General features: G+C 47.8%; 4 protein-coding genes across 5 annotated transcripts; 1 reads left to right on the top strand and 3 right to left on the bottom strand.

Annotated features, from left to right (window-relative positions):
- The first annotated feature begins 1,792 nt into the window (after window positions 1-1,792).
- LOC120642742 (putative cis-zeatin O-glucosyltransferase) lies at window positions 1,793-3,591 on the top strand. Its single transcript, XM_039919314.1, has one exon. The coding sequence runs from the start codon at window positions 1,956-1,958 to the stop codon at window positions 3,402-3,404; it is 1,449 nt and encodes a 482-aa protein (XP_039775248.1). The 5' UTR covers window positions 1,793-1,955; the 3' UTR covers window positions 3,405-3,591.
- An 8,520-nt stretch (window positions 3,592-12,111) lies between these two features.
- Window positions 12,112-14,347, bottom strand: LOC120642741 (probable phospholipid hydroperoxide glutathione peroxidase 6, mitochondrial). Its single transcript, XM_039919313.1, has 6 exons — window positions 13,996-14,347; window positions 13,581-13,657; window positions 13,238-13,299; window positions 12,935-13,053; window positions 12,573-12,740; window positions 12,112-12,435 (listed from the first exon to the last, which is right to left on the bottom strand). The coding sequence occupies exons 1-6, from the start codon at window positions 14,041-14,043 to the stop codon at window positions 12,403-12,405; spliced, it is 507 nt and encodes a 168-aa protein (XP_039775247.1). The 5' UTR covers window positions 14,044-14,347; the 3' UTR covers window positions 12,112-12,402.
- Window positions 14,348-16,098: 1,751 nt separating this feature from the next.
- LOC120642740 (copper-transporting ATPase HMA5-like) lies at window positions 16,099-22,365 on the bottom strand. 2 transcript variants are annotated; one of them, XM_039919312.1, is made up of 7 exons: window positions 21,811-22,179; window positions 18,047-19,438; window positions 17,710-17,964; window positions 17,494-17,616; window positions 16,894-17,370; window positions 16,399-16,814; window positions 16,099-16,362 (listed from the first exon to the last, which is right to left on the bottom strand). In XM_039919312.1, the coding sequence occupies exons 1-6, from the start codon at window positions 22,177-22,179 to the stop codon at window positions 16,425-16,427; spliced, it is 3,006 nt and encodes a 1,001-aa protein (XP_039775246.1). In that variant the 3' UTR covers window positions 16,099-16,362; window positions 16,399-16,424. The 2 variants fall into 2 exon arrangements, with proteins under 2 accessions (XP_039775246.1, XP_039775245.1); XM_039919311.1 differs by having other exon boundaries at window positions 16,168-16,814; window positions 21,811-22,365.
- Window positions 22,366-25,759: 3,394 nt separating this feature from the next.
- Window positions 25,760-31,591, bottom strand: LOC120642739 (copper-transporting ATPase HMA5-like). The gene is made up of 6 exons (XM_039919310.1): window positions 31,055-31,591; window positions 27,602-28,993; window positions 27,271-27,525; window positions 27,046-27,168; window positions 26,464-26,940; window positions 25,760-26,372 (listed from the first exon to the last, which is right to left on the bottom strand). The coding sequence occupies exons 1-6, from the start codon at window positions 31,526-31,528 to the stop codon at window positions 25,983-25,985; spliced, it is 3,111 nt and encodes a 1,036-aa protein (XP_039775244.1). The 5' UTR covers window positions 31,529-31,591; the 3' UTR covers window positions 25,760-25,982.
- Between the last annotated feature and the right edge of the window lie 23,287 nt (window positions 31,592-54,878).

Raw genomic sequence — 54,878 nt, 5'->3', positions numbered from 1 at the left:
TGGACGACTAATTAGCTCATATCTATATAGATGTGAGAGAGAAATGAAGGGAGAAGGGAACGAACGTCTTCCCAGTTCCCACCAGGCTGCTGCAACCGGCGAAGAAGCGCTGTGGGTGCTGCAATTGGCTAGGGGTGCTGGGCAGCCAACGCCACATTAAATAGTAGCAGGGTCCATCCCCATCACGCACGCATTGCAGCTGGCGACTAGCCGGCGAAACTATTATACTTGCTCTTATCGGTGGTACTGCACCGATCATCACTAGCGATTGCTCCTTCATAGAAAATAGAAAATTAGCAGACAACCCTGTTAGTTGTGCTGGTGCTGGAGGCTGCTGCTGGAGTGGTGTGAGAGAAAAATACTGCTGGCTGGTTAGTGGTGGAGACTACTGCTGGAGTGGTGTGAGAAAAAAATACTGTTGGTTGGTGCTGGAACAGAACAGCCGGGTGAATGACCGTCAAGTCTGCGAGTCAGAGTCACTGCGGCACGTACAGGCCAAGCAGCAACCTCGCAGCTTCAGACATACTGAACGGAAGGCGCTCGCGGCTAGCAACATGCCACGTCAGTGATTGTATCATGTTCTGGAATCGATCTAATCGAGCTGGATCCGGAGCTCCATGGATCTTGAATCTGCCACGGTCTCCTGGTGCCGATCAGTGGCTTGCAACTGCTGCTCGTAGAGATGTAAGTGGATACCTATTGATGTTTTTAGATTTCTTACTTTTAGTTTATTTTATCTCCATAACTAATTATATAGTATATCATTCTAATTTATTTTATCAAATTTTGAGTCGACTCATTGACTAAAAAAGTGAGACTCGCATCCCTAGCTGCTCGGGTAGTCGCATCGGGGGCTTCTCTCGCGGCGGACGGGGCGCGCGCATGCACCGGTGGACACCGGAGTAGTAGTGGACACGCCGTCCCTCCGTCCCGTGTAGCTGGGTTCCGAAACGGCTGGTAGCAGCTATCTTTTCTTCACCCGATTGGCCGACTCCGTTTGAGCGGGTCCTCCTCTTTAAACTCTTATAGTTTTAATTTATCGTTCAGGCCGACCCAAGTCCATCGTAGTTCGGGTAAAAAAAATGAGACCTATATAAAGCCGCTGGTAGTTTCGTTTGGTACACATCACGCATGCGCCAGATAGAGCTTTCACCCGAAACTTTTGGAAGAAGAAGAAGAAAATATCACTACCAGAGGCAATCAAGCCAAATAACGACCACCGAAGTCCCACCAGATACATAAGTTTACATATATCTATAGACATAATATCTATTTAGGAAAATATACGTATCCAGATTTGTTAAAACAATCTACAATTTGAAACGGTAGTACTAATCGGACAAGGGAGCCGATAAAGGCATGAAAATAAAATCGCACAGCATAACACTGAATGAAAGGTACTACTTCCATTTCAAATTATAATTCGTTTAACTTTTTTTACTCCAAATTTAATCACTCATTTTATTCAAAAATGTGTGTGAAATATCATTTTTTTTGTTGTGGCTTGCTTTATTAATAAAAATTCTTCAAAAATAACTTAATTTTTTTAATTAAGATGTGTGGTTAAATTTGAAGTCGGAAAAGTCAAATGAATTAAAATTTGGAATGGGCGTAGTAGTAGGCATGAAGTGAAACCCCACCATCCAGGCAACTTCCAGCTCAGATTCTAGAGTCAAATGTTCAATGGATCTGGAAGCTGAGGTAGGGTTGCCGGTAAGAAATTAACCAAGGTCGTTTTCTATACCAGAGGTGACTATCCTGCATTCCTGCGAACCAACGGGGGGCATGAACGTGTTGAGAAAAAGAGAGTAAGGCAACGACATTGGCGGAGCGCGGAAAGTTCCCCGCGCGCACGGCACATCGCAGGTCTCCGCTGCAGCTTCTTGTGGGTGACTGACTAGTCATCACTCATCCGCGGGTGGCCCTTCTTCCAAATCCTAACCATTCGAGAAGGCATGGCATGCTCAGACGAACAAAACAAGCTCGATCGAGTCAAATCTGAAATCTCCATGGAATCCGTCGCCGTCGTGGCGGTGCCGTTCCCGGCGCAGGGCCACCTCAACGGGATGCTGCACCTGTCGCTGCAGCTCGCCTCGCGGGGGCTCCCCGTGCACTACGCGGCGCCCGCGGCCCACGTCCGCCAGGCGCGCACGCGCGTGCACGGCTGGGGCGACGACGCCCTCCGCCGCGTCGAGTTCCACGAGCTCGCCGTCCCCGCGTACGCCTCCCCGCCGCCGGACCCGGCCGCGCCCTCGCCGTTCCCGTCCCACCTCATCCCCATGGCCGAGGCCTTCGCCGCGAGCGCGCGCGCCCCGGTCGCCGGACTGCTCCGGAGGATCTCCGCGGGCGCCCGCCGCGTGGTCGTCCTGTACGACCGCCTCAGCTCCTTCGCCGCGCCCGCGGCGGCGGGGATCCCGAACGGCGAGGCGTACTGCCTGCAGTGCGTGGCCGCGTCCTTCGACGCGTCGTGGACGGACGCCGGGCAGCGGCTCCTGCGCGCGATCGGGCTCGACGCCCCGCCTCCGGCCGCCTGCTTGCCGAGGGAGCTCGTCGAGTACATCGTCCGGACGCAGGGAGACGGGCAGAGTCCGGCCTTCGCCGGAGTGATCATGAACACGTGCCGCGCGATTGAGGGATCGGAGCTCATCAACGTGGTGGCCAGTGATCCGGAGTACCGCGGCAAGAACGTTTTCGTTGTCGGGCCCATGAACCCGCTGCTCGATGCGACCGCACGGGTACCGGGAGGCCCGACGACGACGCGGCACCGCTGCCTGGATTGGCTCGACGAGCAGCCGCCGGCGTCGGTGCTGTACGTGTCGTTCGGCACGACGTCGTCGCTCACCGCGGAGCAAGTCGTGGAGCTCGCCGTGGCGCTGCGCGACAGCAAGCAGCGGTTCGTGTGGGTTCTGCGCGACGCCGATCGCGGCGTGGTGCGTGAGGAAGCCGTGGAGGAGAGCCGGCACGCCAGGTTCCTGTCCGAGTTCACCGAGCAAGTCCGAGGCACGGGGTTGGTGGTCACCACGTGGGCGCCGCAGCTGGAGATCCTGGCTCACGGCGCCACGGCGGCGTTCATGAGCCACTGCGGCTGGAACTCGGCCATGGAGAGCCTGAGCCACGGCAAGCCGATGCTCGCCTGGCCCATGCACTCCGACCAGCCGCTAGTGGCGGAGCTCGTGTGCAAACACCTCCAGGCCGGGGTCATGGTGAGGCCGTGGGAGCAGCACGGTGCGGTCACACCTGCAGGGGCCATCCGCGAGGTGATCAGTAAGGTCATGACATGTGACGAGGGTGTGGCGGTGCGGGAGAAGGCCAATGCACTCGGTGAGTCCATCCGTGCTTCTGTCGCCGAGGGCGGGTCATCGCGGAAGGACCTCGACAACTTCATTACGTACATAACAAGATGAAACGTGTCTTCGTATTTTTGAAGTTTGATTTGAGTTTTTTTTGTATGAATGGAGGGGTGAGAGGATATTGAAAGTACCTTTTGTCTTCTATTAGCAAGTTGTAACCCAGGTGCAATTTTACAAGTATACCAACTCAAGAACCATATTGGGCAAGAATTTATCTGTTATGGTGTATCCATAATTCGTATGTTCTCGTGCCGACTCACTATAAACATTTTCGAAATTTAACAAACCTGGTGTCGGGTTGATATTATTACACCCAATGACAATGATTTGTTTTGACTACGACTTCTATCTTTGATGTAAGTGTGTTCGCATACGTATGAAGTGAAGAGTTGCTCCCAATGACAATGCTTCGATTTTTTACCTTACCTTTTTTTCTTGGATGCCTGAAGTTTGTGTTCGCATTTAATGAAGAAAAGATGCTCATCTAAAAGCAATATATTGTTAGTATTGGACTTGTCAGTTCTTTTGAACATTTAACAGAACTAGCCCCTTTGTTACAAAATATAAGTTATTTTGATTTTGTTCCATATCAAACTTCTCTATTTGACCTTCATAAAAAACATCAGGTCGTCCTCGTTAAATCAAATATAAAATATATCTTGTTAGTGCATTTAACCAGTATTGTAGATATTGCTATATTTTTCTATAAATTTTGTTATACTGTAAAGACAAAACTAAGACGACTAAAACGGAGAGAAACAAGTATCAGTTTGATTTGGACGAAAGATTACTCCAGGCCCGGGCCATGGGACTGGTTGGCCAGAATTTACTTTTAAGATGTCTGGTCCGGACTCTCTGTGTGACTCTGAAAACGCGGTTTTTTATTTTTTTTATTTTTTATTTTCGTTTTTTCCAAAAAATATATTTTCGTTTTCAAAATTTATAGAAATATACCCCGGCCGCCCCACTGCCGGGCGGCCGGGACCTGGCCGCCCTGCTGTGGGGCGGCAGAAAAGCCCCTGGAGGACCGGCCGGCCCCCGGGCCGCCCGGCAGTGGGGCAGCAGGCCCCGGCCGCCCTGCAGCGGGGCGGCCGCCTCCCAGATACCGTTGCTTCACCAAAAATTCAGAAAAAATTCTCGGTTTGTCGTAATACTATTTGTATAAAAGATAATAAAAAGAATGTGCCTTTGGTTTGTAAACAATGGCGGTTCCCGTACTTGCAGCATTCTGAACTCATAATTCGAACTAATCAGCGCAGTCTCGTGCATTTAGAAGATCAACGACTACACCAAGACGACAGGTCCATAATAACAATAGAGAAACAAGTGGCAACAACTAACCACCCCTACCGTGCCGACCTCTCTTACGTTGTGCGTGTACGTGATCTGTAGGGTAGCTATGATGGTCCGGTGGCCTCACGTCTCTGGCAGGACGGCGTAACTGAGCCAGAGGTGTATGCAAGCTGGGATCATCGTCTTGGGCAGGCGTAGCAAACAACCATGTAAAGTCGTTGAAGGAGACCTCGACGTTGTCTTGAGACCACCCTACGGATCACAAAGAACTTTTTTTTGCGAAAACAAAAAAAACTTTATTTAAAGCAATGTTAAATAGGTGAATGTAATTCCGTACAAATGATTGTACGTACCCTGTGTTGGAGGTGGTGGTGGTGGTGGATAGGAATAAACTCCTTGATATCCTCCTGGTGGCGACATAGGGTGATACGAAAAAGGCTCCGCTCCGGTGAACTGTTGTGATCCTGAGTGTATATAGTAATTGTCGGTACCCCAGGACTGGGGTACCCCCTCTTGCTGTGTCTAGGCAAGGGCCTTGTAGTTATCCTTGACTACGTCCAAACAGCCGGACCCCTGTGGTCCGGAGTTCTGTTCTCTCGGCAACGGTCCCGGACCTGCCTCACGACTGGGAAAGATCCGGGAACGACGCGTGTCCCGGAGGAGGCGGGCAGCCCGAACAGCCGGGGCTCCGGACCTCCCGGAGGGTCCGGACCCCCGCGGAAGTCCCGGACCCCTCATAGGGTCCCGGACCTCTTGTATGGTAACCGGACCCCTCGCTAAGGGAAGAAGTCGACGCCCTACCTCTGGGTGGTCCGGCGCGGACACGTATACAAGGGCGCTTGGTCTCCATACAAAGCCTCACCCACCACTGCATTTATTGCGGTAGGTGGACGCCCCGCATTGATACAGTGGAAGCCGAGGCGATTCTTTGACCAGGAGGCACTATTGATCGCGTATTACCAAGGTAGTGGAGCCGCTGGCGCCGCCCACGCCGCGCCTGCCAGTCTGCCATAGCAGATGGATACGACGGCTCGGTTTCGCCCATTATGACGCCTACGTAATAGCCTCAGCAGGCTACGCCGCAAGCTACGCTACTCCAATGGGCACCTAGCTGACGGGACAAGGAAAGACCCCCCTGGGTCAGAAGAGCAGCAGTACGCATATTGGAGGAAAAGATTCGTAACCACTGTTGTCTTTTAAAGTACTCTGCGCAGTATGCTGCACAGCACGTTGGGCCCACTTGTCGGGGCCCAACGTCCAATGTATCCGCTCCCCCTTGATCTATAAAAGGGGGAGCGCCGCTAGAAGACCTCAGGCGGGGCAAGAGCCAAGGCCGGCAGAGGATAGATTCATACACACCACCAAGAACAATACATCTCCCAGTGGACGTAGGGTATTACGCTCCGGCGGCCCGAACCACTCTAAATCGTGTGTTCTTGAGTCCTAGTCCCAGCGTAGATTCAGCCCCATCGCCTAGTACTTCCCCGAGTACTCCCTCACGGGGAATAGGCGGGTGCGTTCCGCCACCCGGCTGTGGGTACCCCTAGAACCCCCACAACATTTTGGCGCCGTCCGTGGGGAAGTCAGGCGCAGGTTGGATCTTCAGGCCTCTGGGCTGTGTTCTTCCTCTGCAACGACGAACCTGAAGATGAAGGAAGGCAGGGCCACACACTCTCCACCTGTCTTGGCACCGGCGCAGCAACGCCCTCGGTGCGGCGGCGCACGACAGCGACGCCTGCTGTGCGTCGCCACTGCGACACCTCGGAGCCGGCGTAGCGGCGCACAGCGGAGGCGCCGCTGCCCCTACGTCGACTCAAGGTTTTCTCTCAAGCAACGGCCACACCTCCTCTGCGGTGGCATGGTGTCGGCTCAAGGCTTCCTCTCAACATGGAGCCTGGAGCCGACGGCCATCCCGGAGGAAGTGGACCGTGTCGTCCTGCCGTCTCCAGCACCGGAGATCCACCTCAGCGTTGCTCGGTGCTGCTGCAGACAGGACCCCGCCTCCTCGCGCGGGGGCCCCTGGCGCTAGCACCAAGGACAAGCCGGCGAACGACCGCACTTCTCCACGCGTCGCACCGGTCCATCTGCTGCGCAAGGGCTCTGGTTTCCATCGGCAACGGCGACGGCAGTGGGAGGGGGCCTCTTCCATTCAAAGCCAAAGAATTTGTCTCATGCCATGTAAACATGTGACAGCTCTTAGGCAAGGAGGGGTCCCCCGAGCTCCCGAGGTGATGCTGGATGATGCGGTTCAGGCACATCTAGGGCGCCTTCACGCACTGTATAGCATGCAGCCGTAGGTTACTCCTAAGAAAGGAATGATAGATTTTCTCCTTTGTAATAGCGTGGCGTCTACGTGTGTGTCCAGAGCGGTCAAGGTCCGACCTTGTAAACCCGACCTCTGGCCCTATCACACAAACAGGCAAAAGCGGTCCGGAGCGTTGGAGGTCCGACCTCGTAATCCCGACCTCCGATGTATACCGTGACAACCACAATAATAAAGGAGATTTTCTTTCTCAGTTTTACCTAGGCTCCACCCTGATTACATTTATTCGCCTTGGTTTAACTATTCTTTCCTCTTGACCAGAGTTTCCCTTATTGCTAACAATCCAAGTTAAGTTGCTGGCTTGTGGTCAGGTGAAGACACCCCTTCTAGCTGGAAGGCAGTCCGGACCCCTAAGGACCTGCTCTGGTGAAGTGGTATTTGTATCCTGGGGTAGAGAAGCTCCGCGTGGCTTAGCCTGGTAATGTACCCTAAGTTTACGTACTTCACTACCCTGTTACAAGTACTCTAGTATCCAGGACTGCTGTCTTTAGAGGTCCCGGGCTCACTTCTAGTATAAGGCTTGGTTTCTTTGCACCTTACTGTGAGGTCCGGTAATATGCTTCATCGGATTGTCAGCAACGGTCGCTCCAAGTGCCGGGTCCGGGAAGTGGTGCTTGCTCCCTGAGCGACCCGAGGTCTGTGTAGCCGCTTAGTTTGGTTCCGTAGCCTAAGCCTACACCCTCGTCGCCCTGAGGAGAGCGCTCTAGTACCTGAGCCTGGCAACAGGTGTACCGGCCTCAGGGGTCCGGGGCACCCGCTCTCTGCATGAGCACACCAACGCAACCGAGCTTGCGTAGAAACACATCACGATAGTGGCCCACCCGCGGGTTCGTACCTCTCCTGAGGTGGGCCCGGGGGCCACTGTCGGTACCCCAGGACTGGGGTACCCCCTCTTGCTGTGTCTAGGCAAGGGCCTTGTAGTTATCCTTGACTACGTCCAAACAGCCGGACCCCTGTGGTCCGGAGTTCTGTTCTCTCGGCAACGGTCCCGGACCTGCCTCACGACTGGGAAAGATCCGGGAACGACGCGTGTCCCGGAGGAGGCGGGCAGCCCGAACAGCCGGGGCTCCGGACCTCCCGAAGGGTCCGGACCCCCGCGGAAGTCTCGGACCCCTCATAGGGTCCCGGACCTCTTGTATGGTAACCGGACCCCTCGCTAAGGGAAGAAGTCGACGCCCTACCTCTGGGTGGTCCGGCGCGGACACGTATACAAGGGCGCTTGGTCTCCATACAAAGCCTCACCCACCACTGCATTTATTGCGGTAGGTGGACGCCCCGCATTGATACAGTGGAAGCCGAGGCGATTCTTTGACCAGGAGGCACTATTGATCGCGTATTACCAAGGTAGTGGAGCCGCTGGCGCCGCCCACGCCGCGCCTGCCAGTCTGCCATAGCAGATGGATACGACGGCTCGGTTTCGCCCATTATGACGCCTACGTAATAGCCTCAGCAGGCTACGCCGCAAGCTACGCTACTCCAACGGGCACCTAGCTGACGGGACAAGGAAAGACCCCCCTGGGTCAGAAGAGCAGCAGTACGCATATCGGAGGAAAAGATTCGTAACCACTGTTGTCTTTTAAAGTACTCTGCGCAGTATGCTGCACAGCACGTTGGGCCCACTTGTCGGGGCCCAACGTCCAATGTATCCGCTCCCCCTTGATCTATAAAAGGGGGAGCGCCGCTAGAAGACCTCAGGCGGGGCAAGAGCCAAGGCCGGCAAAGGATAGATTCATACACACCACCAAGAACAATACATCTCCCAGTGGACGTAGGGTATTACGCTCCGGCGGCCCGAACCACTCTAAATCGTGTGTTCTTGAGTCCTAGTCCCAGCGTAGATTCAGCCCCATCACCTAGTACTTCCCCGAGTACTCCCTCACGGGGAATAGGCGGGTGCGTTCCGCCACCCGGCTGTGGGTACCCCTAGAACCCCCACAACAGTAATGTATGAGCCTTCAACCATAAAACATAAGCAAATAAAATTATGCACAACATATTTACCTAAAGTCCCTGCAGCTGGTGTCATAGAGGTAAACTGGGTTCCTTGAAACGGAGCCCTTTGCGAGTCACCTGACCCTGCATAGGGCTGAGAACCGGGGTACCCGTACCCTGTATGGAGTCGTACTTAAATATAGCCTATAAACATACGGATCGGTAAATATCACACCATACCTTCGTACTGTGGGTGGTATGGGGGAGGCTGCTGCACTGCGGCACCACAAGGAACCGACGTGGACGCTTGCGATGATCCGTAGGAATCCTCGTACTCCGTCCGCGTACCAAAGGCCTGAAGAATGCCTCGGGCTCTATCATGTTGAGTGGTCCGGGCCTCGAGTTGCGCCGGCATACTCATCATAGACCCGCCATGAATCCTCATTATATTCAGTGAGCAATCTAATTCAAGCAACCTACACATTTCGAACTGCAACCAAGAAAACTTAGTCCACAAATCTTAAAAGATTGAAAATGCCGTCAATATTTACTCACCGCCCCAGCTAGTGCCTCATCCCTGTGTCGTGCATAGCCATCCTGCGAAGTCGCAACATGCGGCTGTGGATGCATGTCAACATACGTCAAGCGGCAACGAGTCTTAGGTTCGTACCAGGTCAGGTACGCCCTAAACGAAGCCTTAGTGTGTGGACCGGTGTCCTCAGCCAACTACTCATCTGCATTATCCCACGCAGCCACCCACGGTTGTAACCTAGTGACCCACATGGTGGAGAAAGAATGTCCAGCCCTTGACAAACAGCACGTTAAATAGAAATTAGTGACACGTTATTAGTACATTGGGACTTATACGTTTTTGTTACCTATGGTTGTGGCGCTGAACACAATATCTGCTGGGTCAATCGATCAAATGCCGCAACAAACTCAGGATAAGACCGCCGGGTCTGTACATGTGCCCATGTTTTCTGCAAAAATAAAAATTATGTGTCCATAACGAATGTATTGAGGGAACATTGTATGACCATAGTATGCATAGAATACAAACTTTTATCGGGTCTATACCTATCGAGAGTACCAGAGAGTGCCCATGGTGGGCCTGTCGTCCTCCGTGTCACCGTACATATCCGGCATGTATGGTGACTGGTCAATCATGGGACGACCGATAGCAATCCTCTCGTAAGACCAAATCTGTAATAGGATTGGGCACCCCGTTAGGACAGCATTGCTATCATTCTGCCGTGATGCCTTGTAGAGTCCATGATATGTGCATGTAAGAACCGCTGAACCCCAACTATATAAGGGTATGACATCCTCATCTGCATCGGCGATCTCCTGTGCGTAGGACACAAGCACACTATCCACACAATGGCCGTGTGAGTTGTTGAACATGATGTACCCAAACAACCACAACAGGTATGCCTCGAGTGATCTAGTCACGCTGTAGTCATCAGCATCGGCTGCCAACAGGTCCGGCTGCAATAAAGTACGAACATTGAGAATAAGAAACACATGAGGTATTTCAAAGCTATAAAATGCATCAACACATCGTTTTGTAGAAATTTGTACCTAGAACTGTAGGAGCCATGACTTCGAAGGGCCTTTCGACTATGGGTGCTCATTGAAGTCTTCAGGATCAATCGTGGTGGCAACACCTGCAAAACGTTGCTCAAGGTCCTCCCGCCACGTAGAAGGTACCATGCGGGGCCCGACAGCGTCCCCGGTGATAGGAAGGCCAAGCAGCATCGCAACGTCCTGCAGGGTCGGTGCCATCTCCCCACAAGGGAGATGGAACGTGTGTGTCTCAGGTCTCCATCTGTCAACGAGAGCTGAAAGTAGAGACCTGTCTAGCTTCATCAAGGCACTCTCAGCAAGACGAGCCACAGTAAGAAGACCTGCCTCGCTCAGCCTGCATTGTATAGTGCACAAACATTAGTACATTATATAACGAAATGTATAACGGACGAAAACATAAAATAGACGACATATCACCTGGGAAGCCATCGTGGGTCTACAGGAATCAACTCTGCAGGTGGACGTGGACGCAGCACGTTGAGTTGTTGGTGCTGAACCACATCAAGAAAGGACCGGTGACCCGAGTCTATTGTTGGGTCCAGCAACGCAGTAGTAACACCGGCCATACCTACCATGTAAGATCAAAACAATGCAATACAATCACACACATCTAAATTAAATAGTACCATCGTACAACACTATATGTCCATATATCCATATGTCCATACATAACGAAATTATATTGTTACATGCTACCATCTGGTTCAACTACACATACATACATAATAAAAGTATATTGTTACATGCTGCCATCTGGTTCAAATACATATCCATACATAACCGAACCTAAATCTTTAATCTAACACTAATCACTACTAACATTAATTAAAATAATTGCTAATGTACCACTAATCACTCCTAACAATAATTAAACTGATTGCTAATCTACTGTGTCAACAAAAATAATTATAACATAATCTATTTGTAAAGTGTAGAAAAATTTTGGTTACCTGCAGTCGCCGGCTTGAAAATCCGATAGGACTTCGCCGCTTTGCCTCTCCCTCACCTCTCCTCTCCCTCCCTCCCTCTCATTTATTTTTTCTGGATTTTTAGTGAGGCAAATGAGGGGGTGGGGGGCAGCCAACCCCTTATATAGGGGGGAGGCGGCCGCCCCGCTGTCGGGCGGCCTGGGGGCCGGCCGCCCCGCTGTCGGGCGACCGGTCCTCCAGGGGCTTTTCTGTAAAAAAATTCGCAAAATTTTTACAGAAAAGCCCCTGCCACCCGGCAGTGGGGCGACCAGGTCCCGGCTGCCCGACAGCGGGGCGGCCGGGATATATTTCTGTAAATTTTGAAAACGAAAATATATTTTTGTAAAAAACGAAAATAAAAAATAAAAAAACCGCCTCTGAAAACTCGAATGATTTTTTTGTGCTGGGCCAATTTGCAATCTGTTTTTCGCCTTGCTGTCTTCCTTCTGCAGAAAACTTCAATTATTTTTTGTTCTGACTGTTGGATTGTGAATCGCGTCACTTGCATCTATCAACAACTGTTTGTGAATAGTTACGGTGTATGTTTACAGCAGACGGACTAGCATTGTGTCAAGCTGAAGCCCGAAGAAGTAGCAGGCCAATGTGTTTGTTCCCCGAAAATGCAATCACCAGTTCACCACAGGCCACCACGACAATATTTTCGATAAAGCATAAAGCAGAACTAACTAGTATACATCATTGGAATCCATTCAAAGGGAATATACAAATACACATGCAATGGAAATTGAGCGGGCACTGCAGCGGAGCACTACTTTATTGATACAATATTATTGTAAATTTTAGCGCTCAGATGAATACAGTTTTGCGCTACAGGTTCTAGACAGATGGTTTAAGAGCTCCCAAGCAGCTTCTTTATTGATACAATATTATTGTAAATTTTAGCGCTCAGATGAATACAGTTTTGCGCTACAGGTTCTAGACAGATGGTTTAAGAGCTCCCAAGCAGCTTCTTGATGTCCTTCTGCAGAGATTGGAGAAAAATGTTAGAATGGTCTCAAGATAACATATTGTTAAAGTTTATATAACAAATGTAAAATGGGGCGTTGGAAGTTTCTTTTCTTTTTCTTTTTTTGAGAAAAGCTGGCGTTGGAGGTTTACCTCAATGCTCAGAGGGGAAGTGGTCGGAGCGTAGCGATCCACAACGCGCCCCTCCTTGTCAACCAAGAACTTGGAGAAGTTCCACTTGATGCTGTCACCGAACAGGCCACCCTTGCTAGACTTCAGGAACTTGTAGAGGGGTGTGGCATTGCTACCGTTGACGTCAACCTGATAAGAAGAGCTGGGCTCAGTCCAACTCCACAAGAAATAATATTCTACATGGATAGAGGACATCACTAATACCAGCACATCAACCTGTTATGGCAGATGCATGTATGTTTTTGAAATTTTGTTTGCATCAAGACAAGTATATCTTACAATGCGTTACTTTAGTTGAGGAAAAACATCGTAGAACTTTTAACCTTGTCAAAGATGGGGTACTCAGCCTTGAAGCGTGTGCAGGCAAATTGGACAATTTCCTCATTGGTGCCAGGCTCCTGCCCACCAAACTGGTTGCATGGAAAAGCGAGGATCTCAAAGCCTACAAACCACAAAATTGGTAATTGTACCCAGTTATCACTGAACAGCACCACCGACAACTGAAAATTGTTTAATTCGATGAACAACCAACAATTGGACAAAATAAATCATAGTCCATATTGCCACGAGAACAGACAAGTAACACAAGACAAAGAATACACAAAAGCAATAGATTAAAGACACACCTTGGTCCTTGTACTTCTCATAGAGCTGGGCCAACTCGGTGTAGTTGGAGTTAGTTAATCCACTGAAATAATCAGTCACAGTACAATAATTAGCAGTGGGATGTTTTCTATATTGTCAGCCAAACACAGATGTCTACATCAGACAATGAAATGAGTAAGCACAGACAGACATTATTGTACAGAATATATGGAGTAGGCACAAATGATTCCAAGCACATCAACAACCTTACTGATACAATTTTGCAACGGACCAAACAATCACAATAGCAACACCCAATTCTAGTTACTATGTGCCAAAAATGAGTATTACAGAGCAAGGCGAGGCTGTGCAGATGGTTCATACCACTGGGATGCAACGTTGACGATGAGGAGAACCTTGCCCTTGTAGGTGCTGAGGTCAACGTCCTTCCCGCTCGCATCCTGCACACAGCACCAGGCAAAACGCATCCGTTAGACTCTCGGGGCAAAATCGGAAGGCGCGGCATCTACTGTTCAGAAAATCCAGCAAAATAGCTAGCAGCTGGCTCACAAATTCAGTCGTTTCGCGAGCCAATCAAACGGATCCGCAGCAAAATTCACACTGCACGAATCGGGATTCGGCAGTCACTGGAACCCCCGGACTAAGCGCAGCAAGCGGCCCCAGGCAAGCTAAGCAGGCGACCCGTGTGAAAAAATGGAGGCTCCTGTCACCTCTGGAACCTTCGCGCAGAAGCGTTTTGGGGGAGAGGGGAGAGGGCGGCGAGACGAACGGGGCTGACCTTGACGGTGAAGTCGTGGACGGAGGTGGCGGACGACGCGGCGGCCATGCTGGGGCGAGGGAGAAGCGGCGGCGAGGCGGGGTAGCGTGCAGACGAAGCCGAGAGCGGAAGCGGCGGAGCTGTGGTTGTGGGCCGAGACGAGACGTCAACCGGCCGGGGGATTTATACCGGGCAGGCCCACCGCCCACGGGGGGTTGGGGGTTGGATTGGATGACGGACGCTGTGGCGATCGAGTGTGAACGCGCAGCAGCGTGCGACCCACGCGGAATCGCGGGGAGAGCTCGGCGGCGCCGCGGTCTGCCGCGCCCGCGGCCGGGAGCCCGCCGCGTGTGGACGGAATCGTGGCGTGGCGCGCTGGTCAACCCTCGCGGCTGCGGCTGCGGCTGCGGCTGCACCCTCCGGTACGGCCGGGATCGAACACGGTATCGGGTGCTCACGGCGGCTGCGGGCTCCGGTTGATCAGTCGCTGGGCCGTGGGCCGGCGAAACTGCGAGGAAGGGCGGGCTTGTTTCAGGGCTTGCTCTCCTGCAGCAGCCCGCGTTGGCACGGTTGGAACTAGTGTGAGAAGCGAGGCCGAGAAAGTCGCGGCAGCCAGCCTCCGGGAAGCATCCGGCCTTTTGGGCCTGGTTCCATTCATCCAGTCGTGCACGTACCCCTCCCTCCTTGTGGCGGTCAAAGTGCCAAGGCCCGCGAATTCGTGGAACACCGATACGCTGACGCAGATGCTGGCGTCGGCTGCTGTAGCTCGCTCCTCCGACTTTCTGCAGTATTGGACCTCATCAGACGCGTGACGGACGCATGTCGCCGTCGCCGGCAGTGTGTCTTCGTCATGAGTGCTGCATGGTCGTCCAATTCTGGTCGCCGCAACCGCAACGCAATGCAACCAACCGGTGCGCCGTGATCATCTGCCAGGAGGGCAAGAAAAGAAAAGGGCGCTGAGTGCATGAATTGGGAAGGAAAAAGTTCAATTTATTCTCCTCAACTATAGGTAAAGTCTGGATAACCTCATAAACTATAATTTAGTTCAATTTACTCCCTAAATTATGTCATTTAGTTGAACTCTTTATTTTACCCCATAACACAATTTATCTTTTTTGTTTCTCCATACACAAGTTGAATTTTAATTTCAAATTTTGCAGGGTGGTAGTGGACATCACAATGCATATTTAGAAAAAGTTTTATAAATTTTCCATTAGTTTTCATATAATTTTGAACTCTGACAATTAATTTATTATTAAATATCCTAACCTATCAAAATAATAAAAAAAAAATATGATTTATTTTTCTAACATGTGTTATGGTGTGTACTATCATGTTGTAAAATTTTAACTTAAAACTCCACCTATGCATGGAGAAATGAAAAGGACAAATTACAGTAGGGGGTAATTTGAACTAAATAGGATAGTTTGGGGGGTAAAATAAACCAAACAATAGTTTAAGGGGTTATCCAGACTGTGGCTATAGTTGAGGGGAGTAATTTAGACTTTTTCCAATTGGGAATAATACACACCGCTGAGCTTTTCTGTTTTTGCTTTGCTTGCTGGGTAATGGCTAATGGGCCTAGCACTTGTCTTTTCGTCCAGCCAGTGAGCCACTCGGTCACGCGCATTATTACCACCTTATTAGGATTTCTTTCTGTTGCATTGCATGCGAGTGCTGCTGCTGTTGTGCTGCTTGTGCCATCATTAAAGTAGTTGGCAGCTTGCTTAATCGCTTTGTAACGAACGTTGGCCCTTGGCCGGAGGGAGGAAAACGACCGTGCGTAAAGCAACGACTCCCGTTCGACCTTTAGCAGCAACGAGGGGCCAGCATCTCTGCTTTTGGGCTGATAATGAATATGATCCCATTGGCTCCTCGATCTGACCCCCTCCTGCTTCCAATTTGTTCAGCTCCGTGGAAATCCCCCCAACAGAGTTCCCGGGATGTCTGTTTACAGCATGACATCAGGACAGAAAGTGTACCTGTTTACAGCATCAGTGCGTGTCAACTTGGTGTCTGAAAATAAACCAGATCAGATAACATCTCACCACTCTCGTACAGGGTACAAAATCATGAGATTGTATATTCAGGCTTCCTTTTCTTTTATTTCTTTTTTGAACGAACCTTTTCGACCATTTTCTCGTCTTCCAAATTATAACAGTCAGCTGGTACAGAACCATCACACGATGCAGATGTAGGCACACCACAGTTCACCTATATTCCAACTCCAACGTGTAGTATAACCCTATAATAATAATATAGTATTATCCGTACTCCCTACATATATATACAGGAAAACCGTCCTGACATCCATACATTGTAACGCATATGTACAGCTTGTTTCAGGCAAATGTTAGCATCCCTTGTCATTCCACCAGGATCTTATACTATCTACGTTCCCTTTTCTTTTCTTTTCTTGGCATACGCTATATCCTCGTCGTTCTGTGTCATCAACTGCTAACAATCTTTGGACTCTTGTAGTACCTCAGTAGCAGGGACCAACAGACGACACTGACAGACGAGGCTGCCATTGCAGCGCCGGCAACCCACGGCGGCAAGCGGAACCTGCTGGACGGGAACAGCACCCCTGCAGCAATTGGTATGCCGATTACGTTGTAGCCGAGCGCCCAGACGTAGTTCATCCGTATGCGGAAGAAGGTTTTCCTGGACAGATCAATGGCAGTGATCACATCCTCCAGGTTGCTCTTCATGAGAACAATGTCGGCAGCTTCAATAGCAACATCTGTTCCTGCGCCGATCGCCAGACCCACGTCAGCTGACACCAGTGCTGGGGAGTCGTTGATTCCATCACCAACCATTGCCACGGTTCGTCCAGACAGCTGCAAGAATTTAGTTTTTAGGATGGTAAATAACTGATCACTTAATATAAGAGAGAGAAAGCGACATAAAATAGCTCACCTGAAGTTCCTTCACCATCTCAGCCTTCTGCTCTGGTTTCGCTTCGGCAATGATCTTTTGGATCCCAACTTCTTTGCCGATAGCATTAGCTGTCCCCCAGTTGTCACCAGTCACCATTATACTCTCGATATTCATGGATTTGAGGTATGATATCACTTCATGGGCATTTGGTTTGATCGGGTCAGACACAGAGATTATGCCCACAACTTCTCGATCCATAGCCACAATAATCCCTGTCCTTGCCCTCTCCTCTTCTTCCATGAGTATTTCCAAAGTTTCTGAGGGAATATCAATGTCGGATGACAACATAAAGCTCTTGTTGCCCACAATGACACTCTTGTCACTAACTTCTGCCTTGACACCATACCCAGTTACTGAAATGAAATTTCTTGCTTCAGGCCAAATGTGGTTTTCTTCTGGATGCAACTTTTTTGCATGCTCCACTATCGCTTTCGCCAGTGGGTGCTCACTGTTTATCTAAACGAGATAAGAATCCATGAAAACTCAAAACGAAAATGAGAGAAATAGGAAAAAAATTTAAATTAATGGAAAAAATGAGCAAAAAAATATGATAAGAAACGTAAGAGTTGTAGAGCATACCTCTGCCGCAGCAGCATAGTCATAGAATTCACGCAAGACCATGTTTTTGAGAAGCCTTGTGTCAACAACGACAGGCTTCCCGATGGTTAGTGTCCCTGTCTTGTCAAAAACGATGCAGTCGACCTATGAAGTACCATGATTTAATATTTATGAACAACTCAATGATTTTACTGTAAACATGTAAGTCCACACACAATAGATGACACTATTCCATACCTTCTGTGCACTCTCCAGAGCCTGCCCACCCTTGATCAGAACGCCTTGCGAGGCACCAACTCCAGTTGCAACCATCACAGCAGTTGGAGTTGCAAGTCCTAGGGCGCAAGGACAGGCAATCACCATAACCGATATCCCAAACTGAAGAGCTAGCTGAAAACTATCCATGGATGGTGGTATCCATGAGTTAGGGTAGCTATGGAGCCTCCCGGCCACGAACCATGCGAGCCAAGTAAGCAAAGAAAAAAGAATCACCTGAAAGCACGGATCTGATTTGTTCAGCATTTTTTATAAGAGTAGACCATAGATTGGATCAATATAATGTAAATGGCCTTACCAGGGGGACAAAGACTCTAGATATCTGATCAGCAAACTTCTGGACAGGAGCTTTTGCTATTTGCGCTGACTCAACTAGCCTTACAATCTGTGCCAGTGCACTCTCTGATCCGACAAATGTTGCCCGTATATGAAGCACACCATTCTCATTCACCGTCCCTCCAATTACAGTGTCACCCTTCCTCTTCGCTACTGGTCGTGATTCTCCAGTAATCATGCTTTCATTCACATGGCTCTGGCCCCATATAACAAAGCCATCAGAAGCAACTTTTCCACCTGGGACTACTTTGATCACATCATTTTTCTGAATCAATCTGCTGTCAATCTCCTTCTCTCCTACCACATTTCCTTCTTGGTCATACATTAACAGTATTGCAGTTTCTGGTGCAAGATCCATCAGCTTGGCAATAGCTTCGGAGGTCTTTCCTTTTGCCAAGATCTCAAGGTACTTTCCAAGAAGGATAAATGATATCAGCATGGAACTAGTCTCAAAGAAATCAGTTGACATGTAATTCACTGAGGTAGCTGCTCGAAGAACCGAGTAAACTGAGTAGAAGTAAGCTGTGTTCGTCCCTAGAGCAATAAGCACATCCATGTTCGGTGAGCCACGGCACATTGCTTTGTAAGCACCAGCATAGAATTTGCGGCCAATAACAAATTGAACTGGCGTTGATAAAATCCACCGCAATAGTTCACCAGTGCTCATCATGTTGAAAACCTTTCTTTCCAGTCCAGCCTTCAACCAAGGGATGTACATGAACACCATGGAGGTGAGAAAAACAGGAATGGTGAATATTAAACTCCACAAAAAAGACTGCCTGTATTGTTTAATTTCCACATACCTATGCTGGTCCCTTCCATCTGCTTCCAGATATATTGATGCATTGACAAGACCAGATGTAGCTGATTTGATGACCTCGATGAGGTCCCGTGGACCTGTCTGTTCAGGCTTGTATGAGATGGTGACCTTGCGTAATTTAGCATCGAGCTTAATGTTTTCCACACCAGGAAGGGCCTGTACAGAGTTTTTCACGATCATTATCGACCTCTCATCGAGAACACCATCCATTCTAAGGTCTATCCTGCTACGATCTTCTCCTGTAGTGATTAGTATCGCTTCAAAGCCAGTTTCTTCCACTACTTGGATTAGCTGGCTAGCAGAAACAATCCTGCGATCATAACGGATCTCTGCCTCTTCAGTAGCCAGTGCAACTGAAGCTCTTTGAACCCCAGGGGAAGCTTGCAAGACAAATTCAACTGTGCTTGTGCAATACTTGCAGGCCATTCCTTTTATATGTAGCCTGCATAGTAGAATGTTCTTTTCCATGACTTCCTCATCAATCAACTTAGCTTCAAACCCAACATCCTCGATGGCTTCTGTAATTATGTTCTCCTGTCCAAAAGGTTTACATGATCATGATCTACAAATATGTTGGAAACAAGAATTAAAATGGCATGTGCTCATTCTGGAAACAAGACTTAAAATGGCATGTGTTCATTCTCTATAAAAACATGACAAAAAAAAAACTCTAAACAATCTAAAGCTAAAATTTGAATGGTTTTCTATTAACCATTCATCAATATACACAAATAATAGAGCGATCAGACAAATTCAACTTATATGCTATGACGATATTGTCTGGATCAACTGAAAAGAGCTGTGAACTTGGATGTTGAACAATCCAAACGAACTGCACAAATACAACTTTTCTGGAGTGTGTAAAGGGAAAACATGCCAAAAAGGGGTATTCACAAGCAGATCCATCAACTATAAATATTTTTTTTGAAGGAAATCACCTATAAATATTGGGTATACTTGCACATCCACTCCGTATAAAATTAATACATGTTGTTTGTTCAATCAGCTCCAAGCTTTTTCAGACATGTAATGACCATGATGTTTAGAATATGTTTATTCTGTAGGACAAAGTTTGAGAATGGATGCTGTTTGTTGTAAATGTGTTAGCTTTTGAAACCAACCTTTGTGCATAGTCATCATTCATCAATCATAAAACTGTCTTCATTTTTCAGGAGCCTAACAGTTTTACAAAAAGGGTATTCTTTTCTGATTCTCAATTATTGAAAGGTGCTATCGGAAAAGAGGCACTATCCAAGGAAGTGCGGAGATACTAGATCATGCATAGATATTAGTCCAGGCTACAAAGAGAAGTTTCTGCTCTAAGTGGGGTTCATGATAGCGATACTAAATATGGCTTGGTGATACCTGAAGTAAAAACCAAAAGGGTTGTGTACCTACATTTGTTAAGAAAAGAATTTCTTCTTACATACTAATATTGACTCCATTCTTTTTGTATTTTACCTCCTACAGAATTTGTGCCATGAAACATTTTAAAATCTGGCCACCAAAGATGACAACTATAGTACTACTTTTCCAGTTAAAAAATATTTTCATCTTAAAAACGTCCAATGAAACAGAATGGAGTTAGTATATCTTATTCACTATATCAATATAGCTGTAACTGGTTGAAGTTACAGTATGCAGAAAGAATAGGAAGCATCCAAATCATAGAAAACATCCAATAAAATAGTGTGTGAATAAGCAACCACCAGGTTGAAATATGAGATGAAACTTTTTGTGGTCCTACAGGGGCAATCACATTAAGTGTTTCCCATCATGCATAGCTAGAGCAGTGCATGCTGCATGAAAACGACTTCCATTAATAGAAAAAAACATTCATTGTAATGATTTTCAAGATTCTAGTGAAAAGAGAAGTGTTGTGCCTACCAAATTGATATTCTTTTTTAAAATAAGTTATCAAGCAATACTGATGGCAGACAAGATTGAGAATTTGTATCCCAAATGTGACATTGATGAAAGCAAGTAATCATGGGAAATGTGAGAATCAAATTATTGATGAACAATTGAATGAATCTTGCTCCAAACTAAACGGTTCAATAATCAATTGGGTACATGGTGTACCTAGTGGAATACCAAGTGAACAGATCAACAACTTGAACTTTGAAATGGAATGCAGAATGGATGGAGTAGGAGACACAAATTCAACAAGGAAAAACAATAATATGCATCAGCGTTCCATGAGGTGCAGAAAATTAGGGGGAAAGAAAAGATGAAGGCTACACATATGCAACTCGATTTTAGCTAGACACCTTAGCTAAGTATGTTGGGAATTATGCTCTTCTGGGAGCATGTCATGTAGGGCTTCGATTCTTGTTGCTGAAATCTTGCCAGCGATATGCAGAACCACCATCTTTCTTCCTTTTGTAAAGTATAGTTAGGCCTCTACGCTCTACATCAGAAGCAATCAAGCAAAGCTGTCTTCCTGTCCTTAGGAAGCAAATAAATGCAAAGGAGCAAGCACTCTTATTCACAGTCCATTTCGTATCAATTATTAACTTGAAGCATCAATTAAGGCCACACAAATCCTTTGTCAAGTAACACTACACATCTCGGCATTTTGCAATAGCACATTTTTTTTCTTAAGACAAATCTCTTACGGGTGAGCTGATTTCAAATGTCTCGAGCATGGACCACGAAGCCCACGTCCGCGAGTGCGGATCGCGATGGGGAAAAGGAAACACTGCCCAGATGCCCATAGGCCATAGCAACTACCCAGCTACACTTTTGAAACTGTATCTTTACGTAACAAAAAAAAATGTTTCTTCAGAAAAACGTTTCCACGGGGCAATCTAGAGCTCTGCATTACATTAAACGCCACATAAACAGTTTTTCAGAAGAAGAAGAACATCACATAAAAAAAATCCATCAGAGCACCCGTAGCTCACCGAGACGAAGGCCGGGTAGAAGACGACCTGCGCGCGGCCCCCGATGACGTCGACGGCGGCGTCGTGGATGCCCGGGAGCCGCTTCACGGCCTTCTCCACCGACCCCGCGCACGCGGCGCACGTCATCCCGGACACGGAGAACACCGCCACCTTCTCCTCCTCCATCTCGCTCCCCGCACCCCCCGCGGCCTCCAGATCGCCTCCCCCTCCTTCGCCGCCGCCGCCGCCGCCAGCAACCGCCGCCCCCTTCGGCCGCCGCGGCATTGACGGGTACCGCGGCCGCAGGGCGAGGCGGTGGCTCACCTCGGAGCCGCCGCCGCCGCCGCCGTGGAAGCAGGAGAGGAGCAGGGCTCGCGTAGTCGCCCCCATTGCCGCCGCGCGATCACCCCACCAGTCCACTGCTTAATTATAAGCTTGGGGGATTTGGTAGGTTGCCAGGTGGGGCGATTTGGTTTTGAACCGTGCCGGATTTATAAAGGCGGCGAGGAGCCCAGCGCGAGGTGGCGGATCGTGTGCTCTGCTCTGTGTGAGAGTGAGAGAGAGGAAATGCTTGTGACGAACTGCTACGCGTACGCAACACCGGTTCCGGAAACGCACTCGTTTCTTCCGCGTCCAACTGGCGAAAACATTGGTCTCGATCAATTCCGGTAATGTGAGCTGAAAGTGCAGCTGACTCGGTACCCACCGCTGCGGCGTTTTGGTAGGCAACGCTGGCTCGCACGAAAGCTCAACGAATTAGTGATAAGGTTATGATAATATTCTGCTACTTTCAAAAAAAAAACTTGATGGCATATTGCCCCCTTTGATATTAAGAGGATGCAAAAGTCCCGAACCCAGGTTGGCTGAGTGAGGGTGTGTTTAATTGTTGAAAAAATTTGAGTTTTGATATTGTATCACATTTCATTGTTATTTGACAAATAATATCTAATTATGAACTAATTAGGTTTAAAAGATCCATCTCGTGCTAATCAGTTAGACTATATAATTAGCTATTTTTTAACTGTATTTAATGCTCCATACATGTGTCCGAAAATTCGATGTGACGGATACTGTAGAAATTTTTCACCAACTAAACCAACTACTCCGTCCTTCCCCGTTTGTAGGGCGCATGACCAAATAACACAGATACCAAGATTTGCATTAATAACATGGAGAGCAAACGGCATGGCTTCGATCTTAGAGATGTTGCATGGCTGCATGCAAATGGAATTCTCCGCCGCGAAATCCTGCAGGGGCTTAATTGCTTCCGTGAGTTAATTCCTACGTAACAAACAAATCCCAAAGCTGCACGTCTTATATTGGAAAGAAAAGCTGAAAATGGTCATGTGCCCTACAAACGGGGAAGGAGAGAGTAAATAGGGTGAGAGCTATTGCAATATTCTACTACTTTAAGGGTATCTGTCCGTACCTGTTAGTGTTAGACGACCTAGAAAAATAGCGGCCTATTTTGGATTTAGGCGCTTAATTTAGGGTGTGTTTAGTGATCTAGGTCGTCTAACACTAACAGGTCACCACAAGTTCTGTTTCGCAATAAACACACCGAGTTCTGTTTCGCAATAGCGGCCTAGTGAGCTTGGGCCACAAGGATCATGGCCTAGTAGATTAATAGTCTGCTGGAGGACAGGCGGCCCATCGGTTTCCGGGGCTCTCTTCGTCTCCAGTAAGGCAGCGAAAGTGGAAATCCAAATTCAAATACAAAATCGTGCAGAACCTGTTTGGATGCTGGACACATTGGAGCTTCTCCGGACTCCAAGGAATCGGATTCCACCAAATATTTGTTCCGCGACAAAAAATGGAGCATTTAGCCACGAGGCGCAAAGCTAACCGAACTGAATTCCATCCACTGCTGGCGTTGGGCGCCAGATCAGACCATCGCCTCAGCGTCAGGACCTCTTTCTGTTGCAAGTGTTTCTGTCGTGCCACTGCCATTAAAGAAGTTAGCAGCTGGTTAGGCAACTAATGTCGCCCACAACAGGAAAGAAAAGCAACCGTGCGAAGAGTGAACGAACGTCCTTCTAGCTCCAGCATCACCAAAGCACCAGCGACACTGCTTTCGACGGCCGAGTCTGATCCCACTAACTGGCCCCTCCATGATCTGACCATGACCCCTCCGTCCAAGATGTTCGATTCAACAAGCATCGTAGACCTTCTTCATGAGTCTTTCGCATGTCACTTTTGGAGACTGGAGACACAAATTCTGTTTCCATCATGTTCATTTTGACAGATCATGGCTTTTATCTAAAATAAAATACTTATATAGATGACTGGATCGACCAACACATCCATACATCTTTTCTCAGTTCCAGCAAGTACACAAGGTCAGTAGCTATATACACCACGCAAACGCAAGCATAAACCATGCGCATGTCCATACAAATGATAAAATGGCATGATCCATAATTTTGCCTTGTGATCAAACTCCGCAACAGAAGTAACACATATGTACAGCTTAGTTTAGAGCAACTCCAACCCACCTCTCTTCCCATCTCCTATCCTACATATAGGAGAGAGAAACAAAAAAACACCTCCAACCCAACTCTCATCACGTTCCTAAGGATAGGAGAGCCCTCATCCGAGAGCTCAGACCTCCTACATCTAGGAGTCCCGGTCTGGACTCTCATCCGAGGGGGGGGGCAACCGTCGCCACCTTCCCGCGCCGGCACGGATGCCATTCCCGCAAGGTACGCTCCTCCCCGTTGTCTCCATCCATTTTTTGCAGTTCATGAAGTGGATCTAGGGTGAGAGAGGGCCGGCAGCTATGATACGCGGATACTTCGCAAAACTCACGTACCGGTATCGGATACCCGTACTCCACGGATACTCCCGGATACATATCCCGTAAGTATCGGACTATTTAGGTATTTTCAAATAATAAAAATAAATTGGATACTCGTGTGATACCTGTGGATACCTGCCCGATACCTTCAAACCCTAACAACACCACTCAATCGCTTCGTATAAAGGTCCTCCGTTCAGCTGTGCCACCCTCTCATCCCCACTCGCACAGCCGCAGGCCCACCGCAGCCTCGCACGGCTCCCTTGCTGTCACCGCCGCTCGGCCACCCGCCCACACCTCCTCCTGCTCCTTCCCCGCTGCTCATCGCTCCCTTGCCGTCACCGCCGCCCTGCCACCCGCCCGTGCCTCCTCCTGCTCCTTCCCCATCGCTCCCTTGCCGTCACCTCCGCTCGCCCACCCGTCTGTGCCTCCTACTGCTCCAGCGGCTGCGCGGCCTGTCCAGACAGAGGCCCGCACATCTGTTAAAGCACTATTTAGGATGGTGCTGCGCTACTAGAGCTCGCCGCTGGCGGGCCGCCATGGCCGCCGGAGCGCGCCTCTGGACGGCCCGCGCGGCCGCTAGAGAGGGAGAGGATGAGCCGCAGCCTCCGGAGAGGGAGAGGAGCCGCGGCCGCCGGAGTTGGCCGCTACATAGAGAAAGAGAGAGAGTGCCGGAGGTTGTGGAAGAAGACGACCGACATCCATTCGTGGAACAGACGAACATGTAAGATAATGTTGGTTCTTTTTTCCTTTGCCTCTTTCCTTTTTTAATAATTATAGAACATATGAATATATGAATTTATGACACATTATAGTCCTTGGAACTTCTATTTTCTCACATTCGAGTTCCTGAAACTTTTATTTATTTTTATTTTTATTTATTATATATATTGGCGTATCCCCATATCCTTGTTTTTGGAAAAATAGCATATCAGAGTATCCCCGTATCGCGTACCAGTATTCGTATCCGCGTATCCGAGCAACATAGGCCGGCAGTGCTGGCGGCTGGGGTATTGAGCAGCAGGCGGCCGGATCTGTGCTCGCCAAGCCCCTGCACCGTGCCATGCCAGGAGATTGGAGAGGCATGGGAGAGGGCGAGGGTGGCCGGGCTGGCTCCACTCCTGCTGCCTGGAGATACTTGATATGAATAAAGAAATGAGGAAATTGGAGATATAGGAGTTAGTACGAGAGGTCTATTGGAGTTCATTGTGACATAGGAGAGAGAAACATGATGAGAGACTCTCATATGGGTGGAATATGGGGTAAAAGTAGGAGATGGGTTGGAGTTGCTCTTACGCAACTTCAATTCCAGGAAGTCCTTACTAAGCACGGTTACTCATTAATATCTAGAGTTTATTTCACGCTAATGCTGCTCCATCTGGTCGCTCCTGTGTCATCAATTGGCAAACGTCTTTGGACTTTTGTAGTACCTCAGCAGCAGGGACCAACAGACAACACTGACAGATGAAGCCGCCATTGCAGCGCCGGCAACCCATGGAGGCAGGCGGACCCGGAATGATGGGAAGAGCACCCCCGCAGCAATCGGTATGCCAATGATGTTGTAGCCGAGAGCCCAGACGTAGTTCATTCGAATGCGGAAGAATGTCTTCCTGGAGAGATCGATAGCAGTAACCACATCCTCCAAGTTGCTCTTCATGAGGACGATGTCAGCCGCTTCAATGGCGACATCTGTTCCTGCACCAATTGCCAGACCTACATCAGCTGACACAAGTGCTGGGGAGTCGTTTATTCCATCACCAACCATTGCCACGGTTTTTCCAGACAACTGCAAGAATTAAGATGCGAGGACAGTAAATAACTTGATGATTGCAAGAGGAAAGCAAGAAAGCTATGATAGAAAGCAGAAAATAGCTCACCTGAAGTTCCTTCACCTTCTCAGCCTTCTGCTCTGGTTTTGCTTCAGCAATGATCTTTTCTATGCCGACCTCTTTGCCAATGGCATTAGCAGTCCCCCAGTTGTCCCCAGTCACCATTATGCTCTCCACGTTCATGGATCTGAGGTATGATATCACGTCATTGGCGTTTGGTTTTATAGGGTCAGATACAGAGATTATGCCCACAACTTCTTGATCCATAGCCACAATAATGGCTGTTTGTGCTTTCTCCTCTTCTTCCGTGAGTATTTCCATAGCTTCCAATGAGATATCAATGCTTGATGACAGCATAAAGCTCTTGTTCCCCACAATAACAATCTTATGATTAATGTTGGCCTTGACACCATGTCCAGGTACTGATATAAAATCTCTTGCTTCAGGCCAGATGTGGTTTTCTTCTGAGTGCAACTTCTTGGCATGCTCCACTATTGCCTTCGCCAGTGGGTGCTCACTGTTGTCCTGAATAAGACAAGTAATTCATAGAATTTGAAAATTGTCACTTCAAAGCACTAAAAGTTATTTCATCCAAAATGATGACAAGAATAATAGAGTTGAAGAACATACCTCTGCTGCAGCAACATAATCATAGAATTCACGCAAGACCATGTTTTTGAGAAGCTTGGTATTGACGACAACAGGTTTCCCAATAGTCAGTGTTCCCGTTTTATCAAATACGATGCTGTCCACCTATGTAATGTCATATAAATAAGTATCTTTATCAGTTTGTCACCAATTCGAAAGCACTGTTTTAAACAAATGTATCCGCACAAGGAAGATAATTTTTCATACCTTATGTGCACTCTCGAGAGCTTGCCCACCCTTGATCAAAACGCCTTGTGAGGCGCCAACTCCAGTTGCAACCATTACCGCAGTTGGAGTTGCAAGCCCTAAGGCACAAGGACAAGCAATCACCATAACGGATATTCCAAACTGAAGGGCAAGTTGAAAGCTATCCATGGAAGATGGTATCCATGAGCGAGGATAACCATGGAATCTCCCAGCTAAGAACCACACAAGCCAAGTAAGCACGGAGAGTACAATAACCTGCAAGCATGAAGAAGGTTATTCATCATGATATAATAACGCATTTATCTTATTGCAACGATGTAACTGAACTTACCAGTGGGACAAAGACTCTTGATATCTGATCAGCAAACTTCTGGACAGGAGCTTTTGCCATTTGCGCTGATTCTACAAGTCTCACAATCTGTGCCAGTGCACTCTCGGATCCAACAAATGTTGCCCGAACATGGAGCACACCATTCTCATTGACCGTACCTCCAATTACGGTGTCACCTTTCCTCTTTGCCACGGGCCTTGATTCTCCAGTGATCATACTTTCATTCACATGGCTTTGGCCCCGTATAACAAAGCCATCAGAAGCAACTTTCCCACCAGGCACTACTTTGATAACATCATTTTTCTGAATCAATCTGCTGTCAATCTCTTTCTCTCCTACAACATTCCCTTCATGGTCATGTATTAATAGTGTTGCAGTTTCTGGTGCAAGATCCATCAGTTTGGCGATAGCCTCAGAGGTCTTCCCTTTTGCCAAGATCTCAAGGTACTTCCCAAGGAGGATAAATGATATGAGCATGGAACTTGTCTCGAAAAAATCGTTTGACATGTAATTCTCAGAGGTAGCTGCTCGAAGAACCGAGTAAACTGAGTAAAAGTAAGCAGTGTTTGTCCCTAGAGCAATGAGAACATCCATGTTCGGCGAGCCATGGCACATTGCCTTGTAAGCACCAGTATAAAACTTGCGGCCAATTATAAATTGGACCGGTGTTGACAAGATCCACCGCAATAGTTCACCAATGCTCATCATGTTGACAACCTTTTTGTCAAGACCATCCTTCAGCCCAGGAATGTACATGAATACCATGGATGTGAGAAACACTGGGATAGTGAATATTAAGCTCCACAAGAAAGATTGCTTGTATCGCTTGATTTCCCCATACCTGTGATGCTCCCTTCCTTCTGCTTCTGGATATATTGATGCCGTAACATCACCAGATGTGGCTGACTCAATGACTTCAATGAGGTCCCTGGGTCCTGTCTGGTCAGGCTTGTATGATATGGTGATCTTATGGAGTTCAGTGTCAACTTTTATGTCTTCCACACCAGGAAGAGCTTGGATAGAGCTTTCTAGTATCATTATTAACCTCTCATTGAGAACACCGTCTATTTTGAGGTCTATCCTGCTCCTATCTTCTCCTGTAGTGATCAGGACTGCTTCAAATCCAGTCTCTTCAACTGCCTGGATAAGTTGGTTAGCAGCAACAATCCTGCGATCATAACGGATCTCTGCCTCTTCAGTAGCCAATGCAACTGAAGCTCTTTGAACCCCAGGAAAAGCTTGCAAGGCAGATTCCACTGTACTTGTGCAAGAAGTGCAGGTCATTCCTTTTATATGCAGTCTGCATACTAGAATGTTCTTTTCCCTGACCTCCTCATTAATCAGCTTAGCTTCAAAACCAACATCCTCAATGGCTTCCCTAATTTTCTCCTCCTGTCAAAAGGCATAAATGAACACGGCATCTAAATATGTAGGAAACAAAGGCAAAACAACATGGGCACGTAGTCAGTAAAGTTTTAAACATGGCGTAAAACAATGAACATAATTTGTATTTTAAATGGTTTTCAGAAATGTAGGTTTGCCACAAATAATTTATTAACTATTGGCCAATATATGCAATAAGCAAAGGGAGCAGTGAGTTGTTTTTCTGATATATTTGATTAAGGATAAGTTTCATAAAAACAGATTTTATAATGATTTTAACAAAACAATATTTATGTTGTCATTCAGTTAAAAGGAGTACACAGATCATTTCATTTGGATTGCACTAATAAAAAAAGAGACTTAGTTCATGCGTTGCTTTGTTATTAATCATGCCACTATGTATCTCTAACATGAACATGCGGCCACCATATATCGGTTGAGTTTGTTGAGAGCATGGACAGGGATAAATAGTTTTGGGAGAAATAGGTAGGAGTAGTTTTCCACAAAATTCATTGTTTGAGTCTTAGCGGTACAGATTTTCTTATGCTGGTTTTATCATCTCTTACCCAAACAAGGTTTTAGTTTGCTAGGCTATAAACATTGTTAAAAAAAATCTAGTTTTGATAAAATTTGATATTCAAACAACACAGAGGACAGTAGTATTGCCATGATTAGATCTGATCAACTGAAAGTCTGAAACTGATAAGGAACATAGTTCCAATAAAGGGAACCCAGGGACCATTATTACGTTATCAGAAAAAGAAAACGATGAGGACTAATGTTACTGTTTTTATTGAGTGTTAAATGTATAAAAGATAAAGTGAACTTATACGACTCTTCTTGAGTATGTAAATAAATAATTAAATATGCAAAAGAAACAATATTCGCAGGTTGACCTGCCACCTGTTCATGGCAGACACCCAGCCAACAGAGTGACAAACAACATATAGTTTTCCCACAAATGGAATTATTATATCCATGATGACACCTAATGTGCCAATATCAGTTTAACACATACTGATTGAAGTTTAGTGATTGTGAATTGTCACAACAAAATCATAGATGTACGAATGCATCCAATAAGACAGATGTGAGAAAGCAACCACTAGGTTGAAATATGAGATGAAAATGTTTCCTGCCCTTGCAGTGGCAACTAATGAACCATCCCTCCTCAAGAATTTAGAACAATACGCTTATACTGCAGGAAAAAGACTTCCAATAATAAAAAGAAGTTCCCTATTTTGCCCTATCAATATCAATATACCAGTGAAAGGGATATGTCTTGCTCCCAAAGTTAAAAGCTATTTTAATGGGGGACGAGATTGCAATTTTGCATCCCCAAATGAGCCACTGATGAAAGAAAGTAACTTTGGGATGAGAAACGTGAGTGGCAAACTATTCTTGAGTACGACAATTTATTCCTACCTGAACAATATAATAATTAATTGGGAATATCGGAAGGAACACACCAAATGAACAGATTAATAACTACAAACTATAAAAAAAATGCAAGGTGGAACAAAGTAAGACATATAGCTTAACAAAAAGAGGAACTATGATACGTATCAATATTCAGTGGTGTGTGGCATGTGTTGTGCATGATTGAATTCTTCTTAATGCAATGAAACATGGTTCTCCTGCGTACGTGAAAAAAAATAAAAGATCGGTTATAACTGGGGCAAAGAGGATGGCAGTATGAAACCCAATTTTTGATGCACAAATTAGTTATTAATTAAATTTTGGACTATCCTTGTAGCTGTTGTTTGTTTTGTTGTGACCAATGACCAATCTTTTAGCTCCAAATAGAGGTTTGATGTTGATATGATGGTGTACGTTTATTATTCATGGCCACTTTTGGATTTCTGTTAGTGGTGATATCGATCCTATGGCTCAATATCTTGAAAAGGTTAATATCATCTCGAATGTCAAAAAAAATGGTCAAAATAATGCAGAAGAAGTATCAACCAGATGATTTTTTTTTCGTTTCAAAAAATATATCATCTGGAAAACAACTCAGACAGAAAAAAAATGAATTTAACACGCGAATCGACCAGGGGACCCGATACTCACCGAGACGAAGGCCGGGTAGAAGACGACCTGCACGCGGCCCCCGAGGACGTCGACGGCGGCGTCGTGGATGCCCGGGAGGCGCTTGACGGCCTTCTCCACCGACCCCGCACACGCGGCGCACGTCATTCCGGTCACCGCGAACACAGCCACCTTCTCCTCCTCCGCCGCCCCCTTCGCGGCCTCCAGGTCGCCGCCGCTTCCTCCGCCTTCACTCGCGTCACCGGTGACCGCAGCCGTCCTAGGGCGCCGCGGCATGGACGGGTACCGCGGCCGCAGCGCGAGGTGGCGGCTCACCTCGGCGCCGCCGCCGTGGAAGCACGAGAGGAAGAGGGCTCGACTGCTAGCCGCCATTTTTACCGCCCGTGCGGTGCGATGCCTCCGTATTGGAGATCGCTTTTGGGTTTGGTTCTCTTTAATTTGGTTTGCGAAATTATTGTTCGGGGAGAGAGTGATTTGGTTTAAACCTGGCCGCATTTATAGAAGATAGTCGAGCAGCCAGCAGGGCGCTCATGGCATCGGCTCGTGGAAGTGGGAACCAAGTCAGGCTTGCGCTGGAGACGAGTATTTTAAACGCCGCAAACCACGGAAAAAAATAAAACAGCTGACTGCTAAGCTATAACGCGACGTCAGGTTGAGAAACGCACACTTTTTTCTGTTCCATGTCCACCTTGTGGATAACGCAGCCTAGCGGTTTCAATTGATTTTCGTTTCTTGCGATCCAATTGGTTTTAGGTTGGGATCAAAAGTATTTCAGACGTTTTCTTGAGAAAATAGTTGTATTTTTCATTAATAATAATGCAGATATTGTTGCCCCTACCACTTGAGTAGCAATCGGGATTCCCTGACCTGCTGAAGTCAGGGAACACTGTTCCCGTGACTTTTTGAGTCTCTGTGGGCCGTCCGATCTGAGATGGATGGATAGGATTGATTGCTACAGCACCCCTGCCGTCACTGTTCATCTTCGTGCCTTCGCTGTTCATCTTCGTGCCTTCGCTTCTTCACGTAAGTGAAGTTGGACCCCTTGAGTAGATGTTATGCTATGTGAGCCAGCATGTCTATCGTGGTGTGCAAACCCATAGCCGGGTGGTGTAGTGCACCCGTCTAAACCCAGAGAGTGAGTACTCGGGGGTAGTTAGGATTAGTCCAATCTAGATGCAAAGAACACGATGAACACAACATGTTTAGAGTAGTTCGGGCCGCGGGAGCGTAATACCCTACGTCCACTGTGTGTTGTATTGCTTGTGCTCTCAAGAGGTTGAGAACGAGATTGTTCGGAGTGAATCCGAGCTTGTGTTGTGTCTGGCTTGGCTTGGCCTGGCTTTACGTACTCCTCCCTTTTATATCTCAATGGAGGAGTGTACATAGCCATTGGGTCCCCGACAGATGGGCCCAGCAATGTAGTATAAAATAACATACTGTACAGACATTATGACGTTGCAGGCGACAGAGACCTTATTCCTGGATTTCCTTGCTTTGCCGGTGGGAATCTTCCGTCCGGCATAGCCATGCCCTGTCTTGTCGAAACGGCGCCAGGGCGTAGCTTGCTGCGTAGCTTGCCGTACCCTGCCGTGTAGCTTGCGGCGTAGGCGGTATGATGAAAGGGTGCCGTGCCGTCGTATCCATTTAATGCGGCAGACGGGCTCTGCGCGGATGCGGCGCATGCGGCTGCACTGTGTACCACGGTAATATGCGGTCTACAGTGAGGCCTGACAAAAACTGGCATGCGTGCCACGGCGGCAGAGCACGCCTCAACCACCCGCATTGAATGCGGTGGGTGGGCGAGTCTTCCAGCGGAAAACTCGCGCTCGCGCCTGCGCTTGCGGGACACGTGGCGCCCCCAGACCCCGCCCCGACGGTATATTGGTTCTACGTGCGTGGGAGGTCCGGACGGGCGCGGGGAGGTCCCGGACCCATATGGGGTCCGAGCCCTCGGCTGTTGGTGCGGACCTTCCCCTCCTCAGGGACACGTGGCGTCACCGGACCCGTTCCCAGAGCGGGGAACGGGTCCGGGGCTGTGTTGGCGCACCTTAAGTACCCTTTTTATCCCTTGTTTATCCTTAATAATGGCATGAATTTAATATCAAAATCACTAACCGTCCTAACCCCGGCCTAATTATTGGTCATTTTCACACTTGCACATATATTTTGGAGGAACTTCGTTTTTGCAGGTTTTTGGCCTATTTTGGAGCATGAAATGACGAGGCCCGTGATCGAGCGCTGACACGGAGAAAGACGAAGCCCAAAGCCCAAAGGGAGGACCAAAACCCATGTTGATTCGAAGCCCATTCACGCACATCCATCCTCCAAGAGAGCCCAAAGGACCGAGCCCACGAAGATGAGATCAAGATACTTCGGGATTAAGCAAAGCAAATGAAGATTTAAGGAAGGATTCCTTATCCTATCCTTTCCTCGAAGATATCTCCAAGATAACGACGTCCAAAGGGGTGCAATCGTGAAAGACATAAACTCTAGAAGATGCGAGGAGTCTACACGCAAAAAATGAGACCGAGGCTAGCCCGAAAGGGGGTAGGCCGGCCGGCCTAGGCCCATGGGGCCGTCCGGCCTATCCCGTTTCTGAGACGGTTTGGCCTCTCCTTCGACCGGTGGCTTCCTCGGCTTATAAATAGTTCGCACCTTAGTCAACTCGCAGCATCAATCCACCCAGAACTCGACGAAAACCTAGGGCCAAGACCGGAGGAGGCTGACGGCCGCCGCGAGTCTTCGAGGGTACCTAGGAGATGGCTTAGGCCACCCCTAGCCGCCATGGCCTCCCTGCGAGGTTGTGCCATGGTGGAGTTCGGGTGTCACCCCAACATTCGTCGGGGTATGTACACACACGATGGTGATATCTATCTACTCTTTATTCTAGTTGTCTCGACTTTGGTCTACTTCAATGCATGCTTTCTTTCTCATATGTGATGCATCCATATGTTCATAGTAAGATTAGATCTATTCGTGGTGATTAGTCTATATCTTGCGGATACGTTGAGGTAGCTTGTTTTAGCTAGTTGGTTGATTACCCCGGTGTGGTGACAGCATTGCGGAGGGAAAAGCCCTAGCGACGACATGATGTGGAATAGGATCGATGGCGAGTATCATGGGAGTCGTGGCGCGGCCACCAAGAGGTGGAGGTTCGAGTAAGAGTACTTGGTGGGCGTTTGGGGTAAAGTTTTGAGAAACCTTAGGCATTAACATGCACCTCGCACCGGCGACCTTGGGAAAGTAGGCCGCTTGCGAGCCGCCTTTCTGAGAGATGATTTCGTGTACCTTTAGTTGAGATGCAATCTATGTTTTGATCACCTTTTTGACTAGAACTGTACCTAGAGACAATAGGCCCTAGCTCCTTTGTTGTGTTATCTCATCTACGGTTGTGGGTGTGATGAACACTTATGCTTCATTCATATCTATCAAGTGTTCAGGTTATATGCAATCTTTGCTTCATGTTTAGGATAGGTTCGATAGATTAGATGGTCAACCCTAGTCGGTTCGCTTCCGATCCACGTATTGATAAACCTTGGGGGAGTACTCTAAAGGAAAAGCTACCACGATCCGTGCGCTTGCGGTACGTAAATTGGAGCTCTAAGGAGCGTCAACAAGCTTTTCTGGTGCCGTTGTCGGGGATCGGCAACTCAAACCCTAGGGCGATCTATCTAGTTTTTTTGGACTAACCCTAATTTTTATTATTGCATATACCCTTATTTTCTTGTTTGTGTCCTCGAAAGCAGGTGGAAAAAGTTAGACACCAAACTTGGACTTCGAGAAGTCCATAATCCACTTCGACAAATTTCAACAATCGGCAACAAGATGATCGAGGAGCCTCGACATGGAACATTGACAACGTCCACATCGACATGACGGCAACAACATCAAGATTCGCTCTTTTGTGGTAGGTGCTAACTTTTGTTAGTGGCCCAGCATTCGCTATCGAGTCCCTACTCCCCAAAGCAAAAGATGATAAATAAGGTACGCCGCCTTGTCAATTGATTTTAAAGACTGATGTTTTTGGGAAGAATTTTTTGTTCAAGCAATAGGTATGAAGCATGCCCGCGAAGAAAATCGTGCGATCATCATCATCTATGAATTGTTACTGTTGTGATGAGTTTTTCGTCCAAGATCAGAGAAGTACCATGAGCAAATAATAGATTATTTTGAAGCTCCATCAAGTCTTCTTTTCAACGGATCAAGAACCATCAACTTTGGAGATTGGTGTGAAGATTTATGGTAAAATCTTTCAACACTGCGCGTTCTGAAATCCCTCTGGACAGATTGCAGCGCCGTAATAAAACGAGCATAACTTATTTATCCGGAGTCTAATTGGGGTGAATAACCACTTGTTGGAAAGATAATTTGATGCACCTTGCAATGGAGAAGTTTGGTACATGTTCTGCATTGGATGAAGGGGAATTCAACGAGGACAGAGGCAGTAGCAACCGACGAAGAAGGTGATGATGATGTCAAAGGATGATTGGAAGGCTGTGTACACAAAAGATGATGATTTGAAGTTGACCAAAGTTGGAGGCAACAAGATTAGAAGAACCACGACACCACCTATTTTCTCCAGTGGGATGCTCGATATACTTCTAATCGAGTGATGCTATCAAGGAAGGAAACCGTTCGGATCATCAACACGAAGCACAGGAGCATCTTCGATCCCGACACCTTAGGCAAAGCAAGAACCATGGAGACAGACCATTGGAGCAATGATACTCGCTGGTGAATCAATGGTGATGATCTTGAAGTCAAGGACGCACGACACTACGCTCCAAAGACCACATGATCGAGATCATTGACATCTTCGGACGAATTCACAAGAAGATATTTTTCTCATCAATGTCCAGCCCGACCTCAGAAGCAAAGAGCAGCATATTTTTGGATATTCAAAAGATCCACAAAGTCCCCGTTCCAACGAATCAAGAACCAAGTCAATCAGAGATTCTTACAAGCGGGTATGGCCAAAACATTGAAGGTTGTGCACTCTGAAAATTTCTGGACAGCACGCAGCGCCAAAAGTGAAACAGGCATAACTCCCTTGTTTAGATTCGGTTTAAGATGAATGACCACTTGTTGGAAAGGTAATTTCATAAACATTTCAATAGATCTATATTTTGGTATATATTCTGTTGAGTATACAGGAGAGATTCCACAAAGAAGAGGCAGGAGCAACGCGATGAAAACAAGATAGAGAAGATGACGATGACAACAATGAAGGGGAGCTTGGGCAATGCTTTCATCAAGCGTACGTGATAAAATTCAGAGGCTTGGAGCAGAGGAAGAACCCCAATGACATTGGCAAATGAAGACACAAGCAGTCGACTTTCGACAAATGAAGATGTTGCAATCAAACCACGAGGGATTACAAGAGGCGACATCAAGCTGCATGGACACTTCGGATTCTCACACGAAGGACCATGGCTTCACATCAATAAGAAGGTATGTGAGAAATTCAAGCTCTATGACTTTAAATGAAGCGCTTTGCGGGAGGCAGCCCATTCATTTTATTTATATATATTAATATGACCGTCTACATTGCACTCTTTAATCGAAATATCAAGTTACATTGTACCGTTGCTCTAACAAAAACCACAACTTCATGTTGTTCATTCTAAATGTTATTGAGGGAGCACTTTGTTATTTGATCTTGGGAAACTTGTAGACCTTTTTGTGTGCCTATTAGCGTTTTGAGTCTTTTTTTGTGTCTTTTTAGAGAGATTTATGAAGCATTGCACCATCCTTTGATTCTAAACTTGTGGCTAGTTAACTTAGGCTAACTTTTTGTTTTGTTTTAGACCACCTCATCATTTCATATCATTTTGTTCACCCACCCCGTGTTGCATTGCATACCATATTGTTCGTCTCACCCTTGCATTGCATTGCATGTTACATTTAAAAAAACATTTTCTAAAAACATTGACTAGCCTCGCTTTTGAGATCCTAAAACCCTTAGGAAAACCACTCATAGATCAATCCTAAAATAATAGGTTATGTTTTTCATTCAAAAAAAAATCTAACTTTTGTTTCTCTCTAGTTTTTTTTTAAAAAAACACCATAGATAGAATTTCTATACCCAACACTCTTCAAAATTTTTGTTTTAAGGCAAAAAAAATATAGGAAACCCATAAACCTACTTCTAAAACCTTGTTAGCTCGGTTGCTTGGTCATTTTCGATAAATAACATTTTCATTGACAAAAGCCTCACTTCTTATAAATGTCGCGAAGGCTTTTTGTCACTCTTAGCAATTGTTTTTGAATAAGCTAGTTGCAGAACAACATCGAAAGGTTCTTTCAACCTTGCTAACGCTTGTTTTTGCTAACTTTGCATTTGCACTTTGCATCCATTCCATTGTTCATGCACTCATTTTGCTAGCTTGGTCTCAACTTTATTGATGAAAGCTTTCATATCCATGTTAATGCTTCACGTGAGCATTTTCCTTTTTGCAATCTTGTGTAAATATGGTGTTTAGAAATGATTGAAGACCATCATCATTTAGTTACCAAGCTATGAGGTTGCATTTGGTTGGTTTATAAGCTTTGCAATGCGCTTTATTTTTTCTTGTGCTATTAAGGCCTATTGATCTTGGGATAGACATGGTGTTTTGACCTTGGTTAAATAAGTCTTTTTTCGCTATGGAGAAATTCGGCAACCTAGTTGTAAACATGGTGTTTAGAACTAGGTGTAAACATTGTCTTTGTTTATATACCTTCCTCTCATTTGCATTTACACTAGCACACACGTACACTCACTAGTTTCGCTAAGCTAACTTTGCCACAAATTGAGATCTTAGGAATGGTAGGTTTGTTGGGATTTGTTTATACTCCCGACCGTCACCCCGGAGGTAGTGTGTGTTAAAATATTTTGCAAGCATGAAGAAGCGTTCCCATGAATTCGTGATCAAAGAAGAAATCAAATTCGTCAACATCTCCAAAGTTCGAGAGCAAGGCCCGCTATTTTCATCAAATTTTGCGCATGGACAGAGACATACAAGGAAGAAAAAGTTGATATTCAGAAGCTCCATGAAATTCTCATTCCAACGCATCCAAGATCAATGAATTTGAAGACCCATACAAGGAGATATGGCAAAAACTTTGGACGCTGCGCGTTCTGAAATTCGGAACAGATTGCAGTGCTGGGATAAAATGGACATAACTCTCTTGTTCGGAATCAATTTTGGGCGAATAAGGACTCGTTGGAAAGAAAAATTCATGCACTTCACAATGGAGCAATGTTTCAGTATATGTTCTGTTCTGGAAATTGAAATAAAAATTTGTGAAGTTGAGGCAGCAATGGGACAACGAGGAATTGAAGGAGGCGACGACGATGAGAAGAAAGGATTGGGATCATGACTTAGTACAAGAAGAAGTTGAAGGAAATTAAGGTAACAAATGTGAAGACACATTGAAGATGATATTCATACACATGAGGGAAGAACTTCAAGAATTGCAAGATGGTCCATCTTCTCCTTCCACGCCTAGCATCATGCTAAGCATGGGGGAGGATTTTGTGGACAAGGAAGAAAGATCTCATGGAGTAAGATAATCATGGTTGCCACAAGATGCTCATGATTCTTCTTCCATACTTAGCACAATGCTTAAGTATGGGTGAGGCCGCGCTACACTTCATTACGAGCATCGAGAAGGACGGTAATTCTTTCTCAACTCTCTCTTTTTCTAAATGCTTGTACATATATGCCTTCAACCATAGATGCAACCTTTGTATATCTCTCCCTATAATAACATGGCTACTAGGAGTACAACCTAGATTTGTTTTTGTTTTCAATGAATGATAACCACCATCACCTTGAGCTCACCACGATGATATTCTTATATGCTCTTGCTTATGGAAAAGTGATGAAAGTTGCTACTTTGTTTTACCTACGCTATATTGTATATGACTTGACCATTTTCTCTCAATTAAATGGAATTAAAATGATTAAATACCAGCTCTTTTATTTGTGGAGGTTAAATGACTAAATTCTAGATCCACATATTCTATGTTGCTCTTTGATTTAAGTCTACCGATGACCTTACACCTTGTGTTGTTTAATTTGAAAACTTAATCCCTATGCTATCTACATTTGTGAATCTCTTGCAAAGTTCTACCTACCAAAGCCTATACATACATATTCTTTCATGATGAAACCTTTAGATTGCAAACTTATATTTTGATGAGTTGGATTAAGGTTGATTTCTTTGGTAAGAGACTAAGAAGCTGGTCATTCCGTTTTTTTTGTGTAACCTTCTTTTTGCTAGCCTATTTATCCATGCATTGTGAGTTTCTACTTCGGGAATTTTGCAAACCTCGCTGGATATCCACCCTAAACCAAAAATATGTTTTTGTGATTACCTCCTTGACCACAACCCAATTTGAGTATGGATTATTATTTCGACGGAATCAAAAGAATCAAGGGCACCATATAAAGAAAAGTTTTGGGAGACAAGGCTCCCCGGAGATTCAAGAGGTTCTACGAAGAAGAAGGTGAATTTGAGATACTTACCCTAGCTAGTTGGTTCTCCTACTATTCATACTCGAGGACGAGCATTGTTCAAGCATGGGGGACGGCTGGGTAAGTATTCTATGTTATCAAAAGTTCTAAGGAGCAAAAAGAAAGAAAAAAAGAAAGAAAGAGAAAAATAGAAAAATGAAAAAAAGGTGAAAAGAAATGAAAAAATGAAAGAAAAAAAGAACAATAAAATGCTGCTTAGCTCTTTTTGTCTTCATTAATTTTCCAAGTTATTTTGAAGAATTATTCCATACTCAAGTCTTCCAACCATCTGCAATCCGATAACGATAACTTCATTTGTGTCTCAGGATCATCCATTTTCCACTTGCACATGTCCACCTATCTAAATGTGTGTGTTTCATTTTTCTCCCTCTCCAACATTATTTTCCAATGGCCTTTTTGACAAGTCTCAGTAAATCCAATAGATCTCTCTCTTAGTATGACAATATTTCAGATATAATGTTTTGCTAGGATTGTTTTTACCTACCAAGCTCCACATAAGCCTTCCACTTTTATATATGAGTAGAATAGGTTGAAGACAATCTAATGTAGGCTTGAGAGACTTGATGAGATGAGTATTTCCATGATTTTTTGCAAGAGAACCTCACTTATGTTTGATATGCATTCTTTTGAAAACTCTTCATGATGAAACAAGGTAAATGTTTGAAGTTTGCTTAAGTTTGAGAGCATTGCATTTATCTATTATTGTGGCTTGTTCTTTAATTGCTAGTCTATCTCCCATAATGAAAAAGTAGCCGGTCACAACATGAACTTAAATGCTAAATACTTGAGAGAGCAATATGTCTTGTTATGTATGACTAAGTGCAGAGAGGACATTGAGGGGCAACGCTGATTTCTTTATTTGCAAAGCTCCTGGACTTACTCGAGGACGAGCAAGGTTTAAGCATGGGGAGAATGTTGGCGCTCCTTAAGTACCCCTTTTATCCCTTGTCTATCCTTGATAATGGCATGAATTTAATATCAAAATCACTAACCGTCCTAACCCCGACCTAATTATTGGTCATTTTCACACTTGCACATATATTTTGGAGGAACTTCGTTTTTGCAGGTTTTTGGCCTATTTTGGAGCATGAAATGACGAGGCCCGTGATCGAGCGCTGACACGGGGAAAGACGATAGCCAAAGCCCAAAGGGAGGACCAAAGCCCATGTTGATTCGAAACCCATTCATGCACATCCATCCTCCAAGAGAACCCAAAGGACCGAGCCCACGAAGATGAGATCAAGATACTTAGGGATTAAGCAAAGCAAATGAAGATTTAAGGAAGGATTCCTTATCCGATCCTTTCCTCGAAGATATCTCCAAGATAACGACGTCCAAAGGGGTGCAATCGTGAAGGACATAAACTCTAGAAGATGCGAGGTGTCTACACGCAAAAAATAAGACCGAGGCGAGCCCGAAAGGGGGTAGGCCGGCCGGCCTAGGCCCATGGTGCCGGCCGGCCTAGCCCGTTTCTGAGGCGGTTCGGCCTCTCCTTCGACCGGTGGCTTCCTCGGCTTATAAATAATTCGCACCTTATTCAACTCGCAGCATCAATCAACCCAGAACTCGACGAAAACCTAGGGCCAAGACCGGAGGAGGCTGACGGCCGCCGCGAGTCTTCGAGGGTACCTAGGAGATGGCTTAGGCCACCCCTAGCCGCCATGGCCTCCCAACATTCATCGGGGTATGTACACACACGATGGTGATATCAATCTACTCTTTATTCTAGTTGTCTCGACTTTGGTCTACTTCAATGCATGCTTTCTTTCTCATATGTGATGCATCCATATGTTCATAGTAAGATTAGATCTATTCGTGGTGATTAGTCTATATCTTGCAGATACGTTGAGGTAGCGTGTTTTAGCTAGTTGGTTGATTACCCCGGTGTGGTGACAGCATGGCTGAGGGAAAAGCCCTAGCGATGACATGATGTGGAATAGGATCGATGGCGAGTATCATGGGAGTCGTGGCGCGGCCACCAAGAGGAGGAGGTAAAGCTTGGTGGGCATTTGGGGTAAAGCTTTGGGAAACCTTAGGCATTAACATGCACCTCGCACCGGCGACCTTGGGAAAGTAGGCCGCTTGCGAGCCGCCTTTCTGAGAGATGATTTCGTGTACCTTTAGTTGAGATGCAATCTATGTTTTGATCACCTTTTTGACTAGAACTGTACCTAGAGACGATAGGCCCTAGTTCCTTGGTTGTGTTATCTCATCTACGGTTGTGGGTGTGATGAACACTTATGCTTCATTCATATCTATCAAGTGTTCAATTTATATGCAATCTTTGCTTCATGTTTAGGATAGGTTCGATAGATTAGATGGTAAACCCTAGTCGGTTCGCTTCCGATCCACGGATTGATAAACCTTGGGGGAGTACTCTAAGGGAAAAGGTACCACGATCCGTGCGCTTGCGGTATGTAAATTGGGGCTCTAAGGAGTGTCAACAGGCTGTTGGCCTGGTGAGGTAAGAGCCAGACCCCTGGGGCCCGGCTGCTCTGCCCCTTAAGACGTAGTTATGGATGACTATGCGAGTCCTGCCTTGCTGCAGTAGGAGTAGGTATCCCTGCTACAGGGTACCGACAGTGGCCCCCAGGTCCACCTCGGGAAAAGGCTACGAACCCGCAGGTGGGGCCACTACTGTGATCTAGCTCTGCATAACTTGAAGCCTCTAGCGTTAGACTGTGCGCGCTGCAGGAGTCTTGTCCGGCTTTGACCATCCATTGGGTTCCCTACTGGCCCATCACGTCGCAACGGCTCACTGACTTGTAACACCCTAATTTAAATTTCAGCATTTATTAATAAATTTAATTGGCTTTATTTGATTTTCTAAGGTTTATTGTGTTAGTCTTGCATTTATTCTAGTTTTTGTTCCTTAAGTAATTCAAATTTATCATAGGTTTAAATTTTTGTGTTGCATTCATGCTGGTGCATAACTTTAATTGTTTGAGTGTGGTTGAATTCAAATTTGTATTTGAATTCAAACCTTGTTTGAGTTAGTAGGAGAAAAGTTTAGAAATAGAAAAGGCAAAACCCTTAACCCAGCCCAAACCCTTAACCCAGCCCAAACCCTTAACCCAGCCCAAACCCAGCCGTCCAGCCCAGCCCGCGGCCTCTTCTTTTCCCAGCTGGGCCCGCGTCCCCCTCGCTCCCCCTCACCCCGCACGGCCCACACCTCAGGCCCAGCTCGCGCCAGCCTGCTCCCGCAGCTCCCACTCCCGCGCCCTCAGCCCAGTGGAGCCAACCCCACAGCCCGCTCGCCACGCCCAGCGCACGCGCTCGCGCCAGCGCGGCCCAGCTCTGCACGCCCCGCAGCCCGGCCTGCCCCGCGTCCCCGCCGCTGCTTCCGCTGACCAGCCGGGCCCGCTCTCCAGCTTCGTCCCCTTCGCAGAGCAATGAACCGCGCCTGTTTCGCCGGGATCCCCGCCGCGTAACGGCCGGGCACGCTCGCCCAAGATGCCCGGGACTCCTTTAATTGGCCCCGCAGCCCCTGCGCCTCCTCATCCCACCTCCGCCGCCGCCCGAGAACCCTAGCAGCGCCCGCTCGCGCCCGAATCAACCCGGAGCAGAGCTGCAGGTAAGCGGCCGCCGTCCGATTTGCTTACCGCCTTTAACCCTCGGGCCGCCCTGACCCTCAGACCTGCTTCGCAGCAACGCCAAGGCTCGACCTGTGGAGCCTGGACGCCCAGAGGAGCCCTCCATCGGCCAGGCCCCGAACTCCGTCCGAGCGCCGCCCGCGACCCTCGCCGCCGTCGCCCCGCCGCCGCGACCTCGACCGCCCAGCGCCCTCGGTGAGCCCCCAGAGCCTCCCTTGTTGCTTTCGCTAGATAGCTTGGCCCGTAGACCGCTTTAGCGCCTAGGACGCCGCACGCCGGCGATGCGCCGCCGCGCCTTCCGCCCCTCGCCGTGGCGAGCCCCGCCCAAGCCCGGCCGAGCCATGCTTTCGCCTCCAGTGGCTTGCGCATGCCACGTGGATGCCAACCGACCCAAGCTCGGGTCGGATTGACCCCCGGAGCGCCGGATGGGCGAACTCCGGCGGCTCCGCGGCCGCGCGCCGCCGCGCTCCGTGAGCAGCGCCGCCGCCCCGCGCGCCCAAATCCCCCCAGCCGTCCGATCCGGGATCTGCGCTCCATATTAGATCAGCCCACCGCGTCGCTCTCAATCGTCGGATCGAGATCCAGCGGCCCACGTTTGCGCGTACCGGTTCGGCCTGTCGTTTTTGTTAAAGAGTCCCTGGACTCTTTGCTATTCAACCCGCGCCCCTGGCTAGTTCAAAACTATTTCCAGTTTAGTCCTGTTTTATTCACATAGGCCCCTGCACTTTCCGGTATTAGTACCCGCCGTCCAGAGCTGTCAGTTTTGCACGATAGCCCTTAGATCTAATTGTTAATTATGTTTAGGCCCTCGGTTTTAGCAGAAAAGCCCCTGGAACCCTGTTTTTATTACAAATAAGCCCCTGAACCTTGTTTTTAGCCCAGAAAATGCGTTTTAGCTCCGTTTTTAGCGTTCTTTATGTCCACGCGATCGTTGTAACGTGTAGAACAGTCTTAGAGTAGTTTAGTGTGCTGTTTTTATGTATTGATGTACTGTTTCTTAGTTTTTGTTAATGTTTGTTTGTATGCTTATTGTTGTGCGTTGTTTTGGCCATGTGTTCGTGAGTAGACGTTGATCCATCTGAGGAGCCCCAGTACCAGTACCCGGAGCAGCCGTCTTCGGAGCAGTTTGAGCAGCAGCCAGAGCAGTACGAGGAAGGCAAGTGTAACATGAACAACCTATCACTTTTAAATACAATTTCATACTGCATTTTAATACTGTATGCCTATAAGGACTTTCCTAGCCACTTTATATCCTTTATATATACCTTTGGGTTGCATTTTGGTTAGTTGTGCTAGGTTGCTGCGCTATAACACACTTTGGTCCTTTTTAATTAAATTGATTAATGGTTTACTTGAACTTAATTCTGAGAGTGGCCCTCTGTGTGGATGAGTGGCTCACGTCTCGTTAAAAGATGTTTTTGTAGAAACATGGTTTAGGGGGCCAGCACGGTGCTTAGTGCTTGGTTGGCCACTCTCCATAAGGACCGGTTCATAGAGCGACAACCTGGGACAACAGCGCTACCACAAGGCTAGAATGGGATAGACTTGGCGTAATAATTAGATCTTTTTGGTTTGGAGTAACTTACCTGCGGGGCAAGAGTAGTAAGCTTCAATGGTCCCTGCTCCTCCGGCTGGTCTGTGCTTGGTTTGCGTACCTGTGCTTGTACCCCCATGAGGTGGGCCCCATCGTCGCCGACCTAACTCTCGCGGTTACGCCTTACCAACGAGATTCTTTTTAAAGGCCTCGTAGTGAGTCGCTGGCCATCTCACCTAAGGAAGTGTGATGAACAACTGGCGTAGCTCACGACTTGTGGGTAAAGATGTGCAACCTCTGCAGAGTGTAAAACTGGTATACTAGCCGTGCTCACGGTTATGAGCGGCCCAGATCCTCCTTTTGATTAGTGGGGTTGTCTCCTTCCGACGAGGGAGGTGCCTCTCGGGGTTACCTTGGTTTGGTTTGGTATGGTTCTCAGTAGTTTCTTACTTAATTCTGATTAATTACTATGTAACTGGGTTAATGGTAATTCATCAACTCGTAGTAAATAGCTTTAATAAAATCTTGCCAACACTTAAAAGCTTATGCAGTTGAGTCAGCCAGCCTAGAGCCTCATAGTTTGTGTTATACTTGTTGAGTACAAGTTGTGTACTCACTCTTGCCTCTTCTCTACTTTTTCCTCTTGGCTACGCTACTGCTGCTCAGTTCCTGCCGACACGAGGGAGTTCGTCCAGCGCTACCAGGACTACGAGGACTTTTAGGTGTTCGTCTCCCAGTCGACGTCCCTGTGGCGCCCTGCTTCAGCTTCGGAGAGATTTATTCGTATTTTGTACTTCGCTTCCGCTGTATCAGACATTTTGTCATTATTGTAATAAATAACATTCGTATTCGCTTTATTATATCTTTTTATGTGATATGTGCTATGATATACCGTTCATTCTGTTGTATATACGTGTGACTTGATCCTGGCACGTATATGATTGCTCGGTTTATGTTCTTTTATAAACCGGGTGTTACAGAGTGGTATCAGAGCCATATCGACTGTAGGACGAAGCCTAGATAGAACTGGTCGAGTTTTAGGACTTCTTCTCACCAATCCTTGACTGCTGAAATTATTTTACTATTATACCCCTTGACTTCTATGACTTTTACCCTTCTTGCCTTGATTTCTCTCTCTGAAGAATAGTTCTCGTAGATTTGGCCTGAATCAGTTATCTGACCACCATGAGTATTAGGTAGGTGACCCTTTTATAATAATACGATAGCACGTTCTGCGACGCGTTGTGTTAGTCGAGTCTATTGCTAAACTCGGCTAAGTCGTGAAAATTGTCTGCTTGTTATTATGCTACATGTTTGATTTGGATTTTTGAATGATTGTATAGCTTAGTAGTTTAAATTTGTTTAAAGAAAAATCACTCAGATGTTAAAGTTAACTAATTAATAAAATGAGTTAGATCGTTGGGGGTAAAACAGTCAACTCTATCCTGTCCACTTTATCATGGATGAGTCTTTTTCCGCAAAGAGTTATCATATCCATCTGAGTTTATTCCTGCAATATCCTTACTCGTGAAATCTTTTGATCAAATCAGATGGTGAACACCAGGAGCACCGGTTCCGGTTCTGGCCAGCAGCAGGGTCAGAACAACCAGGGTACCGGGATCCCGATGCCTCCGCCCTTGACTCCGGAGCAGTACTTCCAGCTCCAGATGCAGATGATGGCTACCCTGAACAACACCGTTCAGGCTCTTCAGCACGCTCACACTCAGCCTCCGCCTCCTCCACCGCCGCAGCCTCGCGACAGGTGTGCTGAGTTCCTGAGGGGTCACCCGCCGACGTTCTCTCACACGTCCGACCCTCTTCAGGCCGACGACTGGCTCCGTGCAGTGGAGCGTCAGCTGGACATCGCCCAGTGCGATGATCGTGAGAGAGTTCTGTACGCAGCAGGACAGCTGCGAGGGGCAGCTTTGGACTGGTGGGAGTCCCACCCAGTCCATGACCGCGAGTCTCTCACTTGGCTCCTGTTCAGGGAGCGTTTCCGCAGCCACAACGTCCCCGCGGGCGTTATGAAGATGAAGCAGAAGGAGTTCCTTGCACTGAAGCAGGTAATCATAAATATAATCATTCAGCAGTTTCTTTTGAGCTAATGCCCCTTGTTCTATCCTTATGAATCTTGAGTTAATCTTCCGATATCTATCTGTCTTTGTGAATTCAGGGGACTATGTCGGTCACGGAGTATCGTGATCGCTTTCTTCAGCTGGCTCGCTACGCCCCTGCCGAGGTTGCGGATGACCGCAAGAAGCAGGAGCACTTCATGGAGGGTCTTGAGGACTACCTCCAGTACGCGCTGCTCAACCTCCGCTTCGACGACTTCAACCATCTGGTTGACAGTGCGCTCAACACTGAGCGTAAGCACCTGGAGATGGAGGACAAGAAGAGGAAGGTTGTCCCCGTTGCTTCCGGCAGCAACACTCGTCCTCGACTCCAGCAGCCCCAGCAGTACCAGCAGCAGTACCGGCCTCCTCAGCAGTACCAGCAGAGGCCACCGCAGCAGTACCCGCCTCGACAGCAGCAGCAGGCAGGTCAGGGCCAGAGGTTACCGGCACCTCCGGCTCGTGCTGCTCCACCGGCACCGCAGGCTCCACGTCCGGCAGCTCCTACCGGACAGCAGGCTCAGGGACCTCCTCGCACCTGCTTTCACTGCGGCCAGCCGGGGCACTACGCCAACGCTTGCCCCCGGAAGGCGCAGGCGGGACAGCAGGGGCGCCCAGCTCAGCCCAGGGCGCCAGCACAGGGCAGGGTGAACCACGTGACGGCCGAGTCAGCGGCCGAGGCTCCCAACGTGGTTATTGGTACGTTCATGGTTAATTCATATCCAGCTATAGTGCTTTTTGATACTGGTGCTACGCATTCCTTCATTACTCAGTCTTTTGTCGGGCATCATGGTATTCATACTAGCACATTAAAGAGGTGCCTGTTAGTATCTTCACCGGGAGGACAGTTGAGGTCTCACACTTACTGCCCGAGAGTCAGTGTTTCTTTGAGGGGAGTAGAGTTCTGTACTGATCTGATGGTGCTAGACACCAAGGGCATTGATGTCATTCTGGGAATGGAGACTCTGGCCAAGTGGGGAGTTCGGATAGATTGTGCTCAGAGGACAGTCTTGCTATCAGCTTCCAGTGGCCAAGAGGTTGTTATCAGTGCAGTAGAGCCTTCTGGATTTCTTCATCAGATGGAGGCTAGACCCACGGACGGTATTCGCGTGGTGTCTGAATTCCCAGATGTCTTTCCGGATGATCTGCCAGGTATGCCGCCTGAACGCGCCATTGAGTTTTGTATTGATCTCTTGCCTGGCACAGCTCCTATTGCAAAGCGGCCCTACCGTATGGCACCTATAGAGCATGAAGAAGTCAAGAAGACTATTGATGAGTTGCTAGCCAAGGGCTATATCCGTCGCAGCTTCTCTCCTTGGGCTTTTCCATTATTGCTGGTAGATAAGAAGGATGGCTCGAAGAGGATGTGTGTCGATTATCGGGAGCTGAATGCAGTTACTATCAAGAACAAGCATCCACTGCCCCGTATTGAGGATCTCTTTGATTTGCTTCGAGGTGCTCGTATATTCTCGAAGATTGATCTTCGTTCGGGCTATTTTCAGCTGAGGATCCGTCCTGGGGATATTCCGAAGACGGCATTCACCTGCAAGTACGGGCTATATGAGTATACAGTCATGTCCTTCGGCTTGACTAATGCCCCGGCTTACTTCATGCATCTGATGAACATGGTTTTCATGGATTATCTGGATGTCTTTGTGGTGATTTTCATTGATGATATTCTGATCTTCTCCAAGACAGAAGAAGAGCATGAGGAGCATTTGAGACTCGTATTGCAGAGATTGAGAGAGCATCAGCTGTATGCCAAGTTCAGCAAGTGCGAGTTCTGGATTGACGAGGTTCCATTCCTCGGTCATGTTATCTCTCAGGGAGGCATTGCTGTTGATCCGAGCAAGGTGAAGGATGTGCTCGAGTGGGAGACACCGCAGACAGTGAAGGAAGTCAGATCATTCTTGGGCTTAGCTGGATATTATCGGAGGTTCATTGAGAATTTCTCCAAGATCGCGAAGCCTTTGACTTCTTTGCTGGAGAAGAATGTGGCTTTTGTATGGACTGATGAGCGTCAGAGAGCCTTTGATGAGCTGAAGAAAAGGTTGACTACGGCGCCAGTCCTGACTCTGCCAGACCAGACGAAGAGGTTCACGGTATATTGTGATGCTTCGAAGGATGGTCTTGGGTGTGTTCTGATGCAGGAGGGCAGAGTGATTGCTTATGCTTCACGGCAGTTACGTCGGCATGAGTTGAATTATCCCACTCATGATCTTGAGTTAGCCGCTGTTGTGCATGCTCTGAAGATTTGGAGGCATTACTTGTATGGACAGCGGTGTGATATTTACACTGATCACAAGAGCCTCAAGTACATTTTCACGCAGAATGAGCTGAACATGCGGCAGAGGAGATGGTTAGAGTTGGTCAAGGACTATGATCTGGAGATTCACTATCATCCGGGCAAGGCCAATGTTGTAGCAGATGCTCTGAGCAGAAGAAGTTATGTCAACATGGTCGTGGCTTTCCAGATGCCTCCAGAGTTATGCGAGGAGTTCGAGCAGTTGAGTCTGGGCTTCTTGCATCATACCTCCAGTGCAGCTTTTGAGGCAGTACCAACTCTAGAGTCAGAGATCAGGCAGCATCAGAAAGATGATGAGAAGCTGCAGGAGATCCGTGAGTTGCTCAAGAAGGGCAAGGCTCCTCATTTCAGAGAGGATGATCAGGGTACCTTGTGGTACAAGAACCGGATCTGTGTGCCAGATGTGAAGGATCTTCGGAAGTTGATTCTGAGTGAGGCCCATGATACCGCTTACTCTATTCATCCGGGCAGCACGAAGATGTATTATGACCTGAAGGAACGTTTCTGGTGGTATGAGATGAAGCGTTCAGTAGCAGAGTATGTGGCTATTTGTGACACCTGTCAGCGTGTCAAGGCTGAGCACCAGAGGCCAGCAGGTCTATTGCAGCCTTTGAAGATTCCAGAGTGGAAATGGGAGGAAATCACTATGGACTTCATTGTTGGATTGCCTCGTACTCAGAAAGGGTACAACTCCATTTGGGTAGTAGTGGATCGATTGACGAAGGTTGCTCACTTCATTCCAGTGAACACTACTTACTCCGGTGCTAGACTTGCAGAGTTGTACATCTCTCGGATTGTCTGCTTGCATGGTGTGCCCAAGAAGATTATATCTGACAGAGGGTCTCAGTTCACTTCTCGGTTCTGGGAGCAGCTCCATGATTCTCTGGATACGAAGCTGCGCTTCAGTACGGCTTATCACCCTCAGACAGATGGGCAGACAGAGAGAACCAACCAAGTGTTGGAGGATATGCTGAGAGCTTGTGCTATTCAGTATGGTACTAGTTGGGATAAGTGCCTGTCATTTGCCGAGTTCTCATATAACAACAGCTATCAGGCCAGTCTAAAGAAGTCCCCATTTGAGGCATTGTATGGCAGAAAGTGCAGGACTCCTCTCTATTGGGATCAGATCAGTGAGAAGCAGCTCTTTGGCCCTGAGATCATAGATGATGCAGAGCAGATGGTTCAGGCTGTGCGAGAAAATCTGAGGATTGCACAGAGCAGACAAAAGAGCTATGCTGATGGCAAACGGAGAGACCTGACTTTCAGTGTCGGTGATTATGTGTATCTGAAGGTGTCTCCGATGAGAGGAATCCGCAGATTTAATGTCAAAGGGAAGTTAGCACCTCGTTATGTGGGCCCATTCAAGGTGCTAGAGCGGAAAGGCGAAGTTGCTTATCGCCTGGAGTTACCTCTCAGCCTCTCAGGAGTTCATGATGTTTTCCATATATCTCAGCTGAAGAGATGTCTGCGAGTACCCGAGGAGCAGGCACCCCTGGATGGAGTTGATGTGCAGGAAGATTTGACTTATACTGAGCATCCGGTGAAGATTCTGGAAACATCAGAAAGGGTTACTCGGAATAAGCGCATCAAGATGTGCAGAGTTCAGTGGAGTCACCACAGTGAAGCTGAGGCTACTTGGGAGCGAGAAGATGAGTTAAGGAAGACCTATCCAGATCTCTTTGCTAGCCAGCCCAGCTAAATCTCGGGGACGAGATTTCTTTAAGGGGGTAGGGTCTGTAACACCCTAATTTAAATTTCAGCATTTATTAATAAATTTAATTGGCTTTATTTAATTTTCTAAGGTTTATTGTGTTAGTCTTGCATTTATTCTAGTTTTTGTTCCTTAAGTAATTCAAATTTATCATAGGTTTAAATTTTTGTGTTGCATTCATGCTGGTGCATAACTTTAATTGTTTGAGTGTGGTTGAATTCAAATTTGTATTTGAATTCAAACCTTGTTTGAGTTAGTAGGAGAAAAGTTTAGAAATAGAAAAGGCAAAACCCTTAACCCAGCCCAAACCCTTAACCCAGCCCAAACCCAGCCGTCCAGCCCAGCCCGCGGCCTCTTCTTTTCCCAGCTGGGCCCGCGTCCCCCTCGCTCCCCCTCACCCCGCACGGCCCACACCTCAGGCCCAGCTCGCGCCAGCCTGCTCCCGCAGCTCCCACTCCCGCGCCCTCAGCCCAGTGGAGCCAACCCCACAGCCCGCTCGCCACGCCCAGCGCACGCGCTCGCGCCAGCGCGGCCCAGCTCCGCACGCCCCGCAGCCCGGCCTGCCCCGCGTCCCCGCCGCTGCTTCCGCTGACCAGCCGGGCCCGCTCTCCAGCTTCGTCCCCTTCGCAGAGCAACGAACCGCGCCTGTTTCGCCGGGATCCCCGCCGCGTAACGGCCGGGCACGCTCGCCCAAGATGCCCGGGACTCCTTTAATTGGCCCCGCAGCCCCTACGCCTCCTCATCCCACCTCCGCCGCCGCCCGAGAACCCTAGCAGCGCCCGCTCGCGCCCGAATCAACCCGGAGCAGAGCTGCAGGTAAGCGGCCGCCGTCCGATTTGCTTACCGCCTTTAACCCTCGGGCCGCCCTGACCCTCAGACCTGCTTCGCAGCAACGCCAAGGCTCGACCTGTGGAGCCTGGACGCCCAGAGGAGCCCTCCATCGGCCAGGCCCCGAACTCCGTCCGAGCGCCGCCCGCGACCCTCGCCGCCGTCGCCCCGCCGCCGCGACCTCGACCGCCCAGCGCCCTCGGTGAGCCCCCAGAGCCTCCCTTGCTGCTTTCGCTAGATAGCTTGGCCCGTAGATCGCTTTAGCGCCTAGGACGCCGCACGCCGGCGATGCGCCGCCGCGCCTTCCGCCCCTCGCCGTGGCGAGCCCCGCCCAAGCCCGGCCGAGCCATGCTTTCGCCTCCAGTGGCTTGCGCATGCCACGTGGATGCCAACCGACCCAAGCTCGGGTCGGATTGACCCCCGGAGCGCCGGATGGGCGAACTCCGGCGGCTCCGCGGCCGCGCGCCGCCGCGCTCCGTGAGCAGCGCCGCCGCCCCGCGCGCCCAAATCCCCCCAGCCGTCCGATCCGGGATCTGCGCTCCATATTAGATCAGCCCACCGCGTCGCTCTCAATCGTCGGATCGAGATCCAGCGGCCCACGTTTGCGCGTACCGGTTCGGCCTGTCGTTTTTGTTAAAGAGTCCCTGGACTCTTTGCTATTCAACCCGCGCCCCTGGCTAGTTCAAAACTATTTCCAGTTTAGTCCTGTTTTATTCACATAGGCCCCTGCACTTTCCGGTATTAGTACCCGCCGTCCAGAGCTGTCAGTTTTGCACGATAGCCCTTAGATCTAATTGTTAATTACGTTTAGGCCCTCGGTTTTAGCAGAAAAGCCCCTGGAACCCTATTTTTATTACAAATAAGCCCCTGAACCTTGTTTTTAGCCCAGAAAATGCGTTTTAGCTCCGTTTTTAGCGTTCTTTATGTCCACGCGATCATTGTAACGTGTAGAACAGTCTTAGAGTAGTTTAGTGTGCTGTTTTTATGTATTGATATACTGTTTCTTAGTTTTTGTTAATGTTTGTTTGTATGCTTATTGTTGTGCGTTGTTTTGGCCATGTGTTCGTGAGTAGACGTTGATCCATCTGAGGAGCCCCAGTACCAGTACCCGGAGCAGCCGTCTTCGGAGCAGTTTGAGCAGCAGCCAGAGCAGTACGAGGAAGGCAAGTGTAACATGAACAACCTATCACTTTTAAATACAATTTCATACTGCATTTTAATACTGTATGCCTATAAGGACTTTCCTAGCCACTTTATATCCTTTATATATACCTTTGGGTTGCATTTTGGTTAGTTGTGCTAGGTTGCTGCGCTATAACACACTTTGGTCCTTTTTAATTAAATTGATTAATGGTTTACTTGAACTTAATTCTGAGAGTGGCCCTCTGTGTGGATGAGTGGCTCACGTCTCGTTAAAAGATGTTTTTGTAGAAACATGGTTTAGGGGGCCAGCACGGTGCTTAGTGCTTGGTTGGCCACTCTCCATAAGGACCGGTTCATAGAGCGACAACCTGGGACAACAGCGCTACCACAAGGCTAGAATGGGATAGACTTGGCGTAATAATTAGATCTTTTTGGTTTGGAGTAACTTACCTGCGGGGCAAGAGTAGTAAGCTTCAATGGTCCCTGCTCCTCCGGCTGGTCTGTGCTTGGTTTGCGTACCTGTGCTTGTACCCCCATGAGGTGGGCCCCATCGTCGCCGACCTAACTCTCGCGGTTACGCCTTACCAACGAGATTCTTTTTAAAGGCCTCGTAGTGAGTCGCTGGCCATCTCACCTAAGGAAGTGTGATGAACAACTGGCGTAGCTCACGACTTGTGGGTAAAGATGTGCAACCTCTGCAGAGTGTAAAACTGGTATACTAGCCGTGCTCACGGTTATGAGCGGCCCAGATCCTCCTTTTGATTAGTGGGGTTGTCTCCTTCCGACGAGGGAGGTGCCTCTCGGGGTTACCTTGGTTTGGTTTGGTATGGTTCTCAGTAGTTTCTTACTTAATTCTGATTAATTACTATGTAACTGGGTTAATGGTAATTCATCAACTCGTAGTAAATAGCTTTAATAAAATCTTGCCAACACTTAAAAGCTTATGCAGTTGAGTCAGCCAGCCTAGAGCCTCATAGTTTGTGTTATACTTGTTGAGTACAAGTTGTGTACTCACTCTTGCCTCTTCTCTACTTTTTCCTCTTGGCTACGCTACTGCTGCTCAGTTCCTGCCGACACGAGGGAGTTCGTCCAGCGCTACCAGGACTACGAGGACTTCTAGGTGTTCGTCTCCCAGTCGACGTCCCTGTGGCGCCCTGCTTCAGCTTCGGAGAGCTTTATTCGTATTTTGTACTTCGCTTCCGCTGTATCAGACATTTTGTCATTATTGTAATAAATAACATTCGTATTCGCTTTATTATATCTTTTTATGTGATATGTGCTATGATATACTGTTCATTCTGTTGTATATACGTGTGACTTGATCCTGGCACGTATATGATTGCTCGGTTTATGTTCTTTTATAAACCGGGTGTTACATGACTCAAGGCCCCTTTGTCATGAACTGGGCGGCTAACACCAGGCGTGAGCGTCGCTTGGCTTCCAGCGATGATTTCGGGGTGCGCCAGATGGATCAGGCTTCATAAGAGGCCGAACCGCATGCCGCGGTTACTTTTCCGCATTCGCCTTCTTCCTTCCAAACCTTTGCACCCCTTTGCCTTCGAGCCTGCTCGCCCCTTGCTCTTCTGCGCAGATTGTTCCTCGCCTCCACAGCAATATGGCATCCCTCGTTCGTCCCCGTTGTTTCCAAACCGAGGCGGAACTGAATGTGGTGCGCCGCCTGCTTGGGTGGAGTCCACAGGAGACCGCCTGGGGAATTCGAGCAGGCTCGGTTCCCCTCGGCGATCTGCGCGCCGGGGAATTTGTGCTATTTATTTCGCAAATTTCTACCGGCGTGGGGCTGCCGATTTCTTCGTTCTTCCTGCTGCTGCTAGAGGATTTCGGCCTCCAGCTCCAGCATCTCACGCCCCACTCCATCCTCCTGACGTCGATCTTCATCCACCTATGCGAGATGTTCGTGGGGGTGCGGCCCTGCGTCATTCTCTTCTGCCACTTCTTCGTCCTGGTGAAGTCCGGGAAGAGCAAGGATGAAGTGGGGGCATACTACTTCCAGACAAGGAGCGATCTGCAGACACCCTACATCCCCAGGCTTACTGGCAGAAAGTGGGAGGATTGGCGCAAGTAGTGGGTGATCGCCACC

This window comes from Panicum virgatum, chromosome 7K, assembly GCF_016808335.1.
Source record: "Panicum virgatum strain AP13 chromosome 7K, P.virgatum_v5, whole genome shotgun sequence".
NCBI lineage: Eukaryota > Viridiplantae > Streptophyta > Magnoliopsida > Poales > Poaceae > Panicum > Panicum virgatum.
Note: the sequence above shows the minus strand (reverse complement) of the source record. Positions and strands in the feature narration are given on the sequence as shown.

Bases quoted from the DNA above. Each gene is read 5' to 3' on its own strand.
- LOC120642742 (XM_039919314.1), top strand. From the start codon at position 1,956: ATGGCATGCTCAGACGAACAAAACAAGCTCGATCGAGTCAAATCTGAA.
- LOC120642741 (XM_039919313.1), bottom strand. From the start codon at position 14,043: ATGGCCGCCGCGTCGTCCGCCACCTCCGTCCACGACTTCACCGTCAAG. The intron at 13,300-13,580 runs GTATGAACCATC...TGATTATTTCAG, and splicing joins GTCAACGTTGCATCCCAGTG to TGGATTAACTAACTCCAACT. The intron at 12,741-12,934 runs GTTAAAAGTTCT...TCTTCTTATCAG, and splicing joins AGTACCCCATCTTTGACAAG to GTTGACGTCAACGGTAGCAA.
- LOC120642740 (XM_039919311.1), bottom strand. From the start codon at position 22,179: ATGGGGGCGACTACGCGAGCCCTGCTCCTCTCCTGCTTCCACGGCGGC. The intron at 17,371-17,493 runs GTATGCTCTACA...TATCTCGTTTAG, and splicing joins ACTATGCTGCTGCGGCAGAG to ATAAACAGTGAGCACCCACT. The intron at 16,815-16,893 runs GTGAGCTATTTT...AAATTCTTGCAG, and splicing joins AGATGGTGAAGGAACTTCAG to CTGTCTGGACGAACCGTGGC.
- LOC120642739 (XM_039919310.1), bottom strand. From the start codon at position 31,528: ATGCGGCCAGGTTTAAACCAAATCACTCTCTCCCCGAACAATAATTTC. The intron at 28,994-31,054 runs GTGAGTATCGGG...GCCTTTTGACAG, and splicing joins TCTACCCGGCCTTCGTCTCG to GAGGAGAAAATTAGGGAAGC. The intron at 26,941-27,045 runs GTATGTTCTTCA...TGTCTTATTCAG, and splicing joins ATTATGTTGCTGCAGCAGAG to GACAACAGTGAGCACCCACT.